The 72,089-nt window shown below is 46.5% G+C and overlaps 1 protein-coding gene and 1 long non-coding RNA gene across 11 annotated transcripts; one reads left to right on the top strand and one right to left on the bottom strand.

Annotated features, from left to right (window-relative positions):
* Positions 1-24,749: 24,749 nt before the first annotated feature.
* On the top strand, positions 24,750-41,305 carry LOC122367096 (FGFR1 oncogene partner 2 homolog). 10 transcript variants are annotated; one of them, XM_043339899.1, is made up of 6 exons: positions 24,750-25,269; positions 37,156-37,310; positions 38,039-38,146; positions 38,450-38,620; positions 39,038-39,178; positions 39,804-41,305. In XM_043339899.1, the coding sequence occupies exons 2-6, from the start codon at positions 37,176-37,178 to the stop codon at positions 40,422-40,424; spliced, it is 1,176 nt and encodes a 391-aa protein (XP_043195834.1). In that variant the 5' UTR covers positions 24,750-25,269; positions 37,156-37,175; the 3' UTR covers positions 40,425-41,305. The 10 variants fall into 10 exon arrangements, with proteins under 10 accessions (XP_043195834.1, XP_043195831.1, XP_043195833.1 ...); XM_043339896.1 differs by lacking the exon at positions 24,750-25,269 and adding an exon at positions 27,778-27,789; XM_043339898.1 differs by lacking the exon at positions 24,750-25,269 and adding an exon at positions 35,326-35,382.
* LOC122367098 lies at positions 28,711-31,805 on the bottom strand. The gene is made up of 3 exons (XR_006253993.1): positions 31,643-31,805; positions 30,105-30,239; positions 28,711-29,623 (listed from the first exon to the last, which is right to left on the bottom strand). It is a non-coding gene; the product is annotated as an uncharacterized LOC122367098 (long non-coding RNA).
* Positions 41,306-72,089: the final 30,784 nt, after the last annotated feature.

Here is a 72,089-nt window from a genome sequence, read left to right as displayed (position 1 = left end):
GTGAAATTTGGTAGACATTCGTTTTCGCTCTTTCTGAACCAAGGGACATCACTTTCATGCCAATTCATTAACTTTTTTTGAAGGTGGGAGGGTCCCTTTAACAATGTTCATCCAATTTTCTGACATTCCGGCTTGCCAAGTTTTCAACAAACGCACTAAAAAAGAAACATTCACATTTTTGGGAGTTAGTTTTTGTCGGTGGAAAAGTCATCGTCAGCGTCGCCAACTTCACACGCATCACTTTTGTGTGTTAGATAAAACACAAAAAGTTGTTGGAGCAAAGGTTTGCGTAAATTGTGTACGCATAAACGTCGACCATCAAATCATACACGGTCCGTTTTTCTGCATCCCATAATTTTCCAACGTCATGTTCAATCTGGTTTTCCGCAAAGCCGCATCGACCGCGCGTAAACGTCACCATAAACTCCACTTTCAATTTTCGTGCACACTTTATCTCTGAACCTCCAAATCCAATCACATTTCAAGCAGCGGGGATGGGCTGCGGTTGTGCCACTGCCTTCAAACTTTAGGGAGTGCGCTTTTCCAAGTTTGCCAGAGAATCACACCACTGAGAGGCAGCACAGCCGAAGAGAGACTTGCAGCTTAATCCCAATTCTGTGGCGCTCTGTCGTACGACGTACTGCTCGTTTGTTAGGTGCTTCCATGTTATCTCGTCGACATTCCTTTGGAAAATATAAAGGGATAGGCTAGCCTTACATGTAAACGTTCAAAGTTTCCCACCCCATGGGGAATGCTTGAACGCAGCACGGCGGCCTTTCCTTACTGTTTTGTTCGGGATCTGCCTTGTGTCTATACGCGTCAGCTAGCAAGGGCTAACTGGGGGCAGTTTAGTGAAGGTAATGGGTCGTTTAGCAGCCTCTCGCAGCCGCCCGGTGTTGTTTACGACCAAATTCACTTTCGGTTTCCGAAAAACAGACGTGGCAAAATGGAACCGGCAAAGAAAGAGGAGTAACCGAATGAGGAAAGACAAAATGGCAATCAATACTGGCTGTGGTTGAAAAAGAGAGATGCGGGTTACTGATATAACTGTAGAATACGAAAAGCAACCAAATTGAAAGAAAAAATAAGCAGAGCCGGATATAGACGGTCTAAATGGAAGGTAACACAGACAATAGAAATGTAAAAGGAAGAAATTGAAAAGGTAAAGTAATGGGAGAAGGAATAAAGAAAAAGGAAGGAAGAGTATAGGGATTGAAGAGACCAGAGAGCAATAAACCCAAATGTTAGATAGGTTAGCAACTAGAACTAAGAGCCGCCTAAAATAGCTTTTCAAGTAAGTCAATCTGATAAAAATCGCTGAATGGGCTACAACAATTAAATATTCAAACCGATCCTGATAGAAATCCAGTAAAGAATTACTGGCTTTCGAAACGGCAAGCATCCATCACCTTACGTAAGTTTCAGTTTCAGCCTCCACTCGCTGAAAATACCGGCTGCACGGAGCCGCTCTCCCGGAATCACCCCACTCTACCGGCACAGCGCCGGCCGCCGCGCCGCTCGGTCCCGGTCCGTTCATATCACTGACCGCAGTCAAACGTCAATATCCATAAAACATTTCGGTCAATCAGCGGTTGGCGGGCTGCCAGCCAGTGCGCTCGTTACGCTGCGGCCGCGCGCGCTGCGTGCTCTGGCTGGAAACAGAGCTGTTGCAGACCCCGGTCACGCCAGGCTAGACTCCCGGCCGCCGGTCTTCGATGCCTGGAGATCCGCTCGGTTCTGTTTCTGGGGTGATCAGCTCCGTTCTTTGAAGTTTCAGACGCCCGACCGGCTATGACTAGTACTCGGTGTGAATTCTGCTCACTGATCGGGCTTGGAGTCGGTAGAAATCGAGAGCATAAAGACATACATAAAGCTCTCTTTGAGCGGTCGAAACAAAATCCGGCTTGATAGCATCTAAAAAGTAAATGGTCACGTAAAAGGCAGAAACATAAAAAGGACTGTTGCTTTTAGCCTGTGATGTGCTGTTTAATCATATTTTACGCTATCTCTTCTCTCTAGGTCTCTCGTGAACGTAGAATACCTTAAGAAAAAAAAAAAACTTTCAATCAACACAATCAACACAAAATTCTTCTACGCAGCGCCTACGAAGTGCTAATTTATTCCTTTCAGTTATAAGATTTTTTTCCAACTACAACAGTGATACAATCAAAATGTACTTCAATATAGGTACCTAATAAGGAAATGAGCTGGGAAACAAAGTAAGCATATTTTATGTATTTTCAGCCAGCAAAGGCCAACAAAGCTCTCTGGAGACCCCAGCTTCCTCCCGACGTTCCATTTCTGACTCAGCGCATACTAATGAGCGGCATTCAATCAGCGGAATGTTGTTTTCTCTCGGGGGCAGGCCCAGGTCAGCAGCCCGCCCTCCGGCCGCGTCCGCTGTGCGTTTTGGCAGGCCTGCAGTGCTGGGGTCGGCCCCGGGAAACGGGAGCGCTCGGTGGCCGGACTGAGACCGGTGCAATCCCTCGCGCTGGCCCGCCGGCCGACAGAGCTGTGAACGTCCCGGCAGATTGATGGCGAAAGCGGAGGCGAGCCCTCGAGAATACCTCGCTGCCTCCGCGCCGCCGTAAAGCGGGCCTTAGTGCGCTGTCTGCTGAATGTCGGCATAGGGTATTGGCAGTAAAGGCTAACCTTATTCTGAGCACGCCACTGGCGAGCAGCGGAAAGAGACGCCGGAGGTACAATCAACTAAAAGTGCAACAGTGGTGCCGTCTCCGGGTATGGGCGTTAAGCAATGGATGGGCAGGACTGCGCCAGCCATGGAAGCGAGAGAAGATGTAAAGAATCAAGACTCAAGGGACAAGATGTAAAGGCGCCTATTATCATGTGATGCGTTTATTTTTTAGTAACTCACAGGTTGTACCTACCTTTTGTGATTCCTCCGTACCTCCATGAACTACCATGACTGGATCATTGTTACAGAAAAAAATGTAAGAAACAAATCTGCTTTAGATAATGCTGTCTTTGCCCTAGATAGGTACGACTCGCGCTTCAACCTATAGTGAAAACAAAGTCAAGGGATTGAATCAGTACCTGACCAGATGTGATTTATCGGCTACCGCGTAAACAAATCATTATTTGCAAGCATGTATGGATATAAAACAGTGCAGCTTGTAACTAAGTCTGGCTTTCATACTGAATTCATCATGGTCATGGAGAGAGCATTTCTCAGTTAAAAATACGTCTAAACTACCAGCACATTTCATACAAATACGTTTGGCTATTTCTGGGTTGAACAATACATCATTAGAACCGTTTGCGCTGACAGGATTCAGCTCCCGGCCAAACAATAAAGCACAGAAACTGGCTCCGTGTGATGTATAGTCGTCTGAGTGTCGACACATAACGGCGCCATCTCTAAGGAGTCGGGACTCGACTGCAACACAACTCCTTATGGAGTCATTCGGGGTGGGACTAAATGCTTACTTCGAAATCTAAGCTACGTTGCGGCATTGGCGGTTATGTGCGGCGTGTATGCCGCATGATTAGTAAGAGGCGACCACTAAATTAAAGACTCAAACGCTCCGACCGGTTCTCAATGAATAACACTGCATACCAAAAATGCCAACCGCTCTCGTCATAAGATATTCAGCTTTAAATAACTAGGTTATCTACATCATCATTTTGAACCAAATTAATACTTTCAACTTAACTCACTCATTCCTTCCTTTGTTGTCTCCAAACAGTCGTTCGATTGTCTGGAAATCGTATGCTAAATCCCGTACCTGTATGCGACTGGTGCATATAAAGGCCGATAAAAGAATTTGAATAGGCTCTGGCATGCGATTTCCTGGCTACCCAAAAAAGTCTGTTTCAGTCTTGCTATCAAAACATGACCTCGCCCGCACAGGGGGGGGGGGGGGTTGATGCAACCCCCCTAAGGTTTTTCGCGAATAACTCGCTTAAAAAGCGGCTGATCGCGACGAAACTTTCAGTACCCTCGCATTGATCAATTTAACCCTCGCCCGTATAGGGGGGGGGGGGGTCGAACGGACCCCCCCCCCATGGTTTTTCGCGAATAACTCGCGTAAAAAGCGGCCGATCGTGACGAAACTTTCAGTACCCTCGCGTTCATCAATTTTACACCTACCCTGAAAATTTCATGACCCTGACCCAAATGACCTTTGACCTGTGACCTACTTTTCGAGACCATGTTTGGCCGGAATCGCGATTCGGCGTATGTCGGCTCGCATTAGCCGCGCGTTTGCAGTCTTTTCGTGGTTTCAAGCGTTCAAACATGTGATATGATGTTGCCCCCATGCATTAGGGTGGGTGTCAAGGTCACCTGAAGGTCAGGTCAGGTCATTGACCTTTGATGACCTCGGTTCACTTTTTCGAGTTTTACATGTTTCTAGGCCAGTTTTTAGAGCTGAATTCGAATTTAGCAACCATATGAACATTTACGAAGTAGTTTTGGTGCCTTCGTAACATGTTACGAAGCTGTCAGAGGCGGTTGCCACCTACTACGAACACCCTTACTGGTTGACCTGACCTGACCTGACCCGACCCGGCCTAAATGCATGAAGACATCATCTGTGATCAAAACTAACATGATATTCGTGATCAGCACCCCGAAAAACCCCATAGCAGCCACACTTTACGACGTTCTAACAGGTCCCGATTTTCCCGACTTTTGGGTCATTGACCTGACCTGCAAGGTCAACCAATGACCTAGGACCTTAAAATTGGGTATCATCGGCTTCCTCTCGTCACGGGGAACACGCTCGTTTTTTTCCGCGAAGCTTTAGCTCGATCAGGGGCGAAACGGCAAGGGGGGTCCAACGGACCCCCCCCCCCTTATACGTTCGCGGCTGGAAAAACACCAATACGGGCGAGGGTTAACACCCATCCTGAAAATTTCATGACCCTGACCCAAATGACCTTTGACCTGTGACCTACTTTTCGAGACCATGTTTGGCCGGAACCGCGATTCAGCGTATGTCGGCTCGCATTAGCAGCGCGTTTGCAGTCTTTTCGTGGTTTCAAGCGTTCAAACATGTGATATGATGTTGCCCCCATGCATTAGGGTGGGTGTCAAGGTCACCTGAAGGTCAGGTCAGGTCATTGACCTTTGGTGACCTCGGTTCACTTTTTCGAGTTTGACATGTTTCTAGGTCAGTTTTTTCGAGCTGAATTCGAATTAAGCAACCACATGAACGTTTACAAAGTAGTTTTGGTGCCTTCGTAACATGTTACGAGGCTGTCAGAGGCGGTTGACACCTACTACAAATACCTGGCAGGACCTCTACTGGTTGACCTGACCTGACCTAACCCGACCTGGCCTAAATGAATGAAGACATCATCTGTGATCAAAACTAGCATGATATTCGTGATCAGCACCCCGAAAAACCCCATAGCAGCCACACTACGACGTTCTAACAGGTCCCAATTTTCCCGCCTTTTGGGTCATTGACCTGACCTGGAAGGTCAACCGATAACCTAGGACCTTAAAATTGGGTATCATCGGCTTTCTCTCGTCACGGGCAACACGCTCGTTTTTTCCGCGAAGCTCTAGCTTGATCAGGAGCGAAACGGCAAGGGGTTATACCTTATACGTTCGCGGCTGAGTATTAATTTGGTTCAAAACAATGATGTAGATAAGTTAGTTATTTAAATCTAAATATCCTATGACGAGAGCGATGGACATTTTTGGTATGCAGTGTTATCCATTGAAAACAGGTCGAAGCTATTGAATTTTTAATTTAGTGGTCGCCGCTTACTAACCGCAGACATGCGGCATACACGCCGCACATAACCGCCAATGCCGCAACGCAGCTTAGATTTCGAAGTAAGCATTTAGTCTCACCCAGTCATTTGTCAAAGGACATGATGTCGTTAGTCCGCGAGCTCGCGTTTCCCGAAAAATAACCTCATTATGAATCCGCGAATAGAATGCTTTGACTGTTTGAGGCGGGAAAACGTTAAATAAAAAGCATTATTTTAACTGGAAATCACTGAGATGAGATTCACGCATGTTTTATTGTAGTACCTACTTAGTCTAGCGCGAATCTGGGATTTTTTGTCATACACAAAAAATGCACCAGCAGCTAGCGGATTCAGGGAACAATCTGGACAAACTAGTATGTAAGTATTCACGGCAGTGTCTTCAGGTCATTCGCTGTTCCTCTCGTGAAAAATAAGCCCAATTTACGTATTGAAAGCACGTGTTGGTGCTTTCACAGCGGATAATGTATACGTTATGTGGATTGATGGGACCGCCAACCGTTCGTACCCTGACGGAACGAGCTTCGCGGAAATAAATATCAAGGGTGTTGCTTGTAACCGAGGAAAGCACATGCCACATAGCATCCAATTTTCAACTGATATGTCATCTACTGACTTCCCAGGTCAGGCCGGAGGGGGAGGGGGGAGGGCTACAAACCATTGGTCATCTCGACCCTATAAACTGAGCTCGATCTTCGCAAATAAGGTGTATATTGTTACGAGACTTAGCGAACAATTCGCTCAGGTCAACAAATGATGTCTGAGGTCAGGTCAAAGATCCAAAGTTAGGTGTCCAGTATTTGGCGAAATAGTCGCAGAGCAACGCTTCCGGCACCATATCGTTTTTCATTTTCAGCCATGACAAATGATAAATAATCATAAATCCACTTTGACTTTTTGTTTGGGAAAAGTCAGTTTGAGTCTGCGTCAGATCAAAGGCTCACTGAGTGACTATGAAGCGAAGCCGATAAAAAAAAAGTTGGCTGCGGATGGTCGAGTTGCAACTATTTTTAATGGGGCGCTAATTCTGAGTGACTGAACTTAGTTTGGTCAGCAGCCGTTTATAAGAAATATCAAACGACTTAACAGAATAAGTGGCATCATATGACGTCACGCAATATCCAAACCGGAAATCAAATCATCGGAGCTTGCAAATAGGAATAAATTTATGTTGCCTGAGATGGGGTTAGATCAGTTCCGGAGCAAAATAAGCAGTTTCGGTGTCCCTGCCATTGACTTTTAATAGTCAGGTCAAGCGACAGATTTGAATTCAGTTACTGACTCTTAAATAAAATTAAAAAAAAATCCAGCAATGCGGATTATAAACAAGCAAGTTTTTGTTACGTCATAAAAGTTTCATTTCCCTGCCAAAAACTCCCTGATGCCAAGAGCATAGCAAAGCTCTAGTCATTTCGATCAGGAAAGGGTTCACGCATGACCTCATAGGTCTGCACCCTGACCTAACCTGAAAATGTGATCAGTATGAAATGATCCGGCTCGAGCCAAAAGCGCTGTATGTCAAATTCAGATCTCTCGGTGTTACGCTGAACGAGACTACAACTGAAATGATCAACTCCGCTGTCTGTGGTCTCTTTGGATGGAATGTTTCCGTAAGGCTCTATATAAGAAGACGCTATGACGAGTCGCCACAAAATCAGGCACGGCTTTTTAGCAGACTTTATCAGGAACAGACCTCAATCGCCAGGGTCGAGCCCGTATTCGAGTGGGCATATGCGTCTAGCCCAGCTCACTAGCCTCTTTACCGCCGCAGGAAGAGGTGCGCCTCTCGAGGTTGTCAAGGTACTCACTGATTGTTGGAGCTCTCGGCGTGGTGTCGCCGCTCGCGGTGCTGCACGATCCCCATCAGCTTCATCCAGGGGTTGTTGGGGCCCATGGCCGTGCTGGCGCCCATGCCGCCCGACCACATGGCTCGCCGCCTGTTCTGATCCACTTGGTGTCACAGCGCGTCACTCTCCAGCCGTCACTCGACCCATTCCATCCACCAGAGACGCCTCATCACCGTCGTCACCGCCGCCGGCGCCGCCGCCGCCCCCGGCCGAGCAGGCGCCCGCGGGCCGGCCGGCGCAGAGCCGCTACTGCCCCGGGCGGCGGCGGCAGCGGGCGCGCGCGGCCACAGTCGCACGCACCGAACCGGATCGCTGGAAGGCAGAGCAGCCGGAGTGCTGGCACGCACCGATCGGTGGGCAGCAGAGAGGGAGAGAGGGGAGGAGGGATAATGTGTCAGGCATTGCGAAATACGACGCTTTTGATGAGATGAGAGAGCAGCTAAGATGTGGAATGTGGATGCTGTCTGGAAGGCATGCAAATCGCACGTGAACTTCCTTTGTTCATAAGTTGTAACCTGGAGGCTCATGATATAAAACGTTATGAATTTTAGACAGTTGCAAATAATTATTGTTCTGTACGCCATAAGTATTGGTCCTGTACCTACCTATGATTCAGCAGCCACTCATATCCAGAACTAAAGCTATTTTCATATCACCTGCATAAAGACAAAAAGAAATACCCTACCTACAGACAGACAGACATACACAGACAGAAACACACCGACGAACCAAGAAACAGACAGACAAATGTCAGTCGAACCGACAAACAGATGGATTGGCAAGACCATCGTGACCAGATTTCGTGACCGCTAATTTTCGAGCCGTGTAACATCTCTGAATTCGTTCGGTCAACAGAGACTGAACAAGTGACATGTGACCGATCCGTCCGTCCACGGTGACCAATCAATACGATTCTGGGGACTGCACTGTTCGACTGGCTTCTTTTAGGAAATCCCTTTTACACCAAACAGTTTGCACATATGCCAGCTACTTTCGTTTTGTAAATTTCGATGCGTACTGGCTTCTCTTTCAAAAAAGATGAACAAAATCGTCACCCAAAAAAAATGGGTTGACGTCTGTCTGTCTGTCTGTCTGTCTGTCTGTCTGTCTAGTGTCTGTCTGTCTGTCTGTCTGTCTGTCTGTCTGTCTGTCTATCTATCTGTCTGCCTGCCTGCCTCTCTTTCTCTCTCTCTCTCTCTCTCTCTCTCTCTCTCTCTCTCTCTCTCTCTCTCTCTCTCTCTCTCTCTCTCTCTCTCTCTCTCTCTCTCTCTCTCTCTCTCTCTCTCTCTCTCTCTCTCCCCAAAATAACTTTGAATGTCCAGAAATCTCTCGGCAGTTGTTGCTCTCCACCACAGATGCGTGCGGTGCCTACAAATCCCTCACAGCCTATTGAGGATGATGTGGTGACGCAGCTGGGGCGAACGCACGGCACATATGTGAACTCAAGTGTTGGTAGCGGTATGAATGATCCAAAAAGTGGCAGAGATACCACGAAATATATATGTAGGTTATCATTAAATCATAAGCATCTTTTGATAGTGTTCTCCTGGTCATATTGAATAATAAATAGCTTGGCTTGTTCTTGCCAATATTTCTGTGTACCTATGCTAACCATTCATATCAGAGAATATCTAACGTAACGCTGCCCCGCTTGCCTCACCATCTTCCCTGTTTCAGAATCCTTATAATCTGACAGTCTTTTTCAGACGACGAAAAAAGCGGTGCCTACCGGGGAGGAAGCAGCGCTCCGTCCGCGCCATGGTACTGGTTCACCACTAGGACAGTGGCCCAATATAGGGGAAACCCGGGAGGTATGGGCCGGTTTTGTGAAAAGGTAATTTTCTTCCAGTTAGACCCGGTTTTTCACTCTGTGTACGTGAAATTGTCTTTCGCCTGCAAAGTGTGCCTGATATTAGGCATCTAGTATCAACTATTTTGTCTCGAGATAGCTTTTAATAAATCATGCGCTTTTTCGATCCATCAAAATACACCGGCAGGTATGGGCCATGGCCCGTGAGGTACAGGGTGTTTCATAATGAATGTCAATTTTAAACTGGGGAGTTCAAAAAGAAAAAATGTGTCTAGCACGTGCAAACTTTCAAGCATTGTTGGAAATTGATGGACATTTTATATAAATAGCATTCAATGCCAAAGCTGTTGTCATTCTTTTTTCAGAACGGGATATGTCGGGTTCACCTCGCGGCTCGCCGTGCTCAAATGATAAATACGCCATTTTCGAAAGAACAGAAGGCGTGGATAGTGTCACAGCTCGGAAGCCTTAAGAACATCTCCAAATTTATGAGAAAGTTTCGGCTTCACTTTAGAGTTAACCCTTCACTTTAAAGTTCACTTTAGACTTGAGCAAGACTTCGTTGACTCCCCCATGGACTGCGAAGAAGTGCTCCGGGCCGTGCGCCATATCCGTGGACGGGACCGAAAGTGCGTTGATCTTCACGGGGCTGTGGTGGAACCGTTTGTCTAGATAGAGAAAAGTGAACAGACAAAAATCAAATGTCCAAGTCTTCTGGTGTATGTGAATCTAAAAATTATGCAAATATATTGTTTTATATGGCTAATATGGCAAATTTAAAATTGACATTCTTTATGAAACACTGTATATGGGCCGGTGTCATGTTTCATATTATTTTATCGGCATTGAGAACAATACTCGTTAATTGGATCTACCTTGAGCTCTCTTAGAGCCCAGGGGCCATATTCACTGGTATTCACGTCAACTTTTTAAGTCGATTTTCTTTCGTAAGGATAATTTGGTATTCACGTCGACACTTCGTAAGTTTTTATCCACGGAGTTCACGTGATGAAAAAAAAAATGCTTAAGAAGTAGGTCATCCGTGAGAAAATTCTTACGAAAATAATCGACGTGAATACGGCGGGGGTACCGCATAAGCGACCAACAGCTTACTTCTTGGAGGCCACTTGGGCACATATTTATTATGGTTAACTCAATCATGTTCCATAATAAGATAAACAATTTTTCTGTTCAAATGCACTCTGTAGTTGTATTTTCGAGCATGCGCGACAAAAACAAAACTTATTGAAGAGGACATTCAAAGAAAGCATCATTTTATTGATGGATCCCTGGAGGTGGATGGCCCGAACCTCCCGGTTAGGACGCCAGAATGTGTGTAGCATCTCAGCTAATAATCTTGCAAGAAAGCTTCAAATTGTCTATCCAGCCTTAACCCTCGCCCTGGCAGGGCATTTTTCATAACACGGCCTGGCAGGGGGGGGGGGGTCGATGCGACTCCCCCCCTCGCGATTGGCTCCTATGGCACCTAGAAACACCAAATTTGGTAGGTAGGTGGGCCCCCTGGAGTTCTCGCCCCTGTGCAAATTTGGTTGCTCTAGGTCAATATTTAGGGGGGTTTTGGGGGGTATAAATGTAAAAATTTCGCTAAAAACAGGTCAAAAGTTTTTCGCTTATAACTTTTGATCTAATTAAGATAGAGAAAAAAGAAAAGCACCAGTGAACTCAGCACGTCAAGGCGCGTCGAATGGTATAGTTTTTAGCTTGCTTAAGTGTACTTAGAGTTTTTCTTAACTTTTAAGTAAACTTAAATTAATAAATTAAGTTCAAGTTAACCAAATTGCATCATATCGCATATCATTCGATTCGGCTGATCACCAGGAACACAATGGTACCATTTTTAAGCTTTAGCGTCATTATGTGCCAAGTTATTGGCAAAAACGTCATTTGACCTCAGTTGACCTCATTTGACCTGACCCATGGGTAAGTACACCAAACAAAGAAGCACCAAGTGACCTGCTGTTAAGTACCGTGGTTTCAAAGCACAAAAGTGATAGAACGAAGCGGATATCTCCAGTATTTTCCGAATTTAGTATTTTCCCATAGGCTTAACATTACGACGTAATGACCTCTAACTGACCTCAGGTCAGTGACCTCAAAAAAGCCGGACTATATGTTATACAACTCGGTGAACTTAGCACATCCTGAAAGTTTGAAGGAAATCAGTCGAAAACTGTGAGTTGGAGAGGTGCAAAAAGAAAATTGAAATTTGACCATGACCTTGTACCGGTTTTTCTGACTTGGTGACCTGACCCAAGGTCACCCGGACCTGAAATTTTCAGGTAATATGTAAAAAGGTTGCCCCATAGGCTGTGCCAAATTTGGCGGCGCTGCGCGCCGCCGTTTTTACGCTATCTTCGAAAAACCTTAGGGGGGGGGGTCGCATCGACCCCCCCCCCCCTGCCAGGGCGAGGGTTAAAGGCCGCCCCACACTGGACCTCGCATGCGGGTTGCGAGTTTGCGGGTTTTGAGTTTGCGGGCATAATACTAATTCATAGAGTGATCCGTTCCCTTATGGTAACTTCATGAATGCAGTGAAGCCGGTACACCTTCAGAAAATTACATATAGTCGCAATATCAGCGCAACGAACCAAAATTCGACTCCAACGAAAAACCCGCAAACCTCGCAGAACTCGCAGACCTCGCAGCGAGGAAAATCGAAAGCTGACTCAAAATCAACTTTTGGAATGCGGTGCAAGGTCGCTCGCAAGCTAAAAACATGCAAACTCGCTTATTAGATGGTAGTGTGGGTCACTCAGCTTAGATTGTATTATTTGATCTTAAAGAAACCCGAAAACCCGAAAACTCGCAACCCGCATGCGAGTTCCAGTGTGGGGCGGCCTTAATTTGCATGCTTTAACCCTCGCCGGACCTATTGGTTTTCTACATACGCGCCGGCCGAGGGGGGGGGGCGACCCCCCCTCGCCGTTTCGCCCCTGGTGGAGCTAGCGCGTCGCGGAAAAAACGAGCGTGTGCGCCGTTACGAGACGCAGAGATTGGTACCCGATTTTAAGGTCCTAGGTCAACCGGTGACCTCTGAGGTCAGGTCAAGTGCCCCAAGGTACGGTTCCGTTTTTGGTGAATAACTTCGCAAAAAACGGCCGCAGAGCGCCGATTTTGGCAGCATCATGTTCGCCTCGCTCAGGCGCGTCGAATGATATACTTTTTGTCCGGGTCAGGTCAACTTGGGGTGTTGACCTCAGGTCAAGGTCAGGTCAGCACCCCCAGGTCACGAAGTTGGTCGAAAGAGGTCATGTCGCATATCATTCGATTCGGCAGGCCTTCCTGAGTCCATTGGTGCCTTCCCCGACTCGCTAGCTCAATTTGATCAAGAGTTATTGACGAAAAACTAATTTGACCTTGATGACGTCATAAATGACGTCACGCAAGGTCAACATTGCAAAAGTGACGCTTCTAACCTTGCAAGGAGTGCATCAAATTACGATTCTGTGTGCTTGAGATAGTTGGAGATCCATGGGTGTAGGAGCGCCAAAAATATTGGTGAAGGATGTCACCTGAACCTTCGGAGAGGGTGCAGGACCTTACCGCAGTGGAGGGGGGGGGGGATTTCGCCAACTCCTGTTTTTTTTTCTCGCAAATGTCTCACGCCAATCGCCATTATCATCTAATTAACGTCAGCTTTTCAGTACACGCCTAAACACTGAAAGAAAAAATTACTCACGTTACCACCCCAAACTGAGTTGTCAAAACTCACGACGGCAACTACTCAGGTTCCCTTGGTAACTACTCCTTGGTACTCAGGAGATACTCATGTTAACACTAACGTGACTCATACATAACATGAGTATTCCGGGTGAGTTGTCAAAACTCACCACCTAAGTACTCAGGTTTGAGCTTCTACTCAGACGCTACCCACAGTATTACCAAGGCGGACCACACACTTACTCAGGCTAATACTAACGATAACCAACTCTGAATAATGATAATACTAACCCATTTAAGATGGGTGTTACTAACGCGGATGCCAACGCATGAAACCAAAAATGCGTTCGTTAACCTTACGCCTTGCAGACGTGACAAACACGAGAAAAAACACTGAAGTTTATTACAAAAACCCATCATACGACATATCTGCCAACATGCAATTCAAGAGCCGGGTACGGGGCGTAATCCGTTAAACACAACACTAAAAGAAGTCCGTAAAAAAAAAAACAATGAAACACTCCCATAGATCGCAAACACTGCGCGAGATCGCTTAGTTTTTTAACCACCTCCTACCGCGAGATCGGCGCACTGCAGCTCAAAGGGTGCTGGTATTTTGGCTCAGTAGCGCGAGGGACTGGAAAACCATGGGCGCACTTTCTCCGCCGCCATCCTTGAGACTGCAGTTTCCAGAAGACGCAACAGTGTCTCCAAAACTTTACCTATGGACCGAAAACAATAAGCTGTTAAGAAATAAAGCGAAAACTTCAGAAGACATCGGCGAGGTGTGTTAAAGGGAATAGTTCACTTTCACGGAATTAGTTTTTTCAATGGATTTATGATTTTTTATGCTCAAAATGATCAGCAAAAAAACTTTTTATAAAAAATATTATTTTCTATATTTTAATGAAGAAATACGATCGGCTTTGTATCGGATTTGGTGACGATCGGCGCAGCGCTTCTGGAGAAAGGTATATCGAAAACACTTATGATATAAAGATATTTGTTAAAAAAGATTTGGTGCATAATTGGTCAAATTAGGTGCATTCGCCAAATAACCCGTCGTGAAAACGGCTAGTGTTTTTCTTTTTACAAAGCATGTCGTGGTAAATTATGCAGATGGCATAATTATTAATTATATTTTATATACTGACACTGTGATCGCAAGATACAGAAAGAAGTAGAAAAAATTAGTAACTTTTTAGGAACCTGTTAAGATGAGCTATAGATCTCCGTACCTATCGAACAGGAGCAGGCAGAGTTCACATTCTGAAGCCACCCAGCGGCGAGCATCCGGCGTCGATCGGGGCGAGCGTCTGCACCGGCACCAGCCCCGGCAGCAGTGCGGTGGTAGGTATATCCAAAAGAAACTGTGAAAGGAGACATACAGTCGGTATATTTTAATGAAACATTTTTTGAAAAAAACTACTTCCCTACCTTAAAGGAAGACTGCCACCTTCAAAAAGTTTTCTCAGATCGGCCTATGATTTATTCCCTGGACAAAACAAAATTTTATAATTCACCTGACAAAGTATCATCACGTGAATCGCGAAAAAAATTGTCGATTAACATACAATTATCAATCGGTTAATGTCTAGCGACAATGTTTACACATCACTAGACTTCAAGGCAGTGGCGTATCCAGGATCTTGGAAAGGGGGAGGCCAAACCTGCTCGAGGGGGCCCATCCTTACCTTAGGGGCCCCAGTAGTATAGCGTATACCTACTTAACTCACGCCCAGATGCGGTTCTTTGCCACTTTTGCCATGTGAGGGAGCCTTTTTAGGCACACTCGGCAATCTAAAAAAAGAAATGTTGAAACGTGAAAAAGGCTCGATATCGATAGCTCTGTAGCGTACAATTTATTTCAGCAGTAGGCATATAGTTTTTTTTTTTTTTGCTTTGGTCGTCGCTAGGGTCACTAAAGATCATCAAAAGCAAAATGTCTTTCCCAATTTTTTTTTAAAGATTGTAACATTTTTCAAAGGGCAGATGTCAGTCTCTTAGTGTCTTGCGCTGGTTGAGGGCTGGTACCCTTAACTTTAGAAGGGCCCAACTCGGTTTGAGCTCTGATCTAGACTCTGATGGCTCTATGTCGCCCACATTGGCCTCACTCCGACCTCTGAAGGCTCATTTTGGCCTCTGAAAACCCCACACCGGCAACAGAGTGAACCACGCTGGCCTCCAGGCCCCATAATGGCCTCAGGAGATCCATGCTATGGCTGACCTCACAGGGCCCCCCGCTGGCTCTTGGGAGCCTTTGAGTCAGGCTCTGATGTCCCTATGCCGCTCTCGAACCCACGCCGGTCTCTAGAAGCCCACGATGTCCCCTGAAGGTCCCACGCATGCCTTTAACCCTCGCACGACCAGGCCATTTCTCATAACACGAACGACCAGGGGGGGGGGGGTTACGACCCCCCCCCCTGGCGTTTCGAAACGGAAGGTCGTAGAGCTTAGCGGAAAAAACCAACGGATTGCTCTCAACGAGATCTCGCGATTGGTGGTATATTTTTTGGTCCTAGGTCAACATTTGACCTACTTTTGACCGGTCAAAGGTCAAATTTTCGGAAAAATAGACTTTTTTCAACTTTCGGCGGCGATTGCGGCAAAACGGTGGGAGATATCGACTTGAAACCTTCACTATCGTGTTCCTTGATCAATTCTCTATCGTTTGGTATGTATTTCGTTTCCCTAGCTCTAAAAATGGCGCGTTGGGAGCGCCGGAAGTCGGCAAGGTCACAGTCGGCGGCAGAAATTCGAAAAATCAAAATTTAAATTTTTGAAATCTGATTGTATTTTTGGATTTGGGAGGTCCATTTGCTCCCTATAGAAGCTAATATTGCTGCATATTCCCATTGAGGTGACAAGAATTAGCAAAATAGTGGTTCGGGCGCTTTTCAAAAATAGTACCGGACGCTGTTCCTCTTGTGACGTCATAGCTCCGTGACCTGACCTGACCCGGTCAAATTTCTTATACCATATGATAGCCAATACTTGCCCCAACATGCATGGGAAGTTTCATCACGATCCATCAACCGATGTCCGTACCACCGGCAGGAAACCTCGGGCGTTGGCACTCAGTTTGTGAAAATCCGGCCGGAGGCTGTACCTCTTATGACGTCATAACTCCGTGACCTGACATGACCCGATCAATTTTTTTCGGCAAAAGATGCGCAAAGGTTGCCCCAGAGGGTGTTGAAAATTTCAGCCCGCTACGACAAGCCGTTTAGCGTGCACTTCGAAAAAACCTCAGGGGGGGTTGATACAACCCCCCCCCTAGGCGTTCTAGGGTTAAGGGCCACCCCTACCTTAGGGCCTCAGGGGTCCCAAACATGCATAAGGTCTGAAGAGTGGCTGCCGAGGCCCTCGAGGTGGTCTCTAATGGCCCGACGCCAGCCTATGAAGGCCCGCGCTGGCTTCTGAGGGCCAAGCACCAGCCTCTCAAGTCTGGAGTCAGATGACAGATGGCCCCACGCTGGCTTCAGAGGGTTCACGCTGGTCACAGAGGGCCCCACACTTGCCTAAAGGGCTCCACATTGTCTTCAGAGGACCCCAAGCTGGTCTCCGTGGCCAATGGACCTCAATCTGACCTAAGAAGGTCCCATGTCTCTGGGCTTAAAAGACCCAACGCTGGACATCGACGGCCCCACGCTGGACATAGAGGGTCCCACACTAGCCTTAGAAGGCCCCACAATGGCCTTAGAGGGTCCCACGCTGGCCTTAGAGGGCTGAGCGCTGGCTCCTTAGGGCTCTACGCCAGCGTCAAAGGGTCCCACGCTCAAGTCTAAGCTTTTTTATGGCCGCCAAAGCGACCTCTGAGGGCTCCACGCTAGCCTCTGGGGGCTCAGCCTTGGCCTCTAAGGGCCCTACGCTGACCTATGAGGGCCATCAAATGGCATTTTAAGATAGTTTGACGCAGTTTGACCCTGAAAGTTACTGGTGGCCCTTCATAGGCCGGCAAGGGACCCTCAGAGGCCGGGAGGCCCTCAGAGTCGCTGGTAAGTGGTCGTCAGATGCGCTGGCCTAGGGCCCTCGGAGGCGCTAAAGGCGCCTCAGAGCCACCGAAGTAGGCCCTTAACCCGCGCCCCGTTGGGCTCTGCCGAGCAACGCGCCCCGTTGGGGGGGGGGCCATTTTGGCCCCCCCCCCTAAGATCTCGAGAACCACGCAACGTAGCGACAAGCGGCAAACGGTGTTGGATAGCCCTATCAGGGAACTACCTTGTGACCCAATTTTATTGACCTAGGTCAAACCGATGACGTCACAGGTCAGGTCAAAGGTCCAATTTTCACCGTTTACAGGCATTTCAAGAAATGCGTTGTAAAATCGAGTAAAATGCATTTCATTGAAAATCATCGATGGGGAAATGTTCTTCAAACACATATTTTGCTAGTTGAGGTCACTGATACCAGGTCAGGTCACTGAGGTCAGGTCACTGGGGGGTCACAATATGAAAGTGTCGTGTGATACATGTTTTATGGTCCATTTTACATGACAAATGCGATTATGTGGGTCAGGCAGCCTTTGGGGCCAGCTTAGGTCACGTTTTGGTCAAGGTCAGGTCAAAGTCAGGTCAAGGTCAGGTCAAATAAGGTCAAATTTCAAAGTTGATATTTTTGCATAAAATGGGTATCGAATCGATGCAGCTCGTCACGGGGAGTTCAATGGTGGTCTTTGTTTTGCCGTACGAGGTCTAGAATCGCTAAAAATTGAGTTCAAAAATTTGACGTCATCATTTTTGAACAGTTTTTTTCGCTATAACTTGGCCAAAAAACGAGATATCGATCTGAAATTTGGTATGTATATAGAAGAGCGCAGGGACTATCACATATATTCCGGTTTTTTTTCGAAATTCGGAAAAAATTTTGGATTTTTTTTTTAGTTTTTCTAAAAAAATCAACTTTTTGAAATTTTTTGGGTCAAAAACCCAAAATTTTGAAAATCCGAGATAGCAGTTTTATAGCGCCGCTTTTTGTCTATTAGACCATATAAAGAACTTTGAAATTGCTTGATAACTGTAGATTTGGTAAGCGTTTCAAGATTGCATGTTTTTTGCTCATTTTTGCTCGAACATGACCTCAGTTTGACCTCAATAACTCCTGACCTAAGGTGACCTAAGACTTGAAATTTGGTGTGAAGGTGTCAAATTGATGCCCGGAAAGGTACTGAAAATTTGGCGGCGCTGCGCGCCGCCGTTTTCTTGCTATTCAGGAAAAACCACAGGGGGGCCAAAATGGCCCCCCCCCAACGGGGCGAGGGTTAAGAGGCACTGGTGTGGGACCCTTAGAGGTGGCAGTGAAGGCCATCAGAAACTGGTGTGGACCGTGGGGCCATAACAAACGGGTATGGGGCCCTTACAGCTGATCCCTGATTGGCCGGCAACGGCCCTCAGAGGCCAGCAAGGTCCCTCAGAACCCGGCGTGGGGCCCTTCTGGAGATAAGTGTGACTACACAAGAGACCATGGGGTGTTCTCACAAGCCCTGTGGTGTCCTTTCCAGTTGAAGCGTGGCCAGCGCGAACCCTCTGCTGCCAATTGGCACCGCAGGGTCCCTCGGGCCCGAGGGGGCCCTAAACCTTATAACAGACATGTGCCCCTCGCCCCTGGCTATGCCGTTGAATCCAAGTGATCAGGGGCTGTTCAGGTGATCAGGGGCCTCTCAGGTGACCAGGGGCCTTTCAATTGACCAGGGGCCCACCAGGTGACCAGGGGACCTTCTGATAACCGGGGGCCGGTTATACCAGGGGCTCCACGGGTGCCTAAATGCCTTCATGTGACTGCAGGGGCCCTTCATATAACCAGGGCCCTGTTCAAGTGTCTGCGGCCGCCGCGGCTCCCGCGGCCAAAAAGGCGGAGCTTAGCAGGCGGCCAATCAGGCGAGAGCAGCATTCTGGGTAATGCGTAGCTCTTCCTGCGGCTCCCGCGGTCGCTCGGGAGCGACCGCAGGGAAACTTCGACATAAACTGCGCGCGTGAGACAAAACATTGCGGATTTCGTTCTTTGTTTCGGTTGATTTTATTATGTTATTAAGGAATAATTGCTTTAAAAAGGTACTTATTGAAGTAATAAAGCCATTATAAAGCAATTACGCACACAATTTTGATCAGCATCTCCTTTCAAAACAACCGTGCCATTCTCGTCGCTGGCCGCAGCGGCCGCAGCCGCGAGGGTGTTCAACCTAACCGAAATTAGGCTCCGCCTCCCGGCCGCGGGAGCCGCGGCGGCCGCAGAGCACTTGAACAGGGCTCAGGTAATCCCCGGGTAAACATGGCCCCTTGGGCGACCAGGGTTTCTTCAGAAGTCAGGACACTGGCCAGGGGCCACCCAAGGGATCGAGACCCCTCAGGTAGCTGGGGATCCCTTAGATAACCAGGGGCCCCTCAGGTAACCAGGGGCCCCTCAGATAACCAGGGGGTCTCAGGTAATTACGGGCCCCTTAGGTAATCAGGGGGCCCTCAGATAACCAGGGGCCCCTTAGGTAACGCAGGGGCCCCTCAGATAGCCAGGGCCCCTCAGGTAACCAGGACTCCTTCAGATAACCACGGGCCCCTCAGGTAACCAGGGCCCCCTCAGATAACCAGGGGCCCCTCAGACAACCAGGGGCCTGTCAGATAACCAGGGGCCCCTTAGGTAGCCAAGGGCCCCTCAGATAACCAGGGGCCCCTCAAGTGACCAGGGGCCCCTCGGGGCCCCCGTGGCCCCCCTTGGGTACGTCACTGCACTCAAGTGACCCTAAGGGCCCACTTGCATGTTTGATGCCAAAGGGGGAGGCCATGGCCTCTTGGCCTCCCCCCTGGATACGCCACTGCTTCAAGGTCATAAGATTATTACATTTTATTTGAAAAAGTAAGGTATTTTATGATTTACTAATATATGATTTCATAAGAAATTGGCCATGTTTAATTTATTTTGCATTTAAGTTCGTAAAACATTTAAAAATCATGGCTCATTTGGAATGGGTCTGGCCCATGTTAAACCCCATTCCCACACTTTTTTGGAAAAAATGAACTACTGAATATATAAGTTTAACTTTTATTTTGACACTCCCAAATTCTTCTCTGATCTCGAAACGATCAAAGTTTTGACATATATTTACCAAAAGATAAGAAAATTCATGTTTCAAAGTTATCGATAAACAGTAGAGATGTCGGTTTTCTTGGACTAAAAAAATGGCATCAAACTGAACTTTGGTCTCCGATTTCTCGCAAACGGGTTCGAATTTCGGAAAACCGACTTCAGTCTGGGACATAGGTGGCTCAGCTCTAGTGAAAACCGTTTTGTGGAAAAAAGGTGGCAGTCTTCCTTTGACCCTCGCCGGCACAGGCCATTTTGCGTCCTTCGACGGCACAAGGGGGGTTTGGTACGACCCCCCTCGCGTTTGGCCCCTGATCGAGCTAGAGCTTCGCGGAAAAAAACGAGCGTGTTGCCCGTCACAAGAGGAAGCCGATGATACCTAATTTTAAGGTCCTAGGTCATCGGGTGACCTTCCAGGTCAGGTCAATGACCCGAAAACCGGGAAAATCGGGACCTGTTAGCAAAGTCGTAAAGTGTGACTGCTATGTGGTTTTCCGGGGTGCTGATCACGAATATCGTGTTAGTTTTGATCAGACATGATGTCTTTCAGCATTTAGACCAGGTTGGGTCAGGTCAGGTCAGGTCAACCGGTAGGGGTTGTGACGGGTATTCCTAATATGTGTCAACCGCCTCTGACAGCTTCGTAACATGTTACGAAGGCACCAAAACTACTTCGTAAATGTTCAAATGGTTGCTAAATTCGAATTCAGCTCCAAAACTACCCTAGAAAGTAGAAACATGTAAAACTCGAAAAAGTGAACCGAGGTCACCCGAGGTCACCAAAGGTCAATGACCTGACCTGACCTTCAGGTGACCTTGACACCCACCCTAACGTATGGGAGCAACATCAAATCACATGTTTGAACGTTTGAAACCACGAAAAGCTTGCAAACGCGCGGCTAATGCGAGCCGACATACGCCGAATCGCAATTCCGGCCAAACATGGTCTCGGAAAAGAGATCACAGGTCAAAGGTCATTTGGGTCAGGGTCATGAAATTTTCAGGGTAGGTGTAAAATTGATCAATGCGAGGGTACTGAAAGTTTCGTCGCGATCGGCCGCTTTTTACGCGAGTTATTCGCGAAAAACCTTAGGGGGGTTGCATCACCCCCCCCCCCCCCCTGTGCCGGCGAGGGTTAATATATCCAACACAACCCAGAGGAACCCAGCGGATAAAATATTTACATAATATTTTCACGTATTTAATCATCAAAACTTTTCATAGAACAAAAGCATTGACTATCATCAAATACGCATTCCATTATTAAAATAACACCTACAAAGCACAAATCTTCACTAATTAGGTACCTATCATTAGGGCACATCTCTCTTCGGAGATGTGCTCTCACATCTCCCTCATCTCTCACGGTACATTATGCCTATTTCCTCGCGACACACAATTGCGCTTGTGGTCATTGATCAATAATTATTTAACAAGGTAAGTATATGAACATACTTACTATTGGCCTCGGAATCCGAGTTTCAGTTTCTGCACACCAAGTCCATAAAATGCTGCACACGCGAGCGACGCACCTTCATGCCACCAAGCAACGGAATTCAACTGAAATAATGGCAGACGCGCGCGAAACGTGCGCGGCGGTGCCACATCGGCTCAACCAATCAGCGAGCTGGAAGCCTACTCACGGCTAGATTACTAACCACATACTCATGATCCTGAGCATAAATACCAAGCATCGATTAGTACTGCCTAACACCATCGCAGGAGCTACGAACGAACTAAGGCATCGTTGGTAAATACGTTAGTTTTCCTGAGTATGACATGAGTCTTATCCTGAATAAAAGGGTTAGTTTCCATAGGGTGGTAAAAAAATTTCTCAGTGAAATTGAATTTTTAGGTATCCAAGCATACCTTTGGAACCTAAAGGTATGCTCCACTGCATTTTTTTCGTGACCAAAGTCTTACAACTTTCCCACGAGTAAAAACAAGCCAATTTATTTCGATATTCACGGCATTTACTGAGACACATTTAGACACATTTACACGTTTACCAACTTCAATACAGTTTTCGGCTTTACCATATGGTGGAGTATCTCTTTAGTATTGGCACGAGCGTTCGGAAAATGTTGGTATATGCTTTCGGCCCGCTCAGACTGTAATGCTTTAGGTATCTGGGAAACAGTTTTGGCCCGTGGTCATTTTTCGTATATAGTATACCAGCAGATTGTTTTGAGCTTGGTTTTGAGGTCATTGACCCGTCTTTCAACATTGCTTACAAAGCTCATTTCTAGCTATGCTTCTTTTATCTTTGCGTTGCCCAGAAGACGCGATAACTTTGGTGGGCCATGTGGCGATTCTATCCGTAGGTACGAAACGCAAATAAACGCCAATAATCAAATTTTTATTCAGGTAGGTACACGTCATTTTGGACTAGTCGACAGGGCAGTGTTGACAGCTCCGGGTGTTACCGTGCCGTGCTTCTTACTTCATTTTGATGTTCACGATTCCACGGTTAGGTACTGATGTTGAACACGATATAAGGGGAGCTGGAAACTGATATTTCGAAGTAAGGATTCAACTTCTTCACGTATTGTTCACTTTTTTCTTAGCGTTTCCCTACTTTTTATTTTTTAATAACAAAACTCAATGCAATATTAATTGTCATCACCAAAGCCAAATCCTAAGAAACTTGTGAGAAGCGTGGTTTTGAGAAGGCTCATTTTGCAACTACGTGCACCATATGGTAAAATAAATACCACACTTAGGCCGGAATGATTTCTTGAGGACCTCGGTCGTTGTTGATATTCCGCCCGAGGCCGAAGGCCGAGGGTGGAAAATCAAACAACGACCTCTGTCCTCAAGAAATCATTTACCGGCCCCGTGTGGTATTTTATATTACTGTATGCCTGGCCTATTCAAATACATTAGCCTGAGGGGTGTGGTAATAACTGGTGTAAGCAAAGTGACCACGGTCAAAAATGCATTACCAAGTCAACATTTTGGGATGGCCTCGTTCAAAAAACCGCTAAGAGCTTCGGTCTAGACAATTGTTTTATCATTGGCATACAGTAAAATACATACCAAACTCGGCCGGTGATAACTTGTCAAGACCTCAGTCCTTACTGATTTTTGAACTCGGCCTTCGGCCTCGTTCAAAAATTCAGTTAGGAATGGACCTCGGTCTTGAAAATTTATTTACACCGGCCTCGTTCAGTATTATATATTACCTATCATTTATTAAATGGCGTGAATTGTGAAAAAAGGTGGGCATAACGCTTCATAACTGAAAGGATGGGGTAATTTGGTACCTGTTGCCGTTTTAGCCTTTTTGTTCATCCCATTCGGCATTGCTTTTTTTAACATTAGGTCGACCGTCGAACCCAGTCGTTCCAGCATTGGTGAAGACCCTCACCTGCATTGCTCGAGATTGGTGAAGGATCCTTCACCAATCTAAAACTTTGGTGAAAGGTATCCTTCACCAAAGAGATACGTTGCTACACCTATGTGGAGATCGTTCCCGGCGCCAGAATAGCAGTTTTCATTTTTCCCCATTGACTTATAATGGTGAGGTCACGAAAATGACCTGACCTCATATGACCTTTAGGAAAAATCCGAGATATACAAGTGGTGGGACTCATAATGGATACTAGATCCTGCAAGTTTCATTTCCCTGTGACATCTCCTCTGGCAGTGAGGGCGTTGCGAAGTTGCGACATCTGAAGACCGTGCAGAGGTTCACTTATGACGTCATAGGTCAGTGACCTGACCTGACCCAAAAATGCGGTTGGTGTCAAAAGATGCGGCTTGGATCAAAGGTCAGGTATGCCAAGTTTCAGCTCTCTATCGCCAGCGTGTTCGGAGCTATCGCTAAAAAACCCTATGGGGGGGGGCGGCACCCGCCCCCCCCCCTCGGCCGGCGAGGGTTAACCCTATTCCTGGCGGGCTCCGCCGGGACAAGAAACTGGCGGGGGGGGGGGGGGGCCGATTCGGCCCCCCTTCAGATCTCAAAAAACTACACATCGCAGCGACAAACGGCGAACGGCGTTTTATAGGTCGTTTAAAGATCTACAACTTTTACATAAAACATTTTCAGGTCAGGTCAATATTGAGGTCACCAGAGGTCATCAACGATAAAATGTTTTGGAATTAGTTACCTATATAACTTTTAAACTAAGAAACATAGAGACATAAAACCAATACATTTTTTGTTGCTCTCGCCGAGGCGATGCGAAATAAGTATGTGATGACCTTCACAGATCAATTTAAAATTTGACCTGAGGTCAAGGTCAGGTCATTCATTAATGAGGTTGTGGGGTATGGTCATGCTGCATACCAAACGACGCGCCTTTACCAGGCGAGCAGTTTGGTACCACTTACAAGTCTTTAGCACCATCATGTCGTGATTTATTGACAGAAAAACGATTTATGACGTCACAAATCCAAATCCAAATCCAAATCCAGTGTATTGAGGTCTCCATTTAAATGGCTTTTCAGCCCTCTCGTCGTGTACATACAAGTATTAAAATTCGCTGACAAACACGTGAATCATTACGCAGTACGTACATAAAAGGCTAAAATCAACGCAATAGCGAAACACTAAACACCGAAAGAAATAAAAGACATCTAAAATACATGGTTTTTCATCCGCTGCCGACCCCGCCAACGCTGTTCCACGTGGACACAGATCTGTAAGGGAAACAGCGCCTCGCTCGCTCACTCTTAATTTTAGGTAGCTCCAACTGATGTCCGTGGGAGCATCGGGTGTGTCTCTGTGACACGTCCGAGCGACGCTGTACAACTTGGGCCAGTGCAGGCGGCGCGTCAAGCGAGACCAGCCTTTGTATAAGAGCCACATCCCGTTTCTCAAGCATGCCCTCGAATCGCTGCCATCCAAGCGCCTGCAGAGCAGGAGTGACGTGCTGCCGTCGGGCCAGTCCTGTGACGACACCTGCCGCGAAGTTGATCGCCTTCTGGATACGGTGCTTTTGGGAGGCAGTACATCCTCCCCACACAGTGCAGCAGTAATTGATGTGCGGGAAAACGAGCGCCTCAACCAGCAGCTTCTTAGTCTCGTATGGCAGCTTGTGTCTCAACTTGGACAGCCCGATCAGAACAGAGTAGCAGCGGCGGATCACCTGTGACACCTGCCTCTCCCATGTAAGTGCAGAATCAATGAATACTCCAAGAATTTTGGCGCACGGGGAAGGTGAGATTTCGCTGTTTCCGAATTTGATAGAAAAATGGTGCTCAAGTTTTTTCTTTTGTGACTTGATGATCAACAGCTCAGTTTTACCAGGATTTATCTTTAATCTATTTTGCGTATACCATTTGAGCGCCAGTTCTAGCGTGTCTTCGACTCGCTGTTTTAGAGTGGTAAAGTTTTCGACAGCATCAGAATCTAAAAATTGCACGTCATCGGCATACATTACTTGTTTTCCAAAAGGCAAGTGTGATTCAAGGTCGTTTGTAAAAAGTGAAAACAATTTCGGGCCCAAAAGCGATCCTTGGATCACGCCATGTGTCACAGGCAACTCCCCGACGTCACTACCCTGGATTCTCTGGGTCCTACCACTCAGCCAGTCAGCAAACCAATGTTCATCAATACCATACCATCCTAACTTGTCTATCAACCTGACATGTTCTACGCTATCGAAAGCCCGAGATGTGTCAGCAGCCAGTAAAGTAGTTATGAGCCCGTTTTCCATACTAGTGGTGATAAAGTTAAACGAATCAATCATTGCTGTTTCAGTTGAGTGTCCAACGCGAAAGCCGTGCTGACTTTTACACAGTACATGATTCAAATCGAGGTAAGGCGATAGCTGATTACATACGCATTTTTCGCAGAGCTTGCCAGGCACACTGATAATCGAAAGTGGTCTATAATTCCCTGGTTCACATGACCTCAGATGACCTTTGCCGGTGCCCCTGTCAATTAGCGGCACCAGATGACATAAAAGCTGTAGAATTGACAGGGCAACAAAACTGCTATCTCGGATTTATCAAATTTTTGGATTTTGACCCCTAAAAATCAAAAAATAGATTTTTTAATATAATAGCCGAAAAATCCAAAAACTTTTTTGAATTTCACAAAAACCAGAACATATGTGATAGTCCTTACCGCCTTCTATCCACATACCATATTTGAGATTGATACCTCTTTTTTTGGCCAAGTTATAGCGAAAAAAATGTTCAAAATTGATGACGTCAAATTTTCAAACTCAATTTTTGGCAATTCTAGACCCCGTAGCGCAAAACAAAGACCACCATTAGACTCCCCGTGATGAGCTGCATCGAATCAATACCCATTTTATGCAAAACTATCAACTTTAAAATTCGACCTTTTTTTACCTGACCTTGACCTGACCTTCACCAGAAAGTGACCTAAGCCGTATCTGATAGTCTTATAACCAACACCATTGAGTTGGAAATGAAAAATTGGCCATAAAACATGCATCGCACAACCTTACTACCTAAAGTTAGGTTCATGTGACCTGACCTGTGACCCTTGGTGACCTGACCTGTGACCTGACCTGGTAATGTCAGTGACCTCTTATAGCAACACATGTACTAGGCAACTGACGCCCCATCGCTGATTCTCGACAAAATGCGTTTTCTTCGGTGTTATAGCGCATTCCCTAAATGACCCGTGAACGGTGAAACATTTCATCTTTGACCTGACCTGTAACGTCATCGGTGACCTCGAGGTCAATGAAATTTGGTTTCTTTCGACAAATTTGACAGGCCTTTCGAAGCCGTTTGAATTTTGCGGATCCGTCCAGTAGTTTCGGAGATACGAGGGGGGCAAAAAATAGCCCCCCCCCCCCCACACCAGGTCGCGTTATAAACAGACCCCACCAGGGCGCGGGTTAACACCCACCATAATGCATAAGACGAGCATCATTTCACATGTTTTAATCTACAAAAAAGCTGGAAACACGCGAATAATGTGAGCCGACAAAAGCTGAATCGAGATGCCAGCCAAACATGTTCTCAAAAAATAAGTCACAGGTCAAAGATCGTTTGGATCATGGTCACGAAATTTTCTGAGTACCTATAGGTATGTACCTACCTATGTGTAAAGTTGACTACCTCGAGGGCATTTAAAGTTTCATCGCGATCGGCCGCTTTTTGCAGGAAATAGTTGCGAAAAACGAGGGTTTCCGTTCGAACCCCTCATAAGTGTGATCCCCCTTATAAGTTCGACTCCCCTAGGTAGGTACCTAAAAACATGGACAAAATTCAAGGTCACTTTCTGACTGGAAAGACGATATCGCATATCAGTAAATCTTTACCCTTTGTGGTTTTTGTTGTACAAAATGTCCAATGTGCCCATAGTCTAAGGAATTTCATCAGTTCAGCATGTAACATTCCAAAGTTATTTATGATGAATGACATGAAGAGCTCCTGTGATGGTTACCTTTAGGTCTAAATGAACTAGGGAGTGTCAGGTTGAGGTTTCCAATCAAGTATTTGATGCTTAAATGATCATATTAGACGGATCAGACTTACTCTCACTATTTTAGCCGACATTATTTTTGTTTGAATTTTAGGTCGGTTTTAAAAACATCAGAATTTACTGATGCAAAGGCGGTACCAGTTTCACATACTCTTATTTCATGACCTTGAAAATGTTTTTACTATATCAATATAGTTTTCTTAGGGGGCTCCGGTTGTTAGGTTTGTTCCAGGGAGACACCGGTTGGTCACGTGACTCGGAAACAAAAATCAGCTGATAGAGTGGCGGAATCACCGTAATCAAACACGAATAATTCCGGACGATAGAGCGGCAGTATAGGAGTTTTCTTTACAACAGGTAATCATTGCAATGTATTATCATTCTATGACCAAGAAACGTTCATAAATCATATATTTCTTCGATGATTACTGCCGCAACCGACGCGCATATATTGTAGCCAGCGCATAAAGCTGTGCTTTGCGATATTATATGTAGTGAAACGGCCAATACTAATAATTTGTAACAAAGCTCGAAAAAAAGATGGCATTCTATCTTGCTTCAACCTTCTACTTACGCTTTTATAATAACGACAGCGACACCATACGGCCTATCCACGCTATGCAACTCCATGGCGTGTCCGGCCGCACTCTGCCGAGTGTGCCGAGATCAGAGGGGGACCATCCGCGGCAAGTCCAGCTGCACTGCCCGGTACCTGGGAGGGCGACGCCTAGCCCCGCTCTGGCCGCTCGCTTCCGCGCACAACTAAGCTACCTGGCTAGGCCTGTGGGAGGGGAGGGAGAAAACCAACAACAGTCTGATGAGCCAATGGAGTCTGTGAGCCGCGCCAATCAGCGCCCTTCCGCGCGCAGACGGGAGCTAGAGCTTTTCATCTCCTTTCCTGTTTTCGCTGGTCCGCCAGTCACCAGCATCGTTCCGTGCTCTCCATCTTGGCCGATTCGGCCGTGTGCGTCAGCAACAACAGTGAGAGAGAGAGAGAGGGGGAGAGGGAGAGAGAGAGGGAGAGGAGAGAGAGAGAGAGAGAGAGAGAGAGAGAGAGAGAGAGAGAGAGAGAGAGAGAGAGAGAGAGAGAGAGAGAGAGAGAGAGAGAGAGAGAGAGTCTCGGATCACGCCAGGCAGCCACATGGGTATCTATTGTTTATTTATTTTCCAGTGATCGCAAGCGTTTTTGTTTGGAACCGGGTGTGATCAGTATTTGACGCATTTCTGTGATCTGTATGATAAAACTGAAAAATAGTGAAATATATTCACTTTAATTCACATATCGCTTTTGATTCATGGTACGGCTGCTTTATTTTGCCACAACATACAAACACAGCCGATCTTGGCATGTTTCTGTTCCAGAACAGCAGCTGCAGTGGACACCAAAAATGCATTCATGTTCTGACAACTTACTCCAAAGATACAAATATTTCACGACGAACTGCTAAGTTCCAAAGAAAGTATTTTCTCGCTCACAGATGCTCAACAAGAAGCGCACGATTGATTGCAACTAGCACGCTCACGATTTCTAAAATAGCGCTGGCCCAAACCTGCCCCTTACATCCAAATATAATATCTTAATTCCAGCCTCTGTCCTATTTATTATTTATTAGCGCACCGAGAGTGAATGATACCACGGCATAGCCGTCATATTACAGAGCACAAATTGCGAGACGACGTTCGAGACCCGTATCGGCGTATTCTTATCAGATCCGGGTGTCTCGCTTTCACTCTCAATCAACCCTGCCACACCATCAACCGAGCCACATCGGCTCCGACCATCTTGATCCCCGCACTGAAATCTGATGGCCGGCCCGTCATTTCATCCTATCCGTCGGCGCGCACTACACCCCAGCTCACCCTAAAGTGCACTGTGCGGCCTTCTTCGGATGACACCTCTGAGCATGGCGCTTGCCTTGCACCTGGATGCTTAGAGCCTCTTGTTCGTGCACGGCCGTTAGCATTTCAGGAGTCGGATGGTCTCGGCGGTGGCGGCGCTGGTCACCGTGGAGCCGTCGGAAGACACCGTCAGCTCGAGCGCCCTCGACCAGTGACCTGTAAAGCAGCGAGTCGCGGCATGTCAAGACGACCGTCACGTTTCAGTCACGAAGGCCGTTATAGAAGTCACGGCGGCCGTCATATGCCAGCCGCGGCGACCATCACATAGCAGTCACGGTGACCGTCACAGGTCACGACGGTCGTCAAATACCACTACGAGCCACGGCGACCACGACTCATAGCTCATAACGTTTCCTGACGCACACTCAGCTATAATAACAGTACATAAGCCTGTACACACATTTCTCACTCGAGAAATCGAAACCCGAACCTGAGACCCATCATACGTCACGACACTAAGTTGCAGCGGCACCTGCATTAGCAGACATCCCATCCCGGCAACACAAAAAGTTATCCCGAGCCACCCACCTAAGGACGCGGTGACGGGTCACAGAATTGCCATCACGTCGCTGATCTAGTGACGAAAAGGGACACAGCTGACCTGTGGACGCGTTGGTTCACACAATTAGGTACTGACCTGGAGATGATGTGATAGTTTCTGGTCAATGTCGATACGCGCGCCGCGTGGCTGGCCATCACACTCTGCCACCTCCGGATGACGTTCTACAGCTGGATCGACACGCTGTCTCCAGAACCACCGCCAGAAACAAGCCTGATGGAGGATGATATGATCAAAACTAAAAAACCACAAAGCACACAATGAAGACGACAAAAGCGGCGGCAGGCACATAATGACGATTGACGACCTATAACTAAATCAGCAAATTCAACGTCAAAAAAGGCTGCAAATGTCTATATTTTACTAGTCAAATGCCCGTGATAGGCTGATGTGCCTAGCTAGATGTAGCTTGACTTTCCGAATGTGGCCTAACCCTCGCCCGTATGGGGGGGGGGGGTCGAACGGACCCCTCCTCGGTTTTTCGCGGATAACTCATAACTCGCATAAAAAGACGCCGATTGCGACGAAACTTTCAGTACCCTCCAGTTGATCAATTTTACACATGTCCTTGACATTTTATGAACCTGACCCAAATGAACTTTGACCTGTGACCTATTAAGCCCAGCTGCCGAGAGCCATGGCAGCTAGTTGGGGAAGCTTCAGTCCAGATAGCATATGCAAGTAGTAGCCATTCAGCAAGTCTGGTGGGAGGCACTTTCAGCAACTGTTCAGGCGTTAATTGGATGGAGAGTCTGGGGTGTGTGCGCACCAAAAAGTAGCAACTGCACACTCAGAACATTGGCAAAACCTGGGTAAATCGAATGAGAGAGGGAGTCAGGAATCAGGCGTGCAGGGGTAGACAGCTGAAACAGGCGAGGAGAGCAGTGGAGACCTGGAGACATTATGAGGAAACATTGGTCTGGGCAGACACCCAGGTTGAGGTGAGTTGTCAAGACTCAGTCACCCAAACTCAGCACTGACAGCACTGACATCACCATAAATGTTACCAAATGCCGTGAATAGAATAGTAAGACATTTTATAAGATTGGACCCTGGGGGAACCTCCAGGCTTCCCCCATCGGATAGTTGTCTGTCCAACCCTTAGCAGGGTGGATGTTTGGGAGAGGTGGACAAAGCCCGCAGAGGGCATGTATTTCATGATCGCTACACACATTGCAAGACTTTTTTAATGATATAATAACTCAAACTTATCCATGTAACTTGTCAATTACAGGACTTTGTGGGCTTTTGTTTATTAATTCTCAGAGCATCATCTTTTCTGGTGAGTTACTTGCAACACGCATTGCTGCAAGCTCCAAAAGCACGACTCGAAATGGCCAACCACAGCAGGGTCTCAACCTGAAGCAGGAGATTGAGACGCAGAAGAGAAGGAGAGGATCAGGATCATGGAAACAAGAGAGCAGAGGACCAAAACGAATCTGGGTGAGGGGTTTACATAGACTTGACTTCAGGTAGACTACATACTTCGTAGGATAGGTACCTACCTAATAATCCCGATGGCAAATCAATATAAAAACTATTTTGATTTGTATCTCAACTAACCACAGAAAAGAAACTTGACACAAATCCACCCCACCTAGCACAGATAAACTCACAATAAAAATACATTTCAAAATCCGTTTCCTGTTCCGTGGCCTATCAAAAACAAATCCAACAATAAAATTCATTAAATTTGAAAATGTTTATAGCCTTGAGCGCCTTGAGTTGAATCCAAAGCCATGCCACGGATCACATAACGGATCGGCAACTCCCCCCCGCGACCTGTCTCCCCTGCCACCTGGTGGGCATTTAGGTGAACTATCTTCACTAAGGAAGCGGCCGGCCTCGTGCGTGTTGAGGGCGTCGTGTCGGAGCTAATTAAGTGATTTTTCTGCGGAACATGGTTTCTCAGCTAGCTCAGAAGATACCTATGGTATAAATGAGAATGGCAAGAATCGTTAGAGACAGGTTAAGTATTTGAGATCGTATCCTTTGTCATGAAAATCGTTGTTTTCATACCCACGTGGGCGACCTAGCGTCCATCGCTAAATTGGTAATTTTCCGATCGCTGTCATCTCTTACATATATTTCATGAGTACATTTTTGATAAATATTCATCTGCCGATTAAATTAAATCTATAACTTTCACAAATATCCTACTTGCATAAAGTATAAACCCACGCCGGGCCGGTACACGGTACCAACCGCGCCGGGCCGAGGGTGTATGAAACCCCCGCCCCCTCCTAACTCGGCTTCTGGGCTACGTAGCCACACGGGGTAAGCGGCATTCCAAAGGGCGTAAAAATAATGGCGGAAATACTTCGGTCATTTTTTTAGGTCAGATCAAAGGTCGGGTCACCAGAGGTCATTAAAGGCAAATTTTGTCTATTTCAACAATTTTCGAAACATCCGACGCATAACTTGGGAACCAACAGAACTACAGAGGCGCGGAAAAGCGCATTCGATAGCTCTTTCACAGGTCCTTCTGAGTTTTATTCACAGATTTAACCTCAGGTCAACGGTTTAGCGTCCAGAGAGCAAAATCTCCAAAAATAGCCGTGTTTACGAAAAACGTTTTTTTCGGTAATATCTTTTGACTCAAACGAGCCACGACATTACTTTTGCCAGCATCGTGTTCCTCTCGTCGAGACGCGTCGAATGAACTATAGGTTGACCTTGAAAGGTCATTTTGAAAATCTTACGTCAGGTGAAGGTCATGACCTGACCGGAAAGGGTCATTCTGCATATCAGTCGATCCGTATCGTCGAGCTGAACACATCTGACGTGTTTTCATCGCTCTAGCACGTCTCTATCAAAAGTTATAGTAAAAAACTGCTGGTGAACGTTTTTATTCCACTGTTTACATACATGTAACCCGATGTTTGAGGGTGTTAAGGATGACCCGCCCAGACCAAATGAGACGCCTTTCAATTTGCTCTTATTGAATTATTATTAGTATTACACATATTATTATGCATATAGAGAGAGAGAGAGTATTGAGTATGCGGCAATATATAGGGTGCAAAATGACCTGACCTGGCTCTAAGCCACAGATATTTTGAGATGTCTGATGTAACACGTGGCTAAACCAGCCTCGGGGCCAAAGCTATACGAGCACTGTTTAGCAGCACGCTGTTACCCAGTACCTAGCATCATCAGGTATGGGTGCCTCCGTTCCTATGGAAACGTAAGCAAACTTCACAATGTTGCCAACGTCTTAATGGAAACCGGCTAAGTGTCAATACCTTGTAGCGGCGGGGAGGGTCGTATCGTGAAACAGGGGCCGAGATCCACCTATAGTCACGTTAATGGCCAGCTCGTTGGATTTGCTCCGATGTTATCTACTCCAACTGGTAGCCTGTGACCATCGAGATAGGAACAGAGGATGAACTCGTACTATGGGCAGACGGATGAGGAAAGGTGGCTTCGTGTACGGCCAAAAACGACGTTAAAGTTGCGAGGACGTGGTTCTTGCTCATACAACTCAAGCATGACTAGAAACATTTGTATCATTATGCATGCTCCAGCTGATTAGGGAATAAAGTATGTAACATTTCCATGTTATGGTAACATTCCAGCTGTTAGAGAGACTCTGTAATTTAATCCGTTCACAACCTTTGATTGTTTTTGTTTCGTTGGGTTAGGCCCTTTCGGTCCATTGAGACCATTGCAGAGCCGGAAGGATTATAGGAATTGGGGGAAACATTGGTATGGACAGGCACCCTAGAGAGTCACCGGGGCTGAGCCCGTCCCAATGGACAGGACGACCAGCCCCCCAAGCACTCTCTGCACCCGGCTACGGGTGTGCTCCCTAGGGAGCAGTGGTGCGCTTCAAGGGAGCAGCCCGCATGAGATAAAGTTGCCTGTCCAGTCCGGATCGAGAGTTGCTGCGTGGAGGAGAAGGATTTGAACTTGATCTGAACATCCTGAGGATGTAAACGACGGACGGGTGTTGCGTTCACACCCGTTTCCCCGTGCCTTTTAACACTGGTTGCGGCGGGCGGCCGGCTCCCCTCCTTAGTGAAGATATCCGCGCCGCTAGATGGCAGCCCGCTCCGCGGGTACACCGATAACAATGGGAAGCGGGGAGAGTTGCCGATCCGTTAGGTGATCCGTGGCCATGCTATAGCTTGAAACTTAAAAGTGTTCTCAATCAGTAAAAGAAACGCCGTTAAACCAATCAAATACAAAAGCTGGCGTTTGCTAGCGATAGCAGTACAGAAAACTGCGCGCAACTGCGGGTGATAATTATGGTCGGCAGTTTTCAATACCATGTTTCGTAAAGTTCCCGCGTTTATGTTGTTTAAAAACCTATACCAATAGATACAAAATTCAATTTTGTTCACTATCATGCTTTAAACAGACCCCACATCGGTCTTGCTTTCTATTAATATGCCATTAACTCTCACCGTGTGACCTTAGGCGGCAAGGAAGCCAACGCATACCAGACCAAAATAATGCATCTTTTAATTCTTAAACTGCAATAAATCATACATATTTTGGAAGAAAATTGAATTTTCATTTCAGTAAAGGGTCTTTGTGAGCCCAACAATGACTAGTTCGCCATCTAGCTATGTTTTCGTCCAGAACTGTTTTGTATTCAAAATTCGAAGTTTTAGAATTAGACGTAAATCTTTTAAAGTTCCCGCGTTTCTTACGTTTTGACATTTTAATATGTTATAATGTAAGCGATTCTGTTAATTTTAGTGAAATATTTAGACCCCACATCGATCTAGTTTTTGAGAATCATTACATATAGTGGAACAGGGTGACCATGGACAGCAATGGTGGTTATGTATTGAACATCAACTAAACACAGTTTTCAACCTTTAAAAGGCAACAAAAGGCACAGAATCTGATAGATAATTCAATTTTGATATTTTTTGACCATGTTGTAAGCCCCACATCACTGAAGTTACTCGACAATGCATGGTAGAGCATTGGCAGGTCCGGTAGGCTGAACAGCTCAGAACCATGGTAATTTCGAAATTCAACAAAAGGAAGTTGGCCTTTGGTATTACTTTTTGTCCTTCAATTTTTAATTTTGATTGTGAAAAATTAATTTTGTCCATGAACAATCCTTGCAACTTAAGATATATAATTTTTGAAATGGCGGAGATAGCCAACAATTTATTTTCGTTAATGCTTCACAGATTCATACTTGGCGTGGTCTCTGATCATGAATCAAAAATATATATACAAATAATAAAACTCATTGAAATTTGTTGCTTAGTTCTCTTTTTTAGACTTTAAGGGTCAGCTGAAAATAGTGGTCAAAATACCTTAGTGTTGTAATTTCGAACCGGTTTTACCTAGTACTCTATATACCGTGGTTTGTTCGTGTCATTAGAGAATGGTAACTTATTCTTCATTATTTGATTTAAGGAAACATTTATTTTATTCGTTGGTGCTCTGAACAATAACAGTCTAAAAATTGCAATGAGAAGTCTCGCCTCAGCTTACTGAATTCTGTAAAGAATCTCGGTACCACGGACGTATGAATAAACGTCGTAAATCATATAGTCGTACAATCATATGATGATAAATAATGTATAAATAACGTATAAATGAACGACTTATAAATAAACGCATACATAAACGTTTATTTATACGTCCGTGCTCGGGACTGACAGCACAGCAGTAAGCTCAAGCTGGAATGGCTAGAATTCAAAAACGCAGTTCACACTTGCCCGTAAGGTCTGCCGGTGACGGGCCCGACACCGTCAAAACGGCCGAAACTGACGGAGCGACGGCCGTCAGGTCGACGGGCATGTGTGAACCGGCAGCGTTTGACGGCCGGCAACAGCTGACTGCGCCGGCGCCGGACCTGACGGCCGTCGCTTTGGAAAGTTCAGCAATGTTCAACTTTTGACGGTGACGGGCCCGTCGGTTTGAATGTCTGCGTGTTGGAGGAAGAGGAAAAGGAACTTTCTCATGCAGCATCAAGCTTATATGCATTTTTAAGAGCATTTATATCATTTTCCATCCATTTGTTGAGATGATTTTTGAGATGAAAGTGTTTATTACGGCACGATATCTTGTGATTCGATCCCTGATTTAAATCAGCGAACCTATGTGTCTTTCATTTAAACAAAATTGCAGCAATATTTGACATAAAAATGTAAATGCGTGGTATTTTATTTCTGTAATACAAATAATATTTTTAACCTCTCGGCCTCTACCCTCCCCCATCCCCTTCCCCCATCTGCATCAATCTCAAAAATGGTGCGCCATTTCTGTCGCAATTTATGGCAGCCAATGGGAGCTACCAAATCTCAACTTTCGTTCGACGGACTGCAGGCCGTCAGGTCGACGGTGACGGGCCCGACACCGACAGACTGACGGTCAAGTGTGAACTGCGTAACTCGCTAGTTTTTATCTAAAATTAAACCAAGTAGTTCCAGCTTGAATATTAAAATTTTGCCAACAGTCATATTACCCTAGGTGTAAGCATTTAAAACTGGTTTTGCTAGTTCATAGATACATTTATTATTGGGTTCTTGATATGATTGCGACTGTGTCTTGGAGGTCCAGTAGGTAGAGGGTGGAGGTACGGTATAGTTATCTGGGAAATCTGAAAGTAAGAGTTAATTGTTGTTGTGGTATGTTTTTTGAACAGCTCAACAATCTTAGGATTCAAATCTCAATGACTGCTGACTGTTATTAGCATTAGTGCTGGTATCAGTATCAACTACCTATCAAATCATGAATTCCGCAATAGTTTGAAAAACCCGTCTCCTCGGTCACTCGTTTTTCAGAATCCTATTTCCTACTGGGAAAAGATATCTTGATCTTCCACTTTGATCCATGAATAATTCTCCTAAGGGTGTTTGAGATAAATTAGCACATCAGCAACTTTGTTGAAAATGCTTGGTATCTCAATATCTTTGAATGTAGTATCCCTATGTAGTATCCCTATCATTCCTATGATTGCTCCAGTCATCTCCTGAACCTGCAAAAGATGGTCTTCACAGTCTCTAAACAGACATGGGTGCTGCTCTATACAGAATCACAGATCAAGAATATTCCAACTGGTTTTGAAGCCAGAGAGGAAGGAAAACTGTCATTTTGTACTAGACACCCTGTATATTTATACATTCTGACTTCTGACTTGGTTTTCTGTTTTCAGAGACAGAGTTGTTGATAAAGATGTCACTCACAATGCAGAACATAATAAGTGATGCTCAGACATTGTGTACACAGCTTAAAGATCATGAGTCACTGGCGGACCACCTGATTTCCCAAGCTCAATGCCTCTACAAGCAGGTGGATGCCATGAAACAGGTAATTAGCATTTTATTTATTACCTACTGTATCCAATCTGATATGTGTATGTTGATGACAGTGTGTTGACAATGACACCATGTTATGGTTCATTGTTCATTTTGGTGCATTGGTTAGCCTATGGTTCATTGTTTACTTACTAATAAGTTTGGTGATTAGTAGGCAACTTGTTGTATGTAATAAAGTCAGAGATCTGACCTATTGATGCTCTTATCCTATTTTCCCTCCTCACAAAGTGCCTATTTCATTGAAAGTCATCAGCCAGACTTCAAAGTATGATGAGTGATGACTTTGAGGTCCTGGTTGCCAAAACAGTAGCCACTGACAGTGAATTGTTGATTCATCATGCTGAACTCTGTTGTATAGTCTGTCTTGGACATGTGCAGTCTTTGAGCCCTGTATAGTCTCTCTTAGCCCTGTGAGTTTGTTTGGGCCCTGCACAAGTGCACATTCTGTATGATCTCTGTGCAGTTTGGCTGATTTCTGTATAGTTTGAAGTTGAACTGACCCCTCACCCTTGTAGTCAGGACTGTGTCTCAACATAACAGTGTCTGGTTCGCTGCTGTCTATATGTGTTCTGTTTAGTCTGGCCTAAGTTATGGAAGTCTCTTTGAGTCATGCATAGTCAGATTGAACCCTGAAATTTGTTCAAAATTTGTTCAGTCTGGCTGGGCTCCGCACAGTGTCTCATACTGCAGTATGTGACCTGTGTCCCGCCCTGTCCTCAGTATGAGGAGGAGGTCGGTCAGCTGAATGAAGTGGCCCACCAGAAGCCACGCGACGCGCTCGTGCAGGGAATCCAGCAGGAGAACCGTCATCTTCGGGAGCTGCAGCAGGTCAGTGCGGAATCGGCCCAGCGCGGCCGGACACGATATTCCTCCGTAACCTTAGACGCTGTTCTAGCTGATAAAACGTACGAATCTTGGTGCTCAAAGATCTCCAGTGAGTCACCGCGGACTGACGTACTAGGACTAGGGACTGCAGACAGATCATATTTCCAACTACCTGGGCTAGTGAAAACCAATTATGCCTCCTGCGTTGTTCGCATAGTTCTTTTGTTGGAACATCATAATTCCTGGAAGTGCCCACTGTTCGCATGAAACCATGCGTCTGCTGACCGTGTGCCGATGTCGCCTCAGGAGAACAAGGAGCTGCGTAACTCGCTGGAGGAGCACCAGAACACGCTGGAGATCGTCATGTCCAACTACCGCAAGCAGGTGACGCAGCTGCTGGAGATTAACAAGTCGGACCGGCAGCTGCAGCTACAGCAGCAGCGGCGCGGTCAGGCCGGCGCCGGCACATGCCAGCAGGTGAGGCGAGCCCAATGACGGTGAGGGAAAGGGAGGGAGGGATGGTGAGTGATGGGGTCGGAACAGGTCAGGTTGCATTCAGACACGGAGGCTGCGGGGCCGGGGTGGATAGGATGTTTCCGGTGCTGTAGACGCTGCTGCATTTCGTATCACCGCTCAGAATTCAGAGTATATGTTTGACGACCCAATTGTCTGCCGAAGATTGGAGGGAGAAGTCTTATCACAGTCTGAATTACCTGTGTTTTATCAGTTCCCTCGCGTTTTCCCCTCGCTCTCCTGGACCTGCTGCCAACGAGTACCAACCATCTGTGATCTGTGGCACTGTATTGATACACGATGGAATCTATCATTGCCTGGACTGACACTGACATGCGAATATCTAGAGTGATACTGACACATCCCTACCACTCCCTACAGTCCCCGGACACGGCCCTGCTGCAGCTGCAGTCGGACAAGATCCAGGAGATGGCGCTGGTGATGCGGCGGGCCGTCGAGCTGGATGAACAGAGCGAACACCGCGCCCAGGAGACCATCGCCCAGCTCAACAGGGAGAATAAGGTAACCTGGGTACTTCCACGTGGCGGTGTAGCACGGCTGTTGGTGGAGAGCTAATCATGTTGGTAAGATCTTGAATGGGTTTCTAGGAATAAAGCTGGATTGGTTGATCTGGTTGAGGGAGGAACATTTATGGGCCTCCTGACAGGTATGGTTGCGGTTGGTGGCAGGCCGTAGCCAAGCGAAGTCAGCGAGGGGACCGGCCGTGCGCGGCTTTGTGCGCACGTTAAACTTTGGACTCTAAATTCTGCCATAGAATCGGAATTACGCGATCGGAGGGTAGAGGGCAGGGTCACCGCAACAAGCTTCGCTTAGCGGTGGCTCTGTCCTTGTGAATCCTTCCCATCAAAAGGTTCGGACTAAATTTATAAAAAAAATCTGCTTTTCGTTTTTCCTGAGCCCACTAATCCAGCATATGTGTGTGGTCGGTGATTTTTTCCGCCTTCGCCTTATAAACGGCCCGAGGAATGTGGGAGCTGCGCTGTCCCTCGCCAGCCCGAGGAATAGGAGAGCTTAGCGGTCTCATATTCTGTCGATATGTGTGGTTGATCTGTTTGACTCGTTCCTTGTCCAACTGATGTGTGTGTAATGTATGTATACTGACCTCTCCCTCCCGTCCGTCCGGCAGGGTCTGCGGGAGCTGCTGCGCGTCATCTACAGCTACAACTCGGACCGCCTTCCTCCGCCGGGCCACCCGTCTCCTCAGGTGTCCGCTCCCGTCGACCCCGACTCGCCCGTCTCCCTCCCCGACTCCCCGTGCTCCCAGACGGCCCGCCGACCGCCCTCAGCTGACAGCACCTCCTCCGGGAGTGACGGACACTTCCAGACAGTGCGGCGCCGACCGGCCGCCAAGGGCGCGGCGGATTCCCCGGCCTCCCCCGAGGGGAAGACAGCGCCGGCGCCGGGGGTCGGCTCCCCGGGAGAGAGCAAAGTTCCGCCGGTGCCGACCAGCGCGCCGCCAAAGGTGCCGGCTTTAGCGGCGCGTTCGCCGACGACCGTGAAGGCAGCGGCGGTGACGGTGCGTCCCCCCGCTCCCAGTGGTCCAGCGCCGACCCCGGGTGCCGCTCCTACCCATCAGGGGACGGCAGAGCAGAGCCTGTCTCCGAACAAAGCCGCGGTCCCGCCGCCTACCAAACAATCACCGGAGAAACAGTCATCTCCTCAGAAAGCCGAGACGTCCCCAACGCAGCAGCCGGCTTCAGCGGCTGGCTCGCCTCAAACCGCGACAAGCCCGTCGCCGTCGGAATAGATCCAATCATGGAAAACTGAGCTACAATCGGTGTCTGTTCTCGAACTTGTCAATACTCCGTGAAACAATCACCGGCGTCGTAGCGGTGGTGTCCACTGCTTGCTCGGCACGGATCGACGTGGCTTGGGGTGGTGTGGATGTTTTAAATCGAGTCAGACGATATGTGGGATGGACGGTGAGGAATGGTGGATAACATGTATGGAGAACTGTGGTTGAGAGATTGGAGTGACCTCTACTTGGATGCGGAGGGAGAAGAAAGTACGAGGGAGTGATGAGCCTGTGTGGGTCTGTATGTGATTGCTGTAAGGCGTTCGTGGTGTGGTACGATTTTGTTACGGTGATGACTGTTCAGGCGAATGATATCTGAGAGATTAATTGAGATAATCGTAGCGGTCACTAGCGTTTGCACTTAGGCGATGTGAAAAATGCTCTCTGTGTTATTCAAAGCGACTGGATGTTGCATGCCACCGATTATCCGAATATTTTAGTCCCAGCCAACCAATGTGTACAAAATCGAACTGGGAACCAGAACCATTTCCCTGAGCAGCTACTGAAATGAAAAGCAAAATGGTCGGAAATTTTCTTGCTGAGGAATGCTTTTAGCGGGTTTAACTGCCGATGCTGTGCCAGCAGGCTGGCCAAGAATCGAAGTTCGTCATACAATTAATAGCGTGCGCTGAATATTTAAGTTTGTATAGATTTATGTCACTGAAGTGCTGTAAGCTGTCAAAAATTACCCTCGCACTACATTGTTTGATGAAATATTAGTTCAACTCATTTACTGGATCTATGTAAATCCCCAGGAATTGTGTGCTCACAATTTGTATTCCTTTGTCAATACCAACGCTATGAAAAGAATATATTCACTTATCGTCCTGAAAGTGTGATGAATATTTTTAAGGGGTGCGCAGTATATGAACGATTCATGTGATGCGATGCTAGACGCGACCAGTGACCACCAGACATCAGAGTTAGAGGTTTGACTGGAACAGTTGCGCCCTCTTGCTGGTGATACTGCTTGAGTTTCGAAACAGGTTACATTTGAGTGCCAACATTGACATCGGAAAATTATTTATTGGCTCCAAGAATCGGCACTGTGGGTCGCATACCATTCATTATCAGCAGAGGCGGCTGCTGGTTGTCCCGGTTATTGGGAGGTGGTGCTGATATTTTCAGATATTACCGCTAGGTGTCTCTGTACAGCGGCGAGACAGATGGCACTGGCGTTCTGAATCTCCGGAGTCGGCGAATCGTTACCTGCAGTCGATGTTCAATGGCCGCACGGCTTCGAGACTAGGAATTTGGACGATAGAGACTTGTAACACTTGAACGTGATTTGTCGTATTGCCACACCAAGATCAGTATTCAAATCATATAGAAGCAATTTCTGATTTTTTGCCGCCAACTAAGAACAAAAGCTGAAGGCCGCCGTCCACTGTGCGGAACGCGTGCGGTCCGTACGGAATTTAACACAGAACCCTATGGGCGCATCCGGTCCGTACGGAAATCCCAAAATAGCGATGCCTGTCAATTTCACGTCTCAGTACCGTCGATGCTCACGTCCCATTCACCTAAGACGCTATGTAAACAAACTAGCCATTGGTGAACATAAACAAGAGGCACTTATTACCAGGTCAGCGGACTTTGTGCATGTAGGTACTGCCAGATCGTTGTTATAAAAGGTCACGAGTAATGGTGGGCTAAGCCCGCAAAGCTGCATTGCCGTCGTGCCTTTTCACAATGAAGTTGACTACGAATTATGTGAGCATACACCGTTCCATGCTTCTATCCTCAGGATACTGAAATCCTTCTCCTCCACGCCGCAACCCCCCTCCGGGCTGGACAGGCAACTTTATCTCATGCGGGCTGCTCCCTTGGAGCGGCACCGCTGCTCCCGAGGGAGCGCACCCCGTAGCCGGGTGCAGTGAGTGCCTTGGGGCTGGGTGGCCTGTCCTCTGGACGGGCTCAGCCCCGGCGACTCACTAGGGTGCCTGCCCAGACCAATGTCTCCCCCTATATCCTATCATCCTCCCGGCTCTGAAATGGTCTCATTGGACCGAAAGGGCCTAACCCAATAAAACAAACAAACAAACAATGTGAGCATACGAAAGTAGGTACATACACCCGCTCACCTACAAAACATGGTGTGGACAGTGGACACTGCGAATAGAGCAAGCATAAAGGCGTTAATGTAAATCACCGCGCATGGATCAACCAACGTTTAAAATACACTCAGTAAGTCAGTAGGTCATTGCTACGTATTGCGTCACTTATAAAGGTAAATAATCGCATGTTTATAATTCCTGCCTGGCCATCAAATAAGACAGCCCGGCATTTCTTCTGGTGTCTAAATTAACCAATGAAATGCGGTTGGCCGGACCATCTTTATGCAATCATTTTAACCGCAATGGAGCTCACCACATATGCATTTTTAGCTTGAATTACATTGGTAACGTCGAGTCGTATAACGCCCCACAAAGCGTGATCTATTGGAAGCCTTTCAGTTTGATGAGCATCGCACCAATGCACGCGGGAAACCAGAGTAGGTACGGGCCAGTTAAACGTAGCCGAAATGCGATCTGACTCGTAACAGTGATATAAGGTATATGATATGAATGCGCTTAATGCTGGGCAAGGAGCACGCGCGTACAGAGGGACATTGAACCTAAGCTGCTTGAGCCATAAATTTACGGATCCTGAAGTTAATGGCTTCATAATTTGTTACGCTTAGATTTAAATGTTCAGCCAATAATGGTTGAGAATAAAACGGCTCTGAAGTCCGTTGAAGTCGTTTTGAAGTGGTTTCAAAGTCTAAAGCTAATTCATTTCAGATACGCAGTTGATAACTACTCGAGCATATCAAACTTTACTCGAAGACGTGAGTGACTCAAAGCAAGTGTGTGGGCATTCGGGTTGATAAATAATGCGCGCAGTTGTGCATTTGACCTTTGAGTTTTAAGTAAGATCTCAAATGTTCGGTGGAAGACTCCCATTTGTTTCCTTCATTTGTTCTTATCTGTTCCAATTTGTTGCTTTTTTAGTTTCATTTGTGGATTTTGTGAGTGAATTGAGTGGATTTTGACATTGGTACGACGGAGTCTTTCCATAAAAGAAAGGAAGCTTTTGCCGGGCCCGGTGGAGTTATTCTCATTCCTATTAACCCATTATTACAAATTTAAGAAAACACTTTTCATACTTTTTGCGAGTGGTTTCTCTTCCTGATTCCATGAAACACATTTATTCGAAGTAAATGTTTCTATATTTTTTGCAGTTGGCATATGCAGTTGCATATAGCAAGTGTAATAGTGTGCGATGGCTGTTGATATTAGCCGTTTTCACGACGGGCTATCCGGCGAATGCACCTGATTTGACCAAACCTGCACCTAATTTCTTTTACAGCAAATATCTTCATTTTATGAATTTATTTCATTGTTTTAATCGATGATGCTCTCTACTCTGATAATATGACAAAGCAGGCATGTAAGCAATTAGTGCAACTCTAGCTGATAGCTGCTAAGAGACACACTGAACCTGATTTGACCAAATCTGCACCTGATCTGTACCAGATGTGCACCAAATGTGTACCAAATGGCCGTCGTGAAAACGGCTATTGTGTCAGTTCGGTAGACGCTAAGATCTCCGACCGTTCCACATACCGTTGTGCCCGAGGCGCTGCGTTGGCGGCTGTCTGCGGTCGCAGAGGGGCGGCTGACCCCCACCGGGCGGTCGCTGACCCTGGCTGACCTTTGACCTGCCCTGGGGGCGTATCACAGCAGGTGTCGCGGCGCGGGCCGGACGGAGGAGCGGGGAGTGTTTGGAAGGGCTGAGGGATGGCAGAATGACAGCACCGTGTCAGGACTGTCAGCTGCACTGACAGAAACTGACAGGTGACGCCACGGTGTAACTATAATACAAGCCCACGGACGGCACGCAGTGGTGCTGACCTTTTGACTGGGTTTGTCCCGACTGTTCAAACTTTTCTTGTTTTCATTTGCTTAAAGTTTGAGCAACATTTGCAAAGTACCTAACTGGAGACGCAGTTTGAATGTTTATAAACCATAAAGGCATATGTTTTGCATTGACTTATTTATGCCACCAGAAACATTGAGTATTATTGCATAAGATATTGCATCAGGTGTCGCAGAAAAAAAAAATGGTAGCTTCATAATTTATAGCGAGCTCCAGCAGAATAAACGAGTGGAAACTGATGACATACATGACCATGAAATACTCCAATGGATCGTCCGTTCTAAGCCATGTGCCACGTTATTTCCCGCCCTCCCTGCCTGTCTCTGTGCTCGCTCTGTCTCCTCTGCGTGCCATCATGACTGGGGCCTCCTCTGTGCGCCCGTTCCCACAAACCTCACCATGGTGACCGGCCAAAGGCAGAGCCAGCGTGGGCCACCGGTGGCTCGACAGATTCCAGCTCCCTCGGGACGACATTCTTAGCATTGAGACGGCGCGGCCGGACGGTCACAGTCCGGTTAAATATGGCCGGCCGGAGCTGACGCCATGCACTGAAAGAAAAAAATACCACCCTAGTTAGTTTTTGGGTGGTGGTCATATTTTGAACAGCCTTTTACTTATGGTAAACCAGTTTACGATCCAAATACTAGGCCCAATATCAAAGGAATACTATGCAACTACCAATGCTCATCAAAATACCATGGTCTTAGTACGGTAATATTTTTTCATCATACTACCTTGAAACTAAAGCATAACTAATAAGAAACCAAAGCTCTACTAACGCTAGTATTATCCTGGTACCGCCTACTAAGAAAAATACCACCCTAGTTAGTTTTCGAGTGGTGGTCATATTTTGAACAGCCTCTTACCTATGGTAAACTAACTTACGACCCAAATACTAGGCCTAATATGAATGTAAAACCATGTGAATACCAATGCCAGTAAAAATTACCATGGTATTAACACGGTAACTATATGTCGTCATACCATGCCCAAAAACCCACGTGATACTAGCACGAAACTAGGACTTTACTATCGTTAGCTACTCCCTGGTAATGCTTACTAATGACTTATCATGGTAAAACCATCCTTTTGTCATCTGGATACCAGCTTTGCTTTGCTGGCCAACCATCGTAAAACAATAGTTTACTATGTGACATTTATTGTGATATTACCAGTCGGTTAACAGGATCTTACTAGTCATCAACCAGCATGCTTCATATGCTGTGCTTTAGCCTATCCATGCCAAATTTGTTTATCATTACGACAGCCACTTACTGATGCACAACAGCATGCATGACAGTATCTACCTAGCAGTCGACAAAGCAGCTCTTCACTTTTCCAAAGCATCTACCTAGTAACCTACATGAAATATTTCACACATAAAAAGCATTTGGCCACAAACAAAGTTACGTCTGCACATAACCAAACAACGCGCATGAACAACAATTATTACAGTTCACTTTATCATCACAATGCAATCGGTCTCTTTTCACACAATCGTTGAATGTCGCCCTTCCAGCGATTTATCACGCAACACCTTCTCCAAGGGCATTGGTAGCCATATACCGAAGGTTCGAACTTCGAAAGCCAGCTCTGGAAAAGAGCAGGCATTGATATAAGATAAACCAATGGAAAGATTGATTGTGTGTGCTGCAGTGACACTCTATCTCCTACCCCTCCCACCTTGACTCGCAGTGTCCCGTGACCTAGCTCCCAGTTTGATGAAACAAGGATTTAAGATAAGTTGTTTTAAAAAAATGGCAGCATCTAATAGAACAGGGGATTTGTAGGGTGAGGAATTTAGCAAATTTGGGACATTAGGCCAGAGGCTGGTTCAGGTAAAATGCCCTATAATGAATTAATTGCCATGAGGTGCAGTGTTGAGTGTTGGCAATAATTCAAAAATTCTACTCTTAACCAGCGCCCCACTGGGGTATGTTCTGTAACGCACTCCACTGGGGGAGGCGGGGGCTATTTATAGAACCCCCCCCCCCCCCGCTCCAACTCCGAAACTACTGGGCCGATTGTCAAAACTGAAACGGCGTCTGATAGCCCTGGAAAAACTGTCGAGCAAAACCTAATTTTATTGACCTCGAGATCACCGTTGACGTCACAGGTCAGATCAAAATAAAAATTAGCAACGTTTTGGCTTGTTAACCCTCGCCCATGTAGGGGGGGGGGGGGTTGGTGCAACCCCCCCCCCTGAGGTTTTTCGGAAATAGTGCAAAAACGGCGGCGCGCAGCGCCGCCAAATTTTGGGTACCTTATGGGGCAAATCTTGCGCATCTTTTGATAAAAAAATTTTGACCGGGTCATGTCAGGTCACGGAGTTATGACGTCACAAAGGGAACAGCCTCCGGCTGGATTTTCACAAACTGAGTGCCAACGCCCGAGGTTTCCTGCCGGTGGTACGGACATCGGTTGATGGATCGTAATGAAACTTCCCATGCATGTTGGGGCAAGTATTGGCTATCATATGGTATAAGAAACTTGACCGGGTCAGGTCAGGTCACGGAGCTATGACGTCACAAGAGGAACAGCGTCCGGTACTATTTTTGAAAAGCGCCCGAACCACTATTTTGCTAATTCTTGTCACCTCAATGGGAATATGCAGCAATATTAGCTTCTATAGGGAGCAAATGGACATCCCAAATCCAAAAATACAATCAGATTTCAAAAATTTAAATTTTGATTTTTCGAATTTCTGCCGCCGACTGTGACCTTGCCGACTTCCGGCGCTCCCAACGCGCCATTTTTAGAGCTAGGGAAACGAAATACATACCAAACGATAGAGAATTGATCAAGGAACACGATAGTGAAGGTTTCAAGTCGATATCTCCCACCGTTTTGCCGCAATCGCCGCGGAAAATTTGAAAAAGTCTATTTTTCCGAAAATTTGACCTTTGACCGGTCAAAAGTAGGTCAAATGTTGACCTAGGACCAAAAAATATACCACCAATCGCGAGATCTCGGCGAGAGCAATCCGTTGGTCTTTTCCGCTAAGCTCTACGACGCTCCGTTTTCAAACGCCAAGGGGGGGGTCGCACCAACCCCCCCCCCTGCATGGGCGAAGGTGGCAGATCGCCGTTTACGGGCGAGGGTTAACCCTCCCCCGTATAGGGGGGGGGGTCGAACGGACTCCCCCTCGGTTTTTCGCGAATACCTCGCGTAAAAAGCGGCCGACCGCAACGAAGCTTTCAGTACCCTCGAGTTATAATCAATTTTACACCTACCCTAAAAAATGTAATGGCCCTGACTAATGACCTTTGACCTGTGACCTACTTTTCGAGACCATGTTTGGCCGGAATCGCGATTCGGCGTATGTCGGCTCGCATTTGCCGCGCGTTTGCAGTCCTTTCGTGGTTTCAAGCGTTCAAACATGGGATATGATGCTGCTCCCATGCATTAGGGTGGATGTCAAGGTCACCAGAAGGTCAGGTCAGTTCATTGACCTTTGATGACCTCGGTTTACTTTTTCGAGTTTTATCAGCATCTTTCTAGGCTAGTTTTTTTTAGCTGATTTCGAATTTAACAACCATATATGAACATTTACGAAGTAGTTTTGGTGCCTTCGTAACATGTTACGAAGCTGTCAGAGGCGGTTGCCACCTAGTGCACCTACTACGAATACCCGGCAAAACCCTTACTGGTTGACCTGACCTGACCTGACCCGACCTGGCCTAAATGCATGAAGACATCATCTATGATCATAGCTAACATGATATTCGTGATCAGTTCCCTAAAAAACCCAATAGCAGCCACGTTTTACGACGTTCTAACAGGTCCCAGTTTTCCCCACTTTTGGGTCATTGACCTGACCTGGAAGGTCAACCGATGACCTAGGACCGACGACCTAGGATAAAATTGGGTACCATCGGCTTTCTCTCGTCACGGGCAGCACGCTCGTTTTTTCCGCGAAGCTCTAGCTCAATCAGGGGCGAAACGGCAAGGAGGGGGTTCAACGGACCCCCCCCCCTTAAACGTTCGTGGCTGAAAAACACCAATACGGGCGAGGGTTAACCCCCACCCTACTGTGGGGAGGGCTATTCATAGCCCCTCTCGTGTTTACGCAATATCTTTAAAACCGCTGGACGTATCAAAACAAAGCTTTTAGGACCTTCGGCTGCATCAATTTATTTGACACCTTGTGCACTAATAAAATTTTCGTAGCTACTATAGATCGGCCGGAAATGACGCCAGAGTGACATCATGTTCGGCCGATTTTGATGCAAAGCATTGAACAACGGTAATCGCTCTCAAGATCTGAGTTTTAACCCGGCAAGCGGTGGGCCTCCCGGCTACCTTCCGCGCGGTGGGAGGGGGGGGGGATTTTTGACCCCCCCCCCCCCCCGAATCTCCGAAGCTACTATGACGGATCGGTAAAATTTAAATGGCGTTCGATAGCCTTGTTAAATTTGTCGAGGGAACTTCAATTTCATTGACCTCGGGGTCACCGATGACATCACAGGCCAAGTCAAAGATAAAATGTTTCACCGTTCACGGGTCTTTTAAGGAATGCGCTGCAACATCGAGTAAAGGGCATTTTGTCAAAAATCAGCGATAGGGCGTGAGTTGCCTATTATACGAGCATATGTTGCTATTGGAGGTCACTGATAATACCAGGTCCGATCACCAAGGGTCAGCACATGAACCTATCTTTACTAAGTAGGGTTGTGCGATGCATGTTTTATGGCCAATTTTTCATATTCGCCTCAATGGTGTTGGTTATAAGACCATCAGGGACGGTTTTTTGGTCACTTTCTGGTGGAGGTCAGGTCAATGTCAGGTCAAAAAGGTCAAATTTCAGGTCAAAGTTGATAGTTTCGCATAAAATTGGTATTGATTCGATGCCACTCGTCACGGCGAGTCTAATGGTGGTCTTTGTTTTGCGCTTTGTGGTCTAGAATTGCCAAAATCGAGTTTGAAAATTTGACGTCATTAATTTTGAACAGTTTTTTTTTTGTTATAACTTGGCAAAAAGGAGTTATCGATCTAATACTTGGAATGTGAATAGAAGTCCATAGTGGCTATTACATATATTCCGTTTGTTTCGAAAATCGAAAAACTTTTGGGATTTTTTGGCTATTATATCTATTTCTTTTTATTTTTGGGGTCAACTTCAAAAACAAAATCGAGAGAACAGTATAGTAGCCCTGGTAATTCTACACATTTCATGTCTTGAACATTTTTATGCATAATCAAATTTATAGACCTGACAGCTCTTCCCGCGAAGCTTTTTTTTTGGTCGACAATGGCAGAAATGACGTCACTCCGACGTAGCGGCCAACTTATCATAGCCTTTGGAAAAAAAATTTGGTCACAATGTGCAAAAGGGTACTGAAAGTTTGGTGAAGATCGGCGCAGCGGTTCTGGAGATATATCGAAAAAAAAACTAAAGATGGATGCAAAAAATGCCCCCCCCCCCCCCACCGCCTTGAGGGTTAAGCTAGATCCTTTTTTTGCATGGGTGGACTCTACAGGGCTACCAAACTGATTTCGGACTTTCGAAATGTTGAATATTTTGAAAATTATAAATATAAAAACTCAGAAATTGTATTTTTTATTTTTTTACATATACGTTTCTGAATGAAAAAAAGCAGAATATGACCACGTTTCCATGGGCATCACTGATCCGGATCAGTAAAAATGGATTAGCTAATCCAGTATAGTTAGACAATATATGAAAATGAAAATAAGGGATTAACTGATTATATAAGCCTAATCCACTTGGAATTATATCATGTAACGAAGAGTTCGAGAAATATAATACGATTTAAGTTTGCTGATCCGGATCAGTGATGCCCATGGAAACGGGGTCTATATGTGTTTGAACACATATGCGTTGAATATATGTGAACTTCATCTGACAAACACCTTTTTTGTTGAAAAATGTCAACTTCAAAATTTGACCATTTTTGACCTAAAGTGACCTGACCTGACCTCAGCTATATTCAGCTAAAATGGCCTAAACTGACACATACAACACTGATTTCGATATATATGGCCTACATGAACCATAAAACATGTCTCACGTCACCGATGCACGATATAAAGCTTTCGTGACCTGGGATGAGATGGCCTTGACCTGAAAAATTCGAAGTACAAGTTCGGTACCCTCAGGTTATGTTACGCATATATTCACGAGTGTGCAAACAAAAAATGAGCCTGATCTGATTTGTTGGCCGGCGCCCAGAGTGCCAAGACGCTGATATTTTTACTTTGACCTGACCTGTGACGTCATCGATGACCTCGAGGTCAATGACATTAGGCTTCGCTCAACAATATTTCCAGGGCTACCAGGGGCCGTTTGAATTTTGACAATCGGCCCAGTAGTTTCGGAGTTAGGAGCCCCCCCCCCCCCACTGTAACGTGCTGTAACGTGCTGTGGGGCGCGTTAGAGCACATACCCCAGTGAGGCGTGGGTTAACAAATAAAAAACACGTTGATTTCCGACGCTGGGAAATGCCCGCAATGATACCCACCCCACCACCCTCCCCCTACCCGGTCCAACAGGGTCTCAAGGAAATTCAACAACATGAACCGAAACAAAGGCTGCGATCTTTGCTGGAAATGGCACTCGTGAGATAAGTATTATTATGCTGAAGATACAACGACTTACTTGTTATTTCCGAGTATCCTCCACCGTCAGCTACGCTAACCACCCACACAATCACCGTTCAAATATTTAAAACCACGGAGCACCTTCACAACGCCGGCGCGCGGCCGGAACTGACATGGCGGCGCCGCTGCAGCAGAGTCAGACGCACGTGGATTGTTAGTAAGGGTGTAGTGTTGTCATGGTGTTGCCATGGTATACCTTACCATAGCAGCAGAAGCACACCCAGGGAACTGTTGCAAGAAATTTCTGGCCTTTCGTCCATAAAACTATTAATTGCTCAGGGTCTCAGCTAGTCCTTGGATGACGCTCCTTCCAACATATCAAAAATTGGCAAACACCTCTATGGAAAGGAGGAGACTTGATCGCCGAATTCACCTGCTGGATCCGCCCGTGGAAAGGTTGATTTTACTATGGTAGGGAATATTAGCTTACGAGGGTATCTACTAGCCTCAGGTGGTTACCACCTTGTAAACTGGGGTACAAAACCACCCCTGATAAACGTAACCATGGTAATATCAACATGTCAAGGCAGGATAGTATTCAGCACCATAGTAGGCTGGTAGTAATATGATGGTAGGCTGATGGTAAAATTTACCAAAGCTAGTAACTTAGTAAATTGATGGTAAAAACTTTTTTCAGTGTGCGTGGAATGCACGCCAGGGAAGCGGTGGGACTGTCCGGTGGGGTTGGTGGGACTGTTTGGTGTCCATTTGGACTGTCCTGTAGGTCTGTCTGCTTGTGACACTGTTAAATGCAGCTATGAACTATCCAGCTTGGTAATGTTAGGTAGCGTTATTTTTTGTTTCACCCAACAACCACAAAGAAGTGGATGTTACGACGGGAAATGAAAAAGAGTAAAGGACACAAGTGCTCACCATTCGCACATAATTTTCCTACCATAACAAAACCGTTAATTTTCAGTGCGCATTGTCCAACGAGGCGACTACAATCATTTAATGCACGATGGGACTTTCCGGTGGCAAATGCGGATCCGTTCGATGGAGCTACTGGGATTGTTCAGTGTGCGGTGGGGCTTTTCGGTGAGACTATACCCCATGAAAGGGTGAAACTGTCTTGTTACAGCGGTAAGCCCACTGAAAAGCTGAGGCTATGGGACGTCCGCCTTCACTCAATTGTCACTACACCAGCTGCGTTTGAATGCTGATTGGCTCAGGGAGACCCTTGATTTTCTCACAGACTTTGTTATTTGACCGGTAAAGGTCACATGACGCTACTCTGAACTGTATTATTCTCGTGGTTTTTCCACTGCTCTATTTCGATATGTGGCCACTCATCATGGGGGTGCTGCCAATGTGAAATTCCGTGAAGCAGGCTCTCACAATTTGACAAATGAAAAATGTAAATGTACGGTGTGCAGCGGTTGCTTCAAACATATCGAGACTTATTTTCTGTAATTAGTAAGCTGGTTATCTGATCCGATCATCTGGTCAATTGTGCAATGGCTCAAGACCTCAACGATACGTAAATCGGTTTGATACGTTTGAATGTGGGAAAAAGACAAGCTTATCCTGTTCGTAAAATCGACTGGTTGGCATCGCACGTAACATGTTCATTTTCCGCGAATGCATCAAACACAAACACAAACAGGCTGGCCCAGAGGTTGAAATTCAATATGTGCTCACAATGAATATTCCGAATTCCAAGCGTGATAACATTTTAATTGATTGCTTGAAGTATGCCATCGAACATTGCTCATCCTCGAATTGATATATTATTTAAAAAAAAGCAAACCTCTTAGCTACTTAGGCGGTGATCCGAAGCATCCAAGCAGAAGCAGAAGCTGAAACTGGCTTTATTACCCAATAAGGCACGTAACCAGCTACGTCAACCACACGGACAATCTTTGAAAATCCCGTCTTAAAGTCACACATTTGAAGCTGTTTCGACTCAAACAACGCCCATTAGAAGATGATATGATTTAACCCTCGCCCGCACATGCCATTTTCCCATCCTAGAACGCACATGGGGGGGGGTGGTTGCCACCCCCCCGCGCCATTTCGTTCCTGTTGGAGATAGAGCTTAGCAGTAAAGACCAAAAAGATTCTTTGGGAAGAGACGAATCCAATGATACCCAGTTTTACCTTCTCAGGTCAGTCATTGACCTTCCAGGTCAGGTCAAACTAAAAAATGTTGCTGTTTTGGGTCACCGTTGGATATCAAGTGCGCTGCTTATCAAATACCGATGACGATGCTGTTTTCTGGTGCCAAGCCAGCTAGAACCTCTTTGTCACACTATCCGACCAGAATTTTGCTGCTGAGGTCATTTCAGGTCAAGTTAGGTCAAGGTCAATTATATGTGTTTGTATGTCTGTGTGTGTCTGTGTGTATACTGATGTGTGCACCGATTGTTTTTGGGTCCATATCACATGAAATCATGATCTGAGAAGCTTTTACCAAAAATGTCAAAAATGTCAGTCAAAAAAGTTCACAAAAAGTAAATTCAGCTTGCCTAAAACGCAATTATCTTAGATGACCTAGGTTGACCTTGACCCTGACCTTGACCCCTGTACATCGTCGAACAACATGTTCCATGATAGGTGGGAGGTAAGACTGGCAAAAAAGGCCGAAATCAGGGTGTCAAAAGCTCACAAGGCCCATGGCAAACGCAAGATGTTGAGAATTGGCCATTTGGGTCATGACATGACCTGAAAAACAAGGTCATATCTCCGAAACCAAAAATCACAGAAACTTGAAATTTTCAGTGGACATCAAGAAAGGATAGACAAGCAGCTATACGAGAAATCAGCCTTCTAGCTCTAAAAAGGTTGAGTGCAGAGCAGAAAGACTGCCTGGGGGGGGGGGGTGGCAACCACCCCCCCCCCATGTGCGGGCGAGGGTTAATCAAGATTTAACCGAAGGTTTGTTGTCAATAGTTAAAACACTATTCTTTAGAATTGTGTTTTTCTATTGAAAAACAAATCTGAGTTCCCTGACAATTTGGCAAAAGCTGCCTGAGATAAACTAAGATGATACGACCGGATGAATTTTCTGAACGACCAGAGAGCGCTCTCAGCAGCGTAACTACACCATTCTCTATTCAATCAATCCACGCGTGTTGCTTGCATGCTGTGGTTATGAGTGATTTTCTGTAATCCCTTGGCCTGGTTCCGGGTCGGAAGAGTCTCGGGAAGTCGGTCGGTCGGAGAGGCAGACTTCCAGACTCATATGAGACAACCAGATTAGGGCTTACGCTATAGTCGGCGGCCGAGATTGCGAGGACGTCGACGGTAGCGTATAGGGGAGTGGGGGAGGGGAGATATGAGGACAGCAGTGAGCACTGATGTCTAGAGACGCGGCTGATGACATGCTGATGTGGTTCACGCCTCATGCTGCATGCAGTTCCCTTGTAAGTCTAATCACACAGAACAAGGAAACAGGCGACCACAGATGCGAGCCTCGTGCTGAGGGCGCAGGAAACGATTTTATCTGACCCGTTGTGATAGCTACTGCCATGCATAAAAAGAATAAAAAGAGCATATACTACACCAGAAAACATGAAAACCTTACACCAGAAAGCCTAACGCTTCGATGGAGAACATGATTTATAATCCCATACTAAAAATCACAGTCAGTGCTCGATGAATTTGTTTTAGCGTACTCAGCTTCCAAGTTTGTAATGTACTCAATTATACAGCATGCACCTCTTGCTAGCTTATAATTTGTACCACCCGTTAAAACAAATAGATGAAAAGGCTCAAAACTGAAGTGAACTAAGTGTCATTTGCCACTCGGGCAGGCGAATTGAGATCGGTGGCATAAGCAGTGCCTGATGGCACACTGAAAACAAAATGACACAAAAAACGACTCAAAACGCACAGGCAGAGCATGTTAACTAGGCTTTCTTGTGTGCCCTGCATCATGCATTTTTTGACCCGTCGCAGACGTGTCAATTTACAAATGTGTTAACCCAGTCGTGTTGTGTCCTAAAACACAATATCATTGTGTCTTCAACACATAAGGCTTGTGTGAATACATTTGCAGAATACAAGGTAAATGTGTTACTAAATTTAACACAAATCGCAAGTGAAAGAAGAAAACACGTGGTGATTATATATTTTGTTGCCGGGGCGCAGTTGAAGGGACTTTGGCTTTAGCCGGACAGGCTGACTGCCAAAGCCGGGCCCCGAGTGGAATCGGGCGCTCGGGTGCGGTCAGAGCTGAGTACCCGGCCGGCCGACCCATAGGTCAGGGCGCGGTCAGGGCTGAGCACGCGGGCGGCCGACCCATACGAGGCCGCCGACCCAAACACGACCTGGAGTTGCGCCCGGTCGGCCACTTCAGAGCCGAAGGGTGAACGCGTCACGTGGACGGCTCAATTAGTGCACCAAATGACGATGCCCCAAATTGGAGGACTACTGTACAATACAGTTATCCAGAAAACCGGGATAAAGTTCCAGCCTGATTGATTGATTGTTGAGTAGGTGCTTCGGTCCGCGTGGACCATTTCGCACCATAATAAGTTACCTATTTAAGATGGGAACGTGAAGATAGTTATTTCTATAGGCTGTCGAGGAGGTCTATTGTGGAGAGAAAAGAGAAAAGAAGCTTGAGCAAATCGGAATGTTCGTCTCCTAAAATAACAGACATTGTCATTGGCACGCCTTGTGCCCGACAGTAGTCTTCCATTGGTTTCCTTTTTCTAGCGTGATTTAAACAGTGTAAGACAATGTGTTCGATGGTGAGTGTTGTCCTGCATCGTAAACATACAGGTCTTGGTTGTCGAGAAAAAATGAATGCATGAGTGAGATATGTATGACCTATGCGCAACCTTGTCAAGACCTTTTCTTCTCTTCGGGACGGACGAGTTGATGATTCCCAGTGAGCTATAAGTGGTTTAATGCGATGAAGGTGTGTACCTGGACCATCCGTGTCCCAGATGCGCTGCCAAAGTTGATGACAATGACGTTTTATTGAAGACTGAATACTACTAATATCAATGGAAGTTTCAGTTACGATAGGGAGATCCAGAGATTGCTTAGCATATCTATCTGCTTCCTCATTTCCGTGGATACCACAGTGGCCTGGTACCCATAAGAAATGTAGTTGTACCCCTTTTTTCCTTAATGCTTCATGAAGGTTTAGAATGTTGATTTTGATGTGCTGGGTCAATTCTGGATTTTTCAAGTATTGAATGACAGATTTTGAATCGGTGCAAATGCATGCATGCTGAATACTGTTTTGCTCAATGAGTTTAAGTGCATGCAAAACCGCATGCATTTCCGCCGCGAATACTGATGACTCATCAGGTAGCCTCAGCTTTGCATGTGGGAGGCCTGGAGAATAAATGCCGAAGCCTACCTTATTGTTTTGTTTCGATCCATCCGTATACAGAAAATGGAAGCGAGTGTGTGCTGCTCGGAATTTCATAAACGTTTGCTGTATTTCAGTCGGAGAGTATGAGTCCTTTTTCTCGGTGATCAAAAACGAAATAACTAATGGTTGCATCATCCATGGCGCCACTCCCAAGGGCGGTAGTGGAGTAACTTCAGGTAAGTTATATTCTATATCTTGCTGGTATTTTGTAACTCTGGAAGCGATTGTGAGGCCAGTTCTTCGTTCACATCTCCCAATGTAGCTAAAGTGTAACCGAGGAAGAATCGATATTGCTTGGTAAGCTGCGTGAGAGGGGAACTGTTTTATTTTTGTATAATATCGTAAGTTCAAGTTTATTCGTCTAATATGCAGGGGAGGTATATTCGCCTCCACCTGTAGGGACAGTATTGGCGATGTCCTCATGGCACCCAAAGCTAGACGAATAAAGTTGTTTTGTATGACCTCTAGCTTCTGTAAGGAGCAACGGCTTCCTCCAGAATACATAACTGATCCATATTCTATTACTGGTAATACTATGCTTCGGTATAAACGGAGTAAAGTTGAACGATCAGCACCAGCTGGAGTACTTGTGAGGCATCGGAAAAGGTTCAGTCTTCTTTTGCATTTTGTTTGTACATGTTTGATGTGCCTATTCATTGTTAACTGGGAGTCCAAAACGACCCCCAGAAACTTGAAACTTGAAACCCGTGGAATATCGGAACCATGTAATTCTGGAAGCTTCAAGGGTGAAATCCTGGTGTTTCTGGAAAAAATCATAAGTGCCGATTTCGCTGCCGAAAATTCTAAGCCGTATGTTTCTGACCACCTTTCTACTTTATGGAGAGCGAATTGCAAGCGTTGAATACCATAATCATAATCAGAGTCGGTACACCAAAGTGCGCTGTCATCCGCAAACAAGGAGAAGGAAATGCCGTCTGGGATGTTGCTGAACAAATCATTAATCATAATATTGAATAGAATTGGAGAGAGGCAGCTACCCTGAGGAAGGCCATTCTGTGTCTCGTGAACATTTGAAAAAATAGAGCGAATCTTCAAGCGGAAACGTCTGGTTCCAGACAGAAAGTTGTAGAGATAGAATGCCATATGTCCTCTGATGCCAAGTTGTGCTATTTTGTGTATTAATGCAGGCTTATGGACCATATCAAAAGCGTTTTTGATGTCCAAAAAAATTGCTAAAGTGTGATGTTTCTTTTTGTATCCTTTCCTTATGTCACTTTCAAGGCGAACTATGTGGTCAATCGCAGAATGATTGTTTCGGAAACCACATTGAAACTTGGAAAGCATATCCTGTTGTTGACTTATAAATGAAAGACGTGATGCAACCATCCTTTCAAGCAGTTTTCCTAAACAACTTGACATTGCGATAGGTCGATAACTTTTCGGGTCGTATCGGGCTTTACCAGGTTTCAATAATGCTACTACTATGCTTTCTTTCCAATCTTCAGGAAAAAGATGTCCGCTGAAGAGCTCGTTGAATGTTTGTAGAATTAAGTGCTTGGAGTGATCTGAAATATGGCGAAAGAAGGAATAATGCAGTTTGTCTGGTCCTGTTGATGTGTTACCAGAAGAGTTTATGGCCTTGTTAAATTCTTGCATCGTGAAAGGAACGTTGTAGTCTTCACTGTTATCAGAGAGAAAAACATTGTGATCGAAAACAAATTGCTGACGGGCAGTGTTGATAAACCCGGGACGATATCTTGCGTTTGAGCTTGTGTGGGAGATTGTCTCAGCCAGACAGTTCGCGACGTCGTTCGGCTCGCTCACTGTTTCCCCAGTTCCTGGGAGCTTCAGAATAGGGAAGGTTGCGCTCACACGTTTCCCTGACAACCGTCGAACTAAATCCCAAATCTTAGAAAGTGGTGTTGAAGAAGTGAAAGATGATAAGAAATGTTGCCAGGATTGACGCTTAGCCGTTCTTATAGTACGTTGTGCATTTGCACGTTCTCTATTTCGGATGATTAATGCGTCATCTGTACGGTGTCGTAAATATGCTCGAAAAGCTCTCTTTCTCTTTGCCACAGCTTGTCGGACAGCAGGAGTCCACCATGGTACCGGGTTGGCTTTCCGGCATGGCTTGGTTAATGGGATACAGCGGTTTGCCACTGAGATAATTGTTTCAGTAATGTAAGAAATATTGTCTACTGGATGATCTAGGTGTTCATTGAGCTCAAGTTCACACAACTCAGTAAACTTGACCCAATCCGCCTTATTTAGATTCCACCTAGGTGAAAAAGAAGAGACCCCGGCGACTGGAAAATTAAAACGAAGAGAAATCGGATAATGGTCGCTGTCGTGGATGTCGCCGTCTACCGACCACTGGAACCAAGTGGCTAAGCATGGAGAAGAAATAGATAAGTCGATGGAAGACTCAGTATTATGTGACAAATTGAAATGTGTGGGCTGGTTAAGATTAAGTGTCACCAGCCTATGAATGTCAAGAAAGTCTTCGATTATTTTGCCTCTACCATCCAACAGTTGTTCATCCCACCAAGCTGGACTGTGGGCGTTAAAGTCACCGAGAAGAAGAAATGGATGTTCGAATTGCTGAACAAGATGGTTGAGCTGCCGAAGGAGTTCGGAGTTATCGAAATCCGGAGGAATGTAAATACTGCATACGTCTACGTCCCTGCCATTGATATACATCGTACATGCGACGGCTTGTAATTCTGTTTGGATATCAAGTAAACTATGTGTGTAATCATTTTGTATGTAAAGCGCCACACCACCGTGTCGGCGCTCTCCGTAGAGCTCATCGTGTCTGTATAATGTGTAATTAGAAAGTTGAAAATTATACTGGTCGGTTGGTAAAAACCAAGTTTCTTGGAGAGCAATCAGTACCGGAGTAAGTACCGAGAAGAAGTTTTTTATTTCGGCCCACTTAGAAAGCAGGCCACGACAATTCCATTGCAGCATGGTGTGCGGATTCATGATTGTGGACGCGAAGATCTTCCACGGCTGGGCGAGGCCCAGCTCGACGCGCGGTTACGCCCCATCGCCACCCGAATCGGTGGTCGTGGCTGGCGATCTTTAGACTGTTCATCCGTGTGATGGGAGGGTTTTGGGCGAGCGCCACTCGACCTCTGGACTTTTATCCAGCCAGTGGAGCGGCTTGCTCCAACAGACTTCGGCTTCTGCGCAATCTCGGGAGAGACAGCTGGCTGGGAGTCGGGAGGGGACGGCATCTGTTCATCAGGGACTTCAGACGTCTGAGTCGTGCTCGTGGTGGCGATCGGTTCGGGGCTCAGAGGCCGCAGCAGCTCCAGAGGAGGTAGCGCGGCGATCGGCTCAGTCTGTGTGCTGGAAGAGGTTGTCTGGGTGCTGGCAGCCTTAGCGTAAGACCTACCGGGTGTTGGTGTTGTGGTTTGGGCTTCCACGCGACGGCGGGCCTCGGGGTAAGAGATGTCAGCTTTGGCTTTGAGTTCACAGATGCTTTTTTCTTTTTTCCAGGTCGGGCACTGAGAGGATGAGACGGTGTGGTCTGGGCTTCCGCAGTTGAGGCACGAGACAGGGGAAGTGCAGGGAGAACCCTCGTGAGGAGCCTCACCACACTTGGGGCAGCGAGCAGTCTGCCGGCAGGAGGAGCTACCGTGTCCAAAGCGTTGGCATTTGTAGCAGCGAAGCGGGTTCGGGACGAAAACTCGGATATCCTTTTTCAGCCAGCCAATCACGATACTTTCCGGCAGAGTGGTGAAGTCGAAAGTAAGGACTAAGAGACTCGTGTCACGCCGTTGGCCATCACGGAACGTGGTCAGACGTCGGATGTGGGTCACCCCGTCCCCTCTAAGTTCGGCCAGGATCTCGTCTTCGGTCATATGGCGGAGTTCGGGAGCGAAAATAGTTCCTTTGCAAGAGTTCCGAGCGTGATGGAGCGAAACGGTGACCTTCTTGCCGCAGAAAGTTGTAGTCTTCAGGAGTGCCTTGGTGTGTTTGCGTGAGTTCGTTTTAATGATCAGAGTACCGTTCGCCGGTGCCTCGATGTCTACATCGCATGGACCGCATATGGCGTCTACCTGTTTTTGTGGCCAGAACACGTTGATCTTCCGGAAGGAAACTTCACTATCGCAAGGCTTAACGACCAGGTAAGAACCGTTCGAAGCTAAGTAAGGCTCGTCAGAAGAGCGATCAGCGGTGGCACAGGCAGGTGAGTAATCAAAGTTCGTGCGCGGGTCAGAGCTCCGGGAGTGGTCGTTGGACGGGCGAGGGTCAGAGATCCGGGCGTGGTCGGCAGACAAGCGAGGGTCGGAGTCCAGGGCGGGGTAGTTCCAGCCACCAATTTTTCAAATATATCCTATATAGACCGAGGAGTTTCTCCCTCCAAACAGACGTTAATTAGCCATGCTTCAGCTTGCACTTGATGTAATCAGCGCATATTGCTCTAGACAATTTATCATGTTTCGACTCCCTCGGCTGTATTGTGCATTTTGACCTTTCTCAAAACACTTTGCCAATTTTTTACAAAAACCCAGCATAAAAGTAGGTGCTCGAAAAACGCCCTCTATTATCCCCATCTGAAGTTAAGGTTCAGAGGTCGCTCACTGGTGGATGGCACGGTGTATTTGTGCAAAGGTACACATCTACCATATCCGACAACACATGATTTCGATACACTGATGCATTACATTCGTCCAGCGTGCTTGGCACGATAAAATTGTGTCATTATTCTGTTTTATGTGTTATCAAACGTGTCGAAGGTCCCGCCAAGCGTGAAAATACACAGCCTTATTGTGTTTTGGGTGCGATTAACACATGACTGATGTGTTACCAGTACAGAACATGCCCTCACTGTGTCGATTTGTTTTCAGTGCAGCTTTGTTGGATCCCTGGTAAGTCTCTCGTCTGGATGTAACATGACTTCGGTGCTCTCGTGCATGGGATCCCCTCTCTGTCTGTGCCATGACTCCCTTAGTAGGCCCTCCGTGTCTGTCTCTGTGTGTCTGTCTCTGTTGGTAGCGTGGCCCCGGGCAGCCTCGGCCGGTCATCGTACTATGATCTTATCTTCCAACCGGTCAGCGGTGAGGGGGCACTGATCCCAGCACGCCATAGAGCACGTAGGCACTTATGTGCTAATCTACGTGCAAAGTACACACACTGAGCACTGCTTCTGCAATCTGCATGGCTTGCGTGAGTTTCAGACACGCGCGCGGGGAACACAGAAGTTCCTCCGCCCCAAAACGGAGCTGCTACGAGGCAACTTTGCGTGACGTGCTTGTGGTGCTGTCTGTTCGAAAAAGTTCGATTTTTACAGTGCGACTGAAAAAGCTGCTGCCAAATTACAGATCTCACGTTTCAACACGGCATTAATAGGAAAAGGACACTGTTGCTATGCCTAGTCAATAGTAACAAGTAACAACAATAGGCTGCAAAAATGGTATATCACCATACGAAAGTTGAAGCAGTGGTAGGGGGACTTCAACGTCGACACACGACAGTTACACCAAATGGTCCGAGGACTGCAACACAAACACACGACAATAACATCAATCGTACACACGACAGTTACACCAAATGGTCCGGAGACGGGAGACTGCAGTATTGACACACGGCAATAACACCAATAGTACGGATAGTCAGTTTCCGTACTGCAATGCGGAGACTGCAGTGCGTATCAAACTTATGTTGGTATCTGATACACACGACAGTAACACCAATGTTACCGAGACTGGAACTTTAACACACGACAGAAGCACCGATTGTACGGTGACTGCAGTGCGACACATGACAGAAGCACCAATGGTACAGAGACCATGTTGGCACACGACAATAACCCAATGAGTCTGAGACTGCGACATTGACACACGGCAGTAGCATCGATGATTTTTTGGAGACTGCAAGACAACCACGCGACAGTAACACCAATAGTACGGAGACTGCAGTACAGATACACGATAGAAGCACCAATAGTACGGAGACTGCGGTACTGACACACGGCAGTAGCACCAATATGGTATGGAGACTGCAGCATCACCACAGGACAATAACACCATTGCTACGGGTCTGGTATACGCATTGCCACGAGGTAAAACGTCAGTAGTGAAGAGGCTGTTATGTTACTATAAGTCAGTAAACCAGCGCAGTGGTACACTGCAATTTTATGGGATAAGTTCGGGATAATTTTCATGCAAAAGCTCGCCAGCTCCAGTCGTTCTCATAATGTTTACATTCGCTAAGCCCCAACACCAGCATCCTAACGACCTCGGTAGCCGCCGTTTCCTTTATGGTGGCCGAAGAAAGGCAGCGCCTCCTCTGCCGCACGCTGGGGACTTCTGTCTGAATGGCCGCTCATTAATCATCGGCAAGACGCCGGCCCCAGCACGCTCCAGTTCGCAGGACGCCATTTTGTCCCCGACACCACCGAGCTGGCGGCTATTCAAAACTGTTTACGGGTCGCTGCGCTGGCAAAAAGCCGCATTGAAGACGATCCGCGGACCTGGAAGATGAAAAGAAATCTTCTCCAGCTGTCGAGCTGGTAGTGCTGAGGTGGACGACGGCAACTATTGACAGATGACCGATGGTGACAGATGACAAACAGAAATAGATAAATGACAGAAGTCAGGAATGCTGGCTTCTGTGCAGGGATGGACGACTGAGCGAAGCAAGGTGTGGTGTGAGGTGGCCTCGATTTTAACAGTAAAAGATTACATGAGCGTGAAACACGCTCTTTGACATTTTGTTAGTAGGTAGCAAGACCCAGTCAGAGAATAGAAGTGTAAAAGGACAAGTTTTGGTATCCTTTCCAAAATCAGGACTTTGCTTCCGCTTCCCCGGTGCCATTCAGGGGCGTGTTAAATAGGATTTTCATTTTTTTTTCATTTAGTTGAGTAGGTGCTTCGGCCCTTACAGGCCATTGCGCACCGTGTGTGTTCATATTATATTAGAAGTAGAGAGAGAAAGAGTGAATCAAAATAAGATGACCAGCCTACAATCGATGGAGTAGACCTATTTGAACGAGAAAAGAGAAGAGAAGTTGAAGTAACCCAGGATGATCGTCGCCTAAGACAACGTGTAATGACAATGTGATATCATGTGCTCGACAGTAATCTTGTATGTGTTGACGTTCTGTGATATATTTCCTACAATCTAGCAAGATGTGTTTGATGTCCAATACTACTCTGCATTGATGGCAAGTAGGTCTTGGTTGGTGAGCAAATATAAAGTTATGAGTGAGATGGGTGTGTCCGATGCGCATCCTTGTTAATACTTTTTCTTCTTTTCTGGAATGACGATTTGATGATGACCAATTACGTATGAGTGGCTTAATTCTATGTAATTGTGTACCAGCTCCGTCTATGTCCCAAAGGCGTTGCCAGTAACTGTAGCAATGGTACGTAATGGAGGCACGAATGGAACAGTAGTCATATGGAGTTTCAGTTATGTGTTGCAGTGTTAGGGCCTGCTTGGCAAAGCGGTCTGCTGTCTCATTCCCGCTAATTCCACTATGTCCAGGCACCCATAAAAATCTAATTTCGGCTTCTCTCTCGATGAGTTGTTGATGTATATCCAGTATTTTTAGGTGTATGTGCTGTGTGATATCTGGTCGTTGAAGACTTAATATTGCTGACTTTGAGTCAGAGCAAATACATGCTTTTGGAATATTGTGCTGCTTAATAAGCTGAAGAGCATGGGATATTCCGTACAACTCTGCATAGTGTACGGTTAAATCGTTCTGTAGTCTCAACTTTGTTTCTGGAAGTGTGGAAGCAAAAATGCCGACGCCGACCGTGTTGTTTAACTTGGAGCCGTCCGTAAAAACAAATTGGAAGTGAGGAAAAGCCGCCTGGTACTCGAGAAATGTTTGCTGTATCTCATCTGCAGAAAAGGTGTGTTTTTTATTTGCGAGCAGAAAAGAAGTACTAAGAGGCCGAGCCGTCCAGGGGGATATGAAGAATTGGGGGAGGGGTGTGATGCTGGGTAATACATATCCAATGTCATCCTGGTACTTTTTTACCCTGGAGGCGATGGTGAGTCCCGTTCGTCTTTCGCATCTGCCAAGATAACTAAAGTGCAGCCTTGGCAGAACAGATGTTGATGCATAAGCGGCATGAGCTGGATGTTGTTTGATCTTTGTGTAATATCTGAGTGTAAGTTCTATCCTTCTGATGTGTAGTGGAAGAATGTGTGCCTCAACTTGCAATGAGTGGATGGGTGAGGTTCTCATTGCACCTAACGCTAATCTAATAAAGTTGTTTTGGACTGTCTCTAATTTGAGCAGGTTCGTTCGACTTCCTCCGGTGTAAACGACGGACCCGTACTCTATTATTGGTAAGACTATTGTTTTGTATAGGCGGAGCAGCGTAGATCGGTCGGCACCAGAAGCCGCACCGGTAAGACAGCGAAAAAGATTAAGTCTTTTCTTGCATTTTACTTGTATGTGTTTTATGTGGTGAGTCATAGACAGCCTCCTGTCTAGAACTACTCCTAAAAACTTGAAGCTCGAGACAAGCGGGATAGGCACATCATTGAGCTGTGGATGATGCGTGAGTTCGAGTCTATTGATTTTTGTGAATATCATAAACGCCGATTTTGGTGCAGAAAATTCTAGGCCATTTGTTCTGGACCAGCGTTCGATTACATTTAGGGCACCCTGCAGCCGCTCCACGCCTATATCAGGGTCCCTAGATGTGCACCAAATAGCGCTATCGTCTGCAAATAAAGAGAAAGAAATATCGGAAGGAATGCCATCAAATAAATCGTCGATCATGATGTTGAATAGCGTTGGTGAGAGGCAACTGCCTTGAGGGAGGCCGTTTTCTAGTTCGTGGTAAGTAGAAAAAATGGAACGGTGCTTGACTTGAAATCGCCTGTTTTGAGAAAGAAAGTTAAACAAGTAATGTGCCAGATGGCCCTTGATGCCAAGTCTTTGAAGTTTGGACAACAAAGCTGGCTTGTGAACCATATCAAAAGCATTCTTGATATCGAGAAATATTGCTGTGGTGTGTTCCTTATTTTTATATCCTTTTCGAATAGCACTTTCGAGTCGAACTAAATGATCTACTGGAGAATGTTGTTTACGAAAACCGCATTGGTACTTGGAGAGTTTGCTATGCTTTTCGAGGAAGTAAATGAGTCGCTTGGAAACCATTCTTTCTAACAGTTTTCCCAAACAACTACTCATGGCGATTGGACGATAACTATTAGGATCATAGCGAGCCTTTCCTGGTTTCAAGAGAGCGACAATTATACTGTTCTTCCAATCTTCTGGAAATAAGTGGCCAGAGAAGAGGTCATTAAATGTTTGAAGAATATAAAGCTTTGAATGTTCTGAAAGATGGCGAAAAATGAGTAGTGTAGTTTGTCGGGTCCAACAGACGTGTTCCCGGCTGAGTGTATCGCATCATTGAATTCATGCATTTTGAAAGGAGCATTATACTCTTCGTTGTTTTGAGAATTAAACATAGTAGGGTCAACTTCGAAAAGTTGACGTGCAGTGTTAAGAAAATCAGGACGGTATTTTGCGTTAGAACTGGTATGTGCAATGGTTTCTGCTAGACAATTAACCACATCTTGAGGATCACTAATCGTATCCCCAGTTCCCGGTAGCCTGAGCATAGGGAATGTTGCACTTGAATGTTTTCCGGAGAGGCGACGAACTAAAGTCCAAATCCTACTCAGTGGAGTAGAAGAAGTAAAAGACGAAAGAAAACGTTGCCAGGAGTCTCGCTTTGCTGTTTTAATAACTCTCTTTGCGTTTGCGCGTTCCCGATTTCGTCTTATCAATGCATCATCTGTGCGATGTCGCAGATAGGCGCGAAAAGCTCTTTTCCTTTTAGCTATGGCTTGACGGACAGCAGAGGTCCACCACGGCACAGCTTTACCTGTAGTGGGTGGTTTCGTAAGAGGAATGCATTGTTGTGCAGCTGATATGAGAGTTTCTGTTATATATGAAATTCCATCCTCCGGATGAGCAAAGCGTTCTTGGTGTTGGAACTCGCATAACTCAGTGAATTTGAGCCAGTCTGCTCTGTCCAAATTCCACCGAGGAACGAACGAACCTATTCCAGGAACTGGAAAACAGAATCGAAGAGAAATGGGATAGTGATCACTATCATGTATGTCGCTATCAACAGACCATTCGAACCAAGTGGCCAGGGACGGAGAAGAAATGGTCAAGTCAATGGCAGATTCGGTGTTGTGTGATAAGTGAAAGTGTGTTGGCTGATTGCAGTTTAACGTTACTAATCTATTCATGTCCAAGAAGTCTTCGACTATTTTCCCTCTGTGATCTAATGCCTGTTCATCCCACCATTCTGGACTGTGGGCATTAAAATCACCAAGTAGAAGAAATGGATTCTGAAACTGGTTGATGAGATGGTTAAGCTGTCTAAGAAGATCCGTGTCATCCAGATCCGGAGGAAGGTAAAGACTACAAATATCGATGTTCCTGTCGTTGATATACATGGTACAGGCAACGGCCTGTAAATCTGTTTGGATATCAAGTAAACTGTGTGTGTAATCATTTTGAATGTAAAGCGCCACACCACCGTGTCGGCGCTCTCCATAGAGCTCATCGTGTCTGTATAATGTGTAATTAGAAAGTTGAAAATTATACTGATCGGTTGGTAAAAACCAAGTTTCTTGGAGAGCAATAAGTACCGGAGTAAGTACCGAGAAGAAGTTTTTTATTTCGGCCCACTTAGAAAGCAGGCCACGACAATTCCATTGCAGCATGGTGTGCGGATTCATGATTGTGGACGCGAAGATCTTCCACGGCTGGGCGAGGCCCAGCTCGACGCGCGGTTACGCCCCATCGCCACCCGAACCGGTGGTCGTGGCTGGCGATCTTTGGACTGTTCATCCGTGTGATGGGAGGGTTTTGGGCGAGCGCCACTCGATCTCTGGACTTTTATCCAGCCAGTGGAGCGGCTTGCTCCAACAGACTTTGCCTTCTGCGCAATCTCGGGAGAGACAGCTGGCTGGGAGTCAGGAGAGGACGGCATCTGTTCATCAGGGACTTCAGACGTCTGAGTCGTGCTCGTGGTGGCGATCGGTTCGGGGCTCAGAGGCCGCAGCAGCTCCAGAGGAGGTAGCGCGGCGATCGGCTCAGTCTGTGTGCTGGAAGAGGTTGTCTGGGTGCTGGCAGCCTTAGCGTAAGTCCTACCGGGTGTTGGTGTTTTGGTTTGGGCTTCCACGCGACGGCGGGCTTCGGGGTAAGAGATGTCGGCTTTGGCTTTGAGTTCACAGATGCTTTTTTCTTTTTTCCAGGTCGGGCACTGAGAGGATGAGACTGTGTGGTCTGGGCTTCCGCAGTTGAGGCACGAGACAGGGGAAGTGCAGGGAGAACCCTCGTGGGGAGCCTCACCACACTTGGGGCAGCGAGCAGTCTGCCGGCAGGAGGAGCTACCGTGTCCAAAGCGTTGACATTTGTAGCAGCGAAGCGGGTTCGGAACAAAGACTCTGACATCCTTCTTTAACCAGCCAATCACGATGCTTTCCGGCAGAGTGGTGAAGTCGAAAGTGAGGACTAACAGACTCGTGTCGCGTCGTTGGCCATCACGGAACGTGGTCAGACGTCGGATGTGGGTCACCCCGTCCCCTCTGAGCTCGGACAGGATCTCGTCTTCGGTCATATGGCGGAGTTCGGGAGCGAAAATAGTTCCTTTGCAAGAGTTCCGAGCGTGGTGGAGCGAAATGGTGACCTTCTTGCCGCAGAAAGAAGTTGTCTTCAGGAGCGCCTTGGTGGGTTTGCGTGAGTTCGTTTTAATGATCAGAGTACCGTTCGCCGGCGCCTCGATGTCTACATCGCATGGACCGCATATGGCGTCTACCTGTTTTTGTGGCCAGAACACGTTGATCTTCCGGAAGGAAACTTCACTATCGCAAGGCTTAACGACCAGGTAAGAACCGTTCGAAGCCAAGTAAGGCTCGTCAGAAGAGCGATCAGCGGTGGCACAGGCAGGTGAGTAATCAAAGTTCGTGCGCGGGTCAGAGCTCCGGGAGTGGTCGTTGGACGGGCGAGGGTCAGAGATCCGGGCGTGGTCGGCAGACAAGCGAGGGTCGGAGTCCAGGGCGGGGTCAGAGGTCGAGCAAAGGTCAGGGGTCCGGGCGTGGTCGGAGGACGAGCGAGGGTCAGTACCGGGTAGGGCAGCCGAGGGGTGGGTGGAGGAGGGAGGGGTAACGGTTGGGCGGGAGTCGGTTTCCATGGAGGCAGGAGCAGGGTCAGGAGAGGGATTCGAGACGGGAGGAGAGTCGGTGTCAGAGTCGGAGCAGGAATCAGAAAGCGGGCGCTGACGGCGCCGCTTCCCCATGATGGGGCAAACGGAAGTTGGGTGTAGGCAGTGAAGAGTCAAGGATGGGGACAGTTGATATCAACGGGGAAGATGGAAGTGCGTGCGCGAGGAGAGAGCTCAAACAGTACCCGTGAAATGCCAGCAATAGCAATATGCTAACGATCACCTTAGCCTGTGTGTTAAATAGGATTTCATGTTTTTCATTCAGTCCATTGGCGCTGTGAAAACAGATTTCTTATGGCGACCGATACTTTCAGCATAATGAACTACAGGCAAACACTAAACACGCCTCTGACAGAGGTGGGCTGAAGGAGACCACCTGGCCGCGTGAATACCTTCCTCCGCCCGCTCCGCCTGCAGCGGTGTCTGTCAGCGCCCACCGCCCCGCACCGCCCCAAACCACCCAAAGTACCGCCCCGGCCCGCCCCGGCCCGCCCCCGACGCCTGGCCTGACCGCAGAGGTGGTGTTTAAAGCGTCGGACGCCGCCGCAGCCGCCGGCTCTGGCCGTCAGGATCGGACGAGAGCGATGGATTGGTGGGAGGGTGGCTATGGAAGCGGGTGGTGTAGCTTTTGCAATGGTAGAGGGGTCAGGAAGAGGGCAGCGTTTGCTCCTGACTGGAAACATTATGATTGATATAGCTAACAAAATGCCATGTTGGTGTCAACTTCAAGGCATGTGTGTAGATGGGTAAGTACAAGGCTCATACATTGACGCAGATAGCAGTGGTGATGGTAAATGAGAGATGACCCTCACTCTAAAACTAATGCATTGTCCCAAGTCACTTGGCACCCTTGTTTTTATGAAGTCCGTCTGTGCCTGATGAGCACTAATTTTGACTTACGTGGGTCTGTCGAGAGACCGAGCGTCACCGCAATAAATTATGTCACAAAGGGTTTTACATGGTACAGATTGTATCAGAGGGCACAAAAAGTCCTCGACCAATTAGATCTCCGCCAAAATTACGGTGACATGTTATCACAAGTTGAGATCAAGGCGGCAATTTCATATTTACTAGACCTCTAGCTTTGTAAATGACTCAGGTAAAGCGAAGCTGCTCTTGCAAGCAGTGATGAGCTTTGACTTCCTTTCTGCCTTTCACGAAAATGTATCGATGCAGTACCAAATTTTAAGCGCCAGCTCAAAAGAATGACTTAACACCTTTCACAAAGGGTTCTACTCTCCAGAAATGCCACGTCAGCTAGCAGTGGCCAAGCATGACGAGTCTTATGCGTGTCCGTCTTTTTGCATGTTTTCTGAAGGGCATCTGTCTCATCGTTTAGCGTAATGAATGACACCGAGGTTCTTCACAGGGAGAGTCGGCTGAGGAGTGGGCCATCGCAACAAAGTGGGTAGAGCGCTCTGGAAAAAAATCTGGTAGTGGCTCGATTGCCGTGGTTCATGCATGAAACGTTACAGCAGCTTTAAATGGTGCCAGCCTCGAAACAGCTTCATGAAATTAAGCTATTATTTGCGGAAAAAAATGAAGCGTTGTAGCGTTGCAACTGATAATTATTGATGGATATACTGGATGGACTGATGGATATATTGATGTATCTGAAGTTTTACTCCAATAATTGCTTAAGATGAACAGATATCGGCTCGTACCGTTCGTATTGCAGCTGCGGTAGATGACAGTCACCAGATGTCAAGTCAGCTCAGTTTCCCATCCCCTATATCAGTGGGGGAAACTGTGGTCAAATCTTCCATTTTTGGAAGCCCTTCATTTTTGGAAGGACCTTCCATAAATGGGTATGCATTTTCTAAAAATGGAAGGCTTCCAAAATTGGAAGGCCTGATCTCAGTGTTCCCAACTGTGATTCCCATCCTTTGATTTTTAAATGTGTAACATTAATAGTTGATTTTGCCATTTATGATCATCGATATAAGGAGAAGCAGCAGTGCTATAAAGTGTTGGTAATACAGGCATGCTATGTCAATGTACATAGTGATATAATAGCATGGTGTCCTGGTGCACTGCTCTCTTTTTCTACTTCTAGAGGACACATGGAAATTCAGAAGAGAAAACAGCTGGTCAATAACCAACCAGGAGGAACACAGCTATAGTCCTGACAAAAATGGTTTAAATTAAACTTACTATCCCTCTAATAAATTGAAGATTCATGCTCCTTCCATAGAAAGTAGCACGAAAAACGGCGCACCAACGCCTATTTAATTCGTCCCATATTCCGGGAAAATATTGAAAAAATGACGAGACCTCCACCCAAATGTTTGGCAAAAGCCTTATAAATTTGAAATCAACCACGCAATATGCTAATAAATGCAGAAAACAGCAACAAATACATGTTTTATTCGCCACTACCCTCCCGGGACCCCCGCACTCCGTCCCAACAATTCCGCACTGTAAACAAAGTCGGCGGTATCAATGAAGCATGGCCCATCACTAAAGTACTTTTAAGGATATTTACTTTTCGTTTTTGATGCTTTTTGCTTACAAAATGTTTGATAAAGACTTATAATAAAACCATCGTTTGTCGGTAATTTTTTGTCAATTTTCCACGACTCATTACTTTGAAAAATTACATAAATTACATCCACGCTAGGATTTAGACATCCACGCTAGATTATGTGCACTTCACTATGGCGAATTGAAAGCGACCAGGGGCGATAGTCGCATTTGCCTCATGTTCGGCGGAAATCAGTAAGTTCCAACACATGCGCAACATTTTCTATATTTGGGTACGATGACGTCGTCAGCGTGCCCATTTTTGGAAGATGCGTACCCAAGTATGAAATATCCTTCCAAAAATGGAAGGCTTCCAAAAATGGAAGATTTGACCACAGTTTCCCCGACTGATATCAGTGAACACCGTGTGCTTTATGCCTGTAAGTAGGTGCCGCCAGGTCAGCGGTGCCCGTATATATCTCCTTCCCGGTTCCCCCCCCCCCCCACACTGACCGGAGGAGGGGCGGGGGCAGCCGACAGGCTCTGAACCGCTCGCCGTGCCGTGCCGACACCTCATCTCGCCGCTCTGATTTGTGGTTCTATTACCTTCAACTGTGCACTGGCGGCCGGCAGTGCACGCGCCGCGCCGAATAGCGGAGCCGTCGCCCGATAAATCCGGGTCACTGTACTGTACGGACGCGCGGAAACCAGTCGTGCATGCAGCAGCATGGCCGAACGTTTGTGGAGCGGCACGCTAATGTTGGGCACGTTCAGAAATCAAAAACTCGGGGAAGACGATAATGCTCGTAGGTGTGCATGTGATGTGTGAATATCGAAATGCGTGGTTCCCCGTTTTCTTGTTCGACGGTTTCCGTAGTCGGCTCCTCTTTGCGTTAGATGAACAATAAAAAGCAGCGTAAGGAAGTTTTGATTCTGAAATACAACTCGTGTACTCTGTACTTAATAAATAAAAATGCATGCTTTGAAAAGGTCTCCACGAATCCGGGGACGTTTTGCAAGCGTGCACAAATGTCTGTTGGAACGTTGGATCGGAAGGGTTCTATATGGTTTGCATGCACTTGAATGGGGTCG

The sequence above is a fragment of the Amphibalanus amphitrite genome, unplaced genomic scaffold (genome assembly GCF_019059575.1).
Source record: "Amphibalanus amphitrite isolate SeventyFive unplaced genomic scaffold, NRLGWU_Aamphi_draft 000850F_arrow, whole genome shotgun sequence".
Taxonomy (NCBI): Eukaryota; Metazoa; Arthropoda; class Thecostraca; order Balanomorpha; family Balanidae; genus Amphibalanus; species Amphibalanus amphitrite.
This window is presented reverse-complemented; position numbering and strand designations above follow the sequence as displayed.

Excerpts from the sequence above, each read along its gene's own strand:
- LOC122367096 (XM_043339899.1), top strand. The coding sequence starts at position 37,176 with ATGTCACTCACAATGCAGAACATAATAAGTGATGCTCAGACATTGTGT. Across the intron at positions 37,311-38,038 it reads AGGTGGATGCCATGAAACAG|TATGAGGAGGAGGTCGGTCA; the intron begins GTAATTAGCATT and ends CCCTGTCCTCAG. Across the intron at positions 39,179-39,803 it reads AGCTCAACAGGGAGAATAAG|GGTCTGCGGGAGCTGCTGCG; the intron begins GTAACCTGGGTA and ends TCCGTCCGGCAG.